We start from the raw sequence: 72,089 nt of genomic DNA, 5'->3' as shown, positions 1-72,089 counted from the left end.
AAATCTTGGACATACAGGTTTGTTATAAAATCTTGGACATACAGGTTTGTTTAACAAACAGTTCCTCATTTGTTCTATCTGATTATATATTTAACTTCTATGCCTATTTTTTAGCTAGAATTTTTTATTTTAAATTAGTTTATTATCCAATAGGCCCCATCCTATCCTAGACCACAATGTACCCCTCCCCCGTTTGATACCTGGCTCTGCCCAGGTATCAACCTTACCTATTCTAAATAATGACTTAGTAAAATATTCTTATGTTCTACATTATTATGTAGGAGCGCCCCTTTCATTTTCCACATGTCCAATTCTCCCTTTTGTCTCCATTCAGTAACTGTTATCTACCCATTCTGTTATCTCTGTCCTGGCGCCCCCTTCCAAAACTCCCTTCTCTGCTCTCAAACCTTCAAGGTCTCAGCAGTGCGGGGAGGGCCACTCTGTCTGCCCTTTCCCTTATCTGTCTGTAGCTTGGTCCCAAACATTAACTAAGTGTCTCACTGTTTGAAACAGATCACGTTTAGAATACGTTTACTTATTGTTCGAATTCTCTGGTGATACCAAAAATGACTGTCTTATTCATGCCTCTAGGCAAAACATCTAGTTACTCCAACTAAGTTTAGCAGCAAAACTATCGTATAAGTAAAATCAACTTCTCAACTTTCTCCATTCCAAAGTGTAAACTTACCATATACTTCGCTAAATTTATATCGCATGTCAGCCAATCCATAACAATAATATCATTAGTCTGTAAATTTAACCTAAATAAGTTATTAAATGTATTCTCTCTACTCCGAATTGGTTCTAAGTCTTTTTCTGTCACCAGCATTCAGATTCCAAATACCAAGGTGGCTTAGCAGTTCAGACGTATTTTTCCATGTTGTCGTGTCGTGTCCTGTATATATATATATTTACACCTTTTCTTCACATATCTTTTATTTATTTTATTATCCAAGAACTCAACTACAAAAGCTTTCCTGCAAAAGCTTTCCTGCAACCCGCTTCACCAATTACAATAAGTACTATTTACCTCAATCTGAAAATCCATCGTGGAAGATAGCCAGGGGCTAATTCAGAAGCTAGCCTGAAAGCTAATCCAGAAGCTACTCCGATAGCTAGCCAGAAGCTAATCTGTAGCTGCCCCGAAATTAGCCGGTTTGCTGGCTAGCGTTGGTGTTTCAGCTGCCCACGTTTTGCGGTCATCAGCTATTCCTCTAGCTCGATAATCTACCGGCACTTTTGTGCAACGCGACTCGGACCGGAGCATTCCGGGACTTTTTTTCTCTCAGTTTCCCCGGATTCCAACCGCAGCCTCTGGACACTTGCACCTTGATTTCGCAGCTAGCTAGCTGCATACCGTGTGACTATTGGCTTACGTCGACCCCGGAGCTAACTCAAATCATGCTGGAGCTAGCCAGCTGAGGAGTTCCATCACCATCCGGACCCGCTTCTTTGTTGCTGCTGCAGATACGGAACCCCACCGGGCCTTCACGACTGACTGCCGACGTTATCTGCCCGAGGGATTTATCCAACCGGCACCTCCGTCCCGGCGTTACCTGAACGCTCATCTGAGGCCCGCTAATCGTTAGCTGTCTTATCGGCTGCTATCTGAACAAAACCCCACTACACGGAACCTACCGACGGAAATGCACGAGGTATCTACAAACAGACCTCCATCCTATGCTGCTACCGATAGCCATATACCCGGCCAGCTGTCTGGATCGCCACGACCCCAACCAACCTCTACTCACTGGACCCTTATTTATCACTCGATTAAGCTTGCCTCTCCTTAATGTAAATATGCCTTGTCCATTGCTGTTCTGGTTAGTGTTTATTGGCTTATTTCACTGTAGAGATTCTAGCCCTGCTCTCTATACCATATCCAACCCTGCAGTTCCACCACCCACATATGCGATGACATCACCTGGTTTCAATGATGTTTCTAGAGACAAGATCTCTCTCATCATCACTCAATACCTAGGTTTACCTCCACTGTATTCACATCCTACCATACCTTTGTCTGTACATTATTCCTTTAAACTATTTTATCGCCCCCAGAAACTTCCTTTTACTCTCTGCTCTGGTAGCTCTAGGCGACCAATTCTCATAGCTTTTAGCCGTACCATTATCCTACTTCTCTGTTCCTCTGGTGATGTAGAGGTGAATCCAGGCCCTGCAGTACCTGGCTCCACTCCTATTCCCCAGGCGCTCTCTTTTGATGACTTCTGTAACCGTAATAGCCTTGGCTTCATGCATGTTAACATTAGGAGCCTCCTCCCTAAGTTTGTTTTGTTCACTGCTTTAGCACACTCTACCAACCCGGATGTTTTAGCCGTGTCTGAATCCTGGTTTAGAAAGACCACCAAAAATTCAGACATTTTTATCCCCAATTACAATATTTTCAGACAAGATAGAACGGCCAAAGGGGGCGGTGTTGCAATCTACTGCAAAGACTGCCTGCAGAGTTCTGTTATACTATCCAGGTCTGTTCCCAAACAATTTGAACTTCTACTTTTAAAAATCCACCTCTCTAAAAACAAGTCTCTCACCGTTGCCGCCTGCTATAGACCACCCTCTGCCCCCAGCTGTGCTCTGGACACTATATGTGAACTGATTGCCCCCCATCTATCTTCAGAGCTCGTGCTGCTAGGCGACCTAAATTTGAACATGCTCAACACCCCAGCCACCCTACAATCTAAGCTTGATGCCCTCAATCTCACACAAATTATTAATGAACCTACCAGGTACCACCCCAATTCCGTAAACACGGGTACCCTCATAGATATCATCCTAACAAACTTGCCCTCCAAATACACCTCTGCTGTTTTTAACCAAGATCTCAGCGATCACTGCCTCATTGCCTGCATCCGTAATGGGTCAGCGGTCAAACGACCTCCACTCATCACTGTCAAACGCTCCCTGAAACACTTCAGCGAGCAGGCCTTCCTAATTGACCTGGCCGGGGTATCCTGGAAGGATATTGATCTCATCCCGTCAGTAGAGGATGCCTGGTCATTTTTTAAAAATGCCTTCCTCACCATCTTGAATAAGCATGCCCCATTCAAGAAATTTAGAACCAGGAACAGATATAGCCCTTGGTTCTCTCCTGACCTGACTGCCCTTAACCAACAGAAAAACATCCTATGGCGTTCTGCATTAGCATCGAACAGCCCCCGTGATATGCAACTTTTCAGGGAAGCCAGAAACCAATATACACAGGCAGTTAGAACAGCCAAGGCTAGCTTTTTCAAGCAGAAATTTGCTTCCTGCAACACAAACTCAAAAAAGTTCTGGGACACCGTAAAGTCCATGGAGAATAAGAACACCTCCTCCCAGCTTCCAACCGCCCTGAAGATAGGAAACACTGTCACCACCGACAAATCCACTATAATTGAGAATTTCAATAAGCATTTTTCTACGGCTGGCCATGCTTTCCACCTGGCTACCCCTACCCGGGACAACAGCACTGCCCTCCCCTCTGCTACTCGCCCAAGCCTTCCCCATTTCTCTTTCTCCCAAATACAGTCAGCTGATGTTCTTAATGAGCTGCAAAATCTGGACCCTTACAAATCAGCCGGGCTAGATAATCTGGACCCTTTCTTTCTAAAACTATCTGCTGAAATTGTTGCCACCCCTATTACTAGCCTCTTCAACCTCTCTTTCGTGTCGTCTGAGATCCCCAAAGATTGGAAAGCAGCTGCGGTTATCCCCCTCTTCAAAGGGGGGGACACCCTTGACCCTAACTGCTACAGACCTATATCTATCCTACCCTGCCTTTCTAAGGTCTTCGAAAGCCAAGTCAACAAACAGATTACCGACCATTTCGAATCACACCACACCTTCTCCGCTATGCAATCTGGTTTCAGAGCTGGTCATGGGTGCACCTCAGCCACGCTCAAGGTCATAAACGATATCGTAACCGCCATCGATAGGAAACAATACTGTGCAGCCGTATTCATTGACCTGGCCAAGGCTTTTGACTCTGTCAATCACCACATCCTCATTGGCAGACTCGACAGCCTTGGTTTCTCTAATGATTGCCTCGCCTGGTTCACCAACTACTTCTCTGATAGAGTTCAGTGTGTCAAATCGGAGGGTCTGTTGTCCGGGCCTCTGGCAGTCTCTATGGGGGTGCCACAGGGTTCAATTCTTGGACCGACTCTCTTCTCTGTTTACATCAATGATGTCGCTCTTGCTGCTGGTGATTCTCTGATCCACCTCTACGCAGACGACACTATTCTGTATACTTCTGGCCCTTCTTTTGACACTGTGTTAACAACCCTCCAGGCGAGCTTCAATGCCATACAACTCTCCTTCCGTGGCCTCCAACTGCTCTTAAATACAAGTAAAACCAAATGCATGCTCTTCAACCGATCGCTGCCTGCTCCTGCCCGCCTGTCCAACATCACTACTTTGGACGGCTCTGACTTAGAATATGTGGACAACTACAAATACCTAGGTGTCTGGTTAGACTGTAAACTCTCCTTCCAGACCCACATCAAACATCTCCAATCCAAAGTCAAATCTAGAATTGGCTTCCTATTCCGCAACAAAGCATCCTTTACTCATGCTGCCAAACATACCCTTGTAAAACTGACCATCCTACCAATCCTCGACTTCGGTGATGTCATTTACAAAATAGCCTCCAAAACCCTACTCAATAAATTGGATGCAGTCTATCACAGTGCCATCCGTTTTGTCACCAAAGCCCCATATACTACCCACCACTGCGACCTGTACACTCTCGTTGGCTGGCCCTCGCTTCATACTCGTCGCCAAACCCATTGGTTCCAGGTCATCTACAAGACCCTGCTAGGTAAAGTCCCCCCTTATCTCAGCTCGCTGGTCACCATAGCAGCACCTACCCGTAGCACGCGCTCCAGCAGGTATATCTCTCTAGTCACCCCCAAAACCAATTCTTCCTTTGGACGCCTCTCCTTCCAGTTCTCTGCTGCCAATGACTGGAACGAACTACAAAAATCTCTGAAACTGGAAACACCTATCTCCCTCACTAGCTTTAAGCACCAGCTGTCAGAGCAGCTCATAGATCACTGCACCTGTACATAACCCATCTACAATTTAGCCCAAACAACTACCTCTTTACCTACTGTATTTATTTATTAATTTATTTTGCTCCTTTGCACCCCATTTATTTCTGTCTCTACTTTGCACTTTCTTCCAATGCAAACCAACCATTCCAGTGTTTTTTTTAGTTTTTATTTTACTTGCTGTGTTGTACTCACTTCGCCTCCATGGCCTTTTTATATTTTTATTTATTTATACATATATCTGTTTGCCTTCACCTCCCTTATCTCACCTCACTTGCTCACATTGTATATAGACTTATTTTTTTATCTTTTTCACTGTATTATTGACTATATGTTTGTTTTTACTCCATGTGTAACTATGTGTTGTTGTATGTGTAGAACTGCTTTGCTTTATCTTGGCCAGGTCGCAATTGTAAATGAGAACGTGTTCTCAATTTGCCTACCTGGTTAAATAAAGGTTAAATAAAAAATAAATAAAATAAAATTCAAACAGGCTCCCGTTTGCTAAGAGACCGTTGAGTGCTGCAATACTGCCATCTTCTGTCCATTCTCTGTACAGCTCTAAGAGTTATGAGTGTGTGAAGGAATATCACAAATAAGGGGCCATATATCCCTTGCCCAGGGAGGGAGAAATGTCCCTCTAACTGGGAGAGGTTCCTTCTTCAGGGGAGGCGAAGTTGAGAATTACAGTGGAGTTTTATTATAGAATAGTTTGGGTAATGTGTCTGTGCCTATCAGTATATGTGCTTGACCATCTGACTGCACTTAGCCCGTCACTGGATAAATACCCGTGATGAATTCTTGGAGACACGTACTCTGTCTTATCTCAGAGCTCCTCCCTCGTACACTCGGAATTTCGTAAATGTGTGTAGTTTTTAACAGCGTTATGGAACGTGCAACCAACCAATGTCCGCTCTTTCTATTCTCTCAAATATGTTAAAACATTTCACTCTTTACTTAATATTCACACCTATCAACACATTTAAACATTAACCATGCAACATGCAACTTTCACACAGACAGTCCTGTATTTTCCTCACAAAATATGATTCACACCCAAATAGTAGATGACTCACATAACCACAGTCACATTTACGCATTACACATTACTGCTATTCCTACCCATCAAAGGGACCGATCGCTGGCGGACTATAGAATAGGACACTGTTTTTTATTATTACACATTACTGCTATTCCTACCCATCAAAGGGACCGATCGCTGGCGGACTATAGAATAGGACACTGTTTTTTTAAATATGATTTACACACAAATAGTCCTGTATAACAACAGTCACATTTATGTTTTACACATTACTGCTATTCCTACCCATCAAAGGGACCGATCACTGGCGGACTATAGAATAGGACACTGTTTTTTAAAAATATGATTACATTATTCTATTCCTTACCGGACTCTGCCGGACCGGTCGCCGCCGGACTATCGGAATAGATTTCCCTACCGAATCTAATCGGACCGGTCGCCGCCGGACTTAGGACTACGACTTCCTTAATTAACCTTAACTATTCCTTACCGGACTCTGCCGGACCGGTCGCCGCCGGAATATCGGAATATCGTTCCTTACCGGACTCAGCCGGACTGGTAGCCGCCGGACTATCGGAACCCTAACACAATTTTATTCCTTACCGGACTCAGCCGGACCGGTCGCCGCCGGACTATCGGAACAAAATTATGGCCACATATGTTTACTTCACTGTCCTTCACATGTCATCTATACACATAAATTTAAACAAGAATTCTTACCCAGACTCGGTACTTACTGATCGAAATTTGGAAGGACTATACGACAATATGCAAAGTTTGATTTAACAGGTCTTGCTTACCTTGTTTATGGTCGACCAGAAGATCAGTTTCCCGAGTTGAGCAGAACTGTCGTCCTCCCCCCCAAAAGATTTCACCTGTCCTCCGTGAACCGTCCTTTCACCAACTCGCCCCCTCACATCCATATCAACCACTCTGGACCGGGTATCTAGACAACCATCCTCTGCTTACCAAGTTTCTGTTGATAATTGGATATGGAGAAGGGCGAGCCGGTCAAGGATCGATTCAGACAAGGTGATAAATTGTATGACAAGCGACAGTTTAATTATGAGTAAAGATATCTGGTACAAGCGTATACGGTCTCGTTCCTTCGGCTCACAGAGAACCTCCAGAAAAAGCCCAGATAACAGAATGCATAGACATTTTATAAACACAGAAAGTAGGTTGAGTCTGGAAGTTCTGGTCCTTTGGTTGGTTCTGGACAGGTTGTTGTCTTCTCAGATTGGTCCTGATGAGCTGGGCGTCATCCTTCTGAGTCTTATAGCAAAAGTTCTTTGTTATCAAATGTTCAGTTAAACAGGAGATTTTGTGTGTGCGTAGTCAGCCCTGAGAGAAAATGTGAGAAAACCTTGTTTTTAGAAAGAAGTTAGTTATAACAATGTAATAGCAATATGCTTGTGTTATTTAAAATGGTATTTATTACACTTCTGTGTTTTAAAAACGTTCTAAAATGAGGGTGATACTGAGAAGGAACTGCCAGATGCATCATAATAGCCCGGAAGTAAAGGTGCACTATGAGCCAAATTTGAAATGGAATAGATTGGATACATGGAGCAGGGTATAAACACTCGCATTAAAACATTATTTAAATGTATTTTTGGAAGGGATGTGGTCATCATTCAATTATTACATCAAATATATACATCTCATGGTAGTGGGTAGTTATTTTATATATTTTTTCACAGGTCCATTATTTTTTGCATACGTCTTATAGCGACCCTATATTTTTGGCAGCCCTGGTGTGAATGTTGAAGAATGGAAGAGCAGACTGTCATATCACAGCTAGAACAACGAGACAGATATTTCACTGGATGTAGGGCCCATACATGTGAAGCATCCAGTTGGAGTTTCCACTCACTACCAAATCTGGTGATGAGAGGAAGTCCCCATGGTTGGCAGTAGGAGAAGATAGAGGGAGATGGATTTTGGCCAACATTCTGCAGATTTTCTCATAGATGAAACATTTGATCTCCATACAGTTTTCTGTTTCCAAAACTAGACTTTGCTACAAACAGAGTGGACTGTGTTGTGTAGTGCAAAGACAAATTGAGCACACATGCACTTCAAAGAGTAGGCGAATAAATGCTTGAACACACCAATAGGATCTCACTAGCTCGTGCTTGGCTCGGCACACCTTGCTTGTTCTGCCCACTAAGATGAATTTATGCCCATTGGAAACAACACGACAGGATCTGGTCTATCTTGGTTTAGTTGTACAAATCGTTGGTCATTTAACCCTAAATATTTTTGAAGTGCAATTTGGAATTACAATTTAAGAGGACTAAGTACTTCTATAGCAAAAATATCTCAGATCTGTGCTGTTTGGGTGCAATGTAAGACTGCCTATCGTTCTTAACTCTTCATGCGTGTGTGAGCGTTGCAAAATAAATGTACACATGCATGTTATTCAATCATTTCATCCAAAGCTTGCACGTCCATGAGCGTCTGCGTAGCCAGGTGCTAAAATAGAATTTGGTTCTATTTTTGACGCTTAACATGCTGCAAGTCCAGCCTCTCTGATTTCCTCATTGGTTTTTAGGAGCATATACTCATGTGGGTGATTTGAAAGATGACTGAGGTCCACACTCCAGTCAAAATTGTTTGCTAACCGCCATATAAAAGGCCATAGAAGAAGACTAAAGGAGGAGAGATTACTAGAAACTAACTAGGTGTCACTTTTTATTTGTGGATGAATTGTTGGAGTAGCGAACACATGATTTTGTGTGACTCAAAATAGGTAAAAATTCTACAAAGATATAGAAAAAAAGGACCTTGTGCATTTCAGGTTAAATAACAACCCAATGTTTATGTCCCAGGACAAATAAGCTAGCAATAGCCAGCTAGATAGGTAAATATCCATTAATGTTTCATGTGTTTCGACCTGTCCCCAAATTAATATAGTTGGTTCAGAGTTTGTTTGGATACTTCAACCTACGGGTCCTGATCGCATTTGGTGTGGATGGACAAAATCAACATGCACGGTCTAGTCAGCAGTGAAAAATCGGTGAAACATAAGATATTACCGATTTTAATGTCCCGTTGGTAGGATATTCGTGATCGTAGCTCATCTATATTGTTATCCAATGATTGCACGTTGGCTAATAGGACCGATGGTAAAGGCAGATTACACACTCGCCATCAGATCCTTACAAGGCACCCCGACCTACGTCCCCGAAAACTCCGCCTCTTTCTCCTGCGAATGTCAGGGAAGTTGGCCTTGTCGGGTGTCGGAAGTAAATCCTTCGCGTCCGACTCGTTAAATGAAAAGATCTTTGTCCAGTACGAGGGGAGTAATCGATGTCCTGATATCCAGAAGCTATTTTTGATCATAAGAGACAGTGGCAGAAACATTATGTACAAAATAAGTTACAAGTAATGTGAAAAAACACACACAATAGCACAATTGGTTAAAAGCCCGTAAAATGGCAGCCATCTCCCCCGGCACCTATTATGGCCATTGCACTACTGACGTCATGAACTGCAGTAAGAAATCCATCGCCATCTGCTCCCATTCAACATAGCCTATGTTTATGTTTTTATTACTTCTAAATAAAATAACTTTTTGGGGTTCTCATACGCTTTCACTGATGTTTTGAGTTTTGCTTGAACAGTCGCTAAGATTATATTATATTTGGTTGTGATCTTTGCGAAATAATTATTTTGGATGCAGCAGTTGTTAGCTAGAATGCTAACTTGCATAACCTAGGACCTAGGTGCATTACTATCAGAGGTCATAGAGGGGGCGGAGGATACGGACTGTACGTCTCAAAGGACTAAAATAACAAGGGTTACATAAGCATAACTCAGGAAGTGTAGCGGAAATGTTGTTTCCTCAGATGGAGGCACCATAGCAGTAAATGTATATTTTCTATTTGAAGGATTATTTCTCGATGATGAAAGATAAGGGCCATATGTTTCGAAAGCCGTGTCGCAAGCGATGATTATTGATGTTTCTAAACGTTAGACATAGCATTGGGATTTTAGTTCACATGAGTCAATTGTGAGCGTAGCCAGTGGTGTAAAGTACTGAAGTAAAAATACTTGAATACTTGGTGTATCTGTACTGTACTTTACTATTTATATTTTTGACAACTTTTACTTCACTACATTCCCACAGACAATTATGTACTTTTTACTCCATACATTTTCCCCTGACAACCAAAGGTACTCCTACATTTTGAATGCTTAGCAAGAAAATGGTCCAATTCACACACTAAGAGAACATCCCTGGTCATCCCTACTACATCTTATTTGGCAGACTCAGGAAACACAATTGGTTCGTTTGTAAATTATGTCTTAGTGTTGGAGCATGCCCCTGGCTATCTGTAAAAATAATAATTATGTCATCTAGTTTCCTCAATATAAGGAATTTTAAATTATTTATACTTTTGATACTTAAGTATATTTAAAATCAAATACTTTAGAATTACTCAAGTAGTATTTTCTTGGATGACTTTCACTTTTACTTGAGTACTTTTCTATGAAGGTATCTTTACTTTTACTCAAGTATGACAATTGACTAATGGCTGAAAACTAGGTAGAAGGCAGAATGCCCCTGAGTTTGAGAGCTATGTTCAAAGCAAAGATCTTGAAAATGTAATGTCCAGGGCCCAGTTTTCTATTTTATTTTCTATAGCTATCTATCTGGATTTCGGTTATTGGATGGGATTAAATGCATAGAAATAGAATGAATAGAACGAGAGTCCCCATTAAACTACATTATTTGTATTTCTATGCACTTAATCCTATCCAATAGGTGAAATCTAGAAATCCAGATAGATAACTTTTGAAAAACTGGGCTCTGGGGTGCGAAACACGTGCCAAGTCCTCCACAACAGTAGGTGGCATAGCCGAGGCAGTTGTTTTTATTATTATTATATTTTTATTTATTTCACCTTTATTTAACCAGGTAGGCCAGTTGAGAACAAGTTCTCATTTACAACTGCGACCTGGACAAGATAAAGCAAAGCAGTGCGACACAAACAACACAGTTACACATGGGAAAAACAAACATACAGTCAATAACACAAAAGAAAAGTCTATATACGGTGTGTGCAAATGAAGTAAGATTAGGGAGGTAAGGCAATAAATAGGCCATAGTGGCGAAATAATTACAATTTAGCATTAACACTGGAGTGATAGATGTGCAGAAGATGAATGTGCAAGTAGAGATACTGGGGTGCAACGGAGCAAAAAACTAAAACAATATGGGGATGTTGGGTGGGCTATTTACAGATGGGCTGTGTACAGGTGCAATGATCAGTAAGCTGCTCTGACAGCTGATGCTTAAAGTTAGTGAGGGAGATATGAGTCTCCAGCTTCAGTGATTAAAAAATGTATATATATTATTATTTGTTATTTTTTTGCATTCGTTCCAATCATTGGCGGCAGAGAACTGGAAGGAAAGGCGGCCAAAGTAGGAGTTGGCTTTGGGGATGAACAGTGAAATATACCTGCTGGAGCGCGTGCCTCGGGTGGGTGCTGCTATGGTGACCAGTGAGCTGAGATAAGGCGGGGCTTTACCTAGCAAAGACTTATAGATGACCTGAAGCCACTGGGTTTGGTGACGAATATGAAGCGAGGGCCAGCCAACGAGAGCATACAGGTCGCAGTGGTGGGTGGTATATGGAGCTTTGGTGACAAAACGGATGGCACTGTGATAGACTACATCCAGTTTGCTGAGTAGAGTGTTGGAGGCTATTTTGTAAATGACATCGCCGAAGTCAAGGATCGGTAGGATAGTCAGTTTTACGAGGGTATGTTTGGCACCATGAGTGAAGCATGCTTTGTTGAGAAATAGGAAGCCAATTCTAGATGCTTAATGTGAGTCTGGAAGGAGAGTTTACAGTCTAACCAGACACCTAGGTATTTGTAGTTGTCCACATATTCTAAGTCAGAACCATCCAGAGTAGTGATGCTAGGTGGGTGGGCGGGATCTGTCTAAAGTCAGAGTGGCCGGTCTTTAAGATTGTTGAATCAATGGGCTGGTAACAGCACAACCAAATCACAGATAGAACAAGAAAGGAAAGGGAATTTTATGTACGTAGCCCGTGACTGGCTTCATACTCCAGTACAGTAGGTGGCGGTGTATGCACCTTAAATTGGATGCGATCATCCAAGGAGGGGGGGGAGAGTAAAACAAGGAAATATCTTTGACACAGTCTTCGTTCACGCCGGCTACGTTAGGTCACAACGCAAGAGAAGGTGTATGACAATTTGCGTTGTATATTTAAGCTTTTAGGTATCCCTTTAAAAAAAAATCAAAACACGCTTATTGCTTTGCACAGTAATGATATTGTAATTCATGTCATTAGCTAGCTAGCCATTTCTTTTAACATCTGTAATGGTGGATGGAGTGGGGACTGGGAGCTAAAAGTTGCTGCTTCATGGTAGCTCGAGAGTTAGCAGTTAGCTAGCAAGCATCCTAATTGATAGAGCTTGCGCTAGTACAAAAGTTGTAACTTCTATTTCTGCCATAGTTAACTAGCTAGTTCACGTTAACTTGCAATGAATCATTACATATTGGTGTGTACATATGTTGTCCTTATAGCGAATTATTACCAATTCCTCAGGTACTACTGCACTTTCAGTTTCACTCTGCTGGCGTCCGTACTAGCGCAGGCAAACTAGCTAACGTTAGCCATAGCTATGACAAGCAAGCGCCGTAAAACTAGAATACCGGCACTGATACATTTCAATCTGGCCGAATGAGTTGACTAAGCCTTTAGCAACTTGCTTATCACATAGTGGAGTTGATTAATTTGTTATCTGAACATTATTTGTTTGACCTCCACAGCATTTTAAAGGAAACTACTAAGATGGTGAGTATCAAATCAACCTGAGATTTAAGTTTTTGTAATGGAAGCCAAAGAAACTGATGGAAGCACAACAGCAATTTATGATAGTTTGTAGTCTGCACTATGTAGTGTGATATTGTTGACCTTTTACAGTCTCGTCGATATGATTCAAGAACAACCATCTTCTCGCCTGAAGGTAAGATTGAGCCTCTCAATTTATAGGCAGTAAAGTTATTGACAACTGATGGACATTCATGTTGGAATACTTTTGAATGTATCCTTCATTTGCTCCTTGAAATAAGATGGGTCAAATGCAATCGGATAGGTGAAAGCTTATATCCTACTGCAAAGTTTTACAAATCCAATCATGTCAGATCAGTTATTTCTGAATCTTGGGCCAGCCCGCTCATTAGGCAGGACTAGGTGGCTGCCAGGTGGCAGATTGACAAGGGTGGTATTTTCTGAGCTTAACTGATCAAGACGCACCTCCAAATAACACAAAATCTCACAATTCTACCCCAAAAACAATGACAATTTGTCAACTAGTGTCATATGGGCTATTTAGGTGAGCTTTGATGCCACCCTGTGATAAGCAGTGCCCACTTTGTCAAAGGCAGGGACGCAAATGATTTATATTGTCCATTCAAAGCACGCCTCTCCAGGCTGCTGTTGGAGAGTCATTTCCACCAACATTCTGTCAACAAAAATGATCAAACATAAATCATGTAGCAAATATAGCATATGGTAGAGTATGTGGTCTTCTCTGTAGCCTACAGGCTGGAGATAAATGTATGACAATGTAATGAGACAGAAACCTTTCACATCATGCAGGTTTCTCTGATCATTTAGCCTAACCTAAATTGCGCCCAATAAAATAAAACATGTGCTGACCTGTTGAACAACATCCTCAGGACAGGACAGGCCAAAGTAAAATGTAGAATATGGAACGGACAATCAGGCTACTCCACGAGTTTCATGGACTGCAGTTGTCATGATCAGTGATTTCAAATTTTTAACTTAATCTTTTAGGGGCTGATCATAGCGAAAAAGAAAATACTTCTGCATTTCCCGCTGTGTTAACATATTGCAAATAGGTTTAGGAGAACTCCTGATAAAGTTGGGTATCTGATATTCGGAGCTTAAATAGCCACGTCGATTAGTGACAGAAAAGAGGACTAATAAAGCCCATGCAACGGCCTGTTTTAGGAACGGTGAGCCTACCACATAGTTCCTAAAATTACATTTCAGGCGACACTGTAGGCTATACCTCAGTAAGCACGGACCGCCGCTGACGCCTATTGGACATATTTTTTTGGTCCGGATGTCTTTTTTTGGTGCAGTTCGGACCGGCCTTGATTTCCATATCCACGGACTTTGCTTTTTGGTCCGAACCAATCATAGACGTCTAATGTTTGGTTCAGATTTTGTCCGGTCTGTACAGGCCTTTATTTGGCCCAAACATAGGTGTCTTTAAATTATGTATTTTCACCATTCATATCATAACTTCAATGTCTGGTAAATAGGTATTTTCAACATCATTTTGCTTACTGTTCTAGTTCTGTGGGGGAAGGCAATTTTAGTGTCTAGCGTAGGGCGTCAGAACGGCCCTGTCTAAAAGGAAGGGTGCATTTATAAACTCAGTAAAAAAAGAAACGTCCTCTCACAGTCAACTGCGCTTATTTTCAGCAAACTTAACATGTGTAAATTATTTGTATGAACATAACAAGATTCAACAACTGAGACATAAACTGAACAAGTTCCACAGACATGTGACTAACAGAAATGGAATAATGTGTCCCTGAACAAAGGGTGAGGTCAAAATCAAAAGTAAGTCAGTATCTGGTGTGGCCATTAGCTGCATTAAGTACTGCAGTGCATCTCCTCCTAATGGACTTCACCAGATTTGCCAGTTCTTGCTGTGAGATGTTACCCCACTCTTCCACCAAGGCACCTGCAAGTTCCAAGACAAATGGCCCTAGCCCTCACCCTCCGATCCATCAGGTCCCAGACGTGCTCAATGGGATTGAGATCCGGGCTCTCTGCTGTCCATGGCAGAACACTGACATTCCTTTCTTGCAGGAAATACCGCACAGAACAAGCAGTATGGCTGGTGGCATTGTCATGCTGGAGGGTCATGTCAGGATGAGCCTGTAGGAAGGATACCAATGAGGGAGGAGGATGTCTTCCCTGTAACGCACAGCGTTGAGATTGCCTGCAATGACAACAAGCTCAATCTGATGATACTGTGACACACCGCCCCAGACCATGCCGGACCCTCCACCTCAATCAATCCGGCTCCAGAGTACAGGCCTCGGTGTAGAGCTCATTCCTTCGACAATAAACGTGAATCTGACCATCACCCCTGGTGAGACTAAACCGCGACTCGTAAGTGAAGAGTACTTTTTGCCAGTCCTGTCTGGTCCAGCAACATTGGGTTTGTGCCCATAGGCGACGGTGTTGCCGGTGATGTTACAACAGGCCTACAAGCCCTCAGTCCAGCCTCCCTCAGCCTATTGCGGACAGTCTGAGCACTGATGGCGGGATTGTGCTTTCTTGGTGTAACTCTGACAGTTGTTGTTGCCATCCTGTACCTGTCTCGCAGGTGGGATGTTCGTTTGTACCGATCCTGTGCAGGTGTTACACGTGGTCTGCCACTGCGAGGACGATCAGCTGTCTGTCCTGTCTCCCTGTAGTGCTGTCTTAGTCGTCTCACAGTACGGACATTGCAATTTATTGCCCTGGCCACATCTGCAGTCCTCATGCCTCCTTGCAGCATGCCTAAGGCACGTTCACGCAGATGAGCAGGGACCCTGGGCATCCTTTCTTTTGGTGTTTTTCAGAGTCAGTAGAAAGGCCTCTTTAGTGTCCTAAGTTTTCATAACTGTGACCTTAAATTACCTACAGTCTGTAAGCTGTTAGTGTCTTAACGACAGTTTCACAGGTGCATGTTAATTAATTGTTTATGGTTCATTGAACAAGCATGGGACACAGTGCTTAAACCCTTCACAGTGAAGATCTGTGAAGTTATTTGGATTTTTACGAATTGCCTTTGAAAGACAGGGTCCTGAAAAGGGGACGTTTCTTTTTTTTGCTGAGTTTAGTTGTGCTGAGACACACAGGCAATTCCATGGTAACGGAGTTACTCAGCGACTCAGATTTTTTCACAGTAATGTATACCAAACAAAAACAATGATTTCACAGTTTAACAAACCATAGATCTCTATGCACAAGGACTACTTTTAACCATTTCCACTGACAATTTTACAAAAACACATTTACAGGAACTGTGGAGATGCAGTATTTGGTCAAAATAAAACTGAAGGAGATTTTACCTTTGTTTACAAACTTTTCATCTGCTCAGTTATTCCAGGAACGTTTTTTGTTTTTGTTTCTTACTGTGTAAATTGTTCAAAGTAGTCATTGTGCATGGAGTTATATGGTTTGTTAAACTTTGACATTCCGTTATCATGGAATTGCTCACACTTATCATTTGCCATCTGTTATTGGCAGGCCGCCTATACCAGGTAGAGTATGCCATGGAGGCCATTGGTCATGCTGGCACTTGTCTGGGGATTTTGGCCAACGACGGTGTGCTGCTGGCGGCTGAGAGGAGGAACATCCACAAGCTATTGGACGAGGTGTTTTTCTCAGAAAAGATCTACAAGCTGAATGAGTAAGTTGCTGCATCCTTTTGTGTTTATCTTCAGATAAAAAACCTAGGTACATCATCTAGTGGCAAGCAGAAGTGCCCTTCCATTGCCTCTACTGGCTTGTGTGACATTTCCTCTTGTCTTGTGTTGCAGGGATATAGCGTGTAGCGTGGCTGGAATCACATCAGATGCCAATGTACTGACCAATGAGCTGAGACTAATAGCACAGAGGTGAGCAGGGGACCACCTAACAGATGATTAGAGGGTGGCGCTGGGTGGGCAGAGCTGCGTGTCAATCAAGCACTGATAGAGATATATGATTGATGCGCTTCATAGCTATGATGAAGCATAATAATAAATTAGGGAAACATTTCGGAGAACCGAAAACACAATTGTTTTCCTTACCAATGACAAATGTCACTGTTCCAGTTTACTGTCAGTGACATCTGAAATGCCTCTCTGTGTTCACTTCACACAAGGGTTCGCGCAAGATGATGAAAGTACTTGAATTTGGCACTCTGAAATTCAAGTACTGGAATACCTTGAAAATCTGACATTTTCTTAAGTTAGTGCTTGAATTGCAATGAGAAATTGCAACAGAAAATTATCAAATATGTTAATATGAAAAATGTATTGATCTTAAAATGATTTCCTGGCAGACTGACAAGTTTTATTTCATTGTGTGTTTGGTGTTCTGGTTGCCAACCGAGCGCACTCATTCCACCCACAGTGCCACTCAGCCAAGCAGGTACAGAACTGACTGATTAGGCGGTGGAAAACGTCACATCGATAGGTAAAATGACTGGCAAATGTAGATTAAATCCTGCCTTTTGTCCGTATGAAACATTTCTGGGATCTTTTATATCTGCTCATGAAACATGGGACCAACACTTTACATTTTGCGTTTTATATTTTTGTTCAGTGTAGTTTACCCACTTTTTAATATATATTTTTTTACCTCTATCACTGGACCCAACCAACCCACACCGTGTATGGTGCAAAAAATGCATCAGACGTTGACATTGCGAGCATGGGCGAATAGCCCCTGAAGGGGGAAAGACCCAGTGCTGCATCCATCCTCTTTATGCGACTTTTTTTCTCTCCAGAGATTTTTTGCCTCTTTCAAAGGGGTGCCCGTGATATTACACTCTGGTGGCCGTTCTGGTGGCCGTTCATCTGCCGTTTTCCTCGCACAGCCCACCCGCCCTTCTCCTGACCGGTGATATTAAAGCTGCCAGTCTGATGCAAGATGCTTTTTCGTAGCTATTAAGTAGTTGATTCCCAAATGCCCAATAAAAATACAATACAGTCATTAACCTGGAATTGTGTTGTAATGCCAATAGGAAATGTGTGTTCACCAGTACGCATGTCTCAACTCTGCTCATTACTACTCAAATTACAGTACTGACTTACCACTCATATATGTATTGAAAGGTAGCTATGAATAGTATGTATATTTTTTCATTAGGTTGTTGAGCTATACTGGCATCTGGTGGCGACTAGAAACAATAAAATAAATATTAGTGCTTAAACTCCTTGAAAGTCCTTGAATTGACTTGCCACTGTACGAACCTTGATTAACACTGATAAAGGGCACATATCCCTGTATGAACCGGATCCTGGATCGTTTGGGACCCTGATCCGCACTGAATCAAATGTGAGCTTATTCCACATTTTGTTGTTACAGCCTGAATAAAAAATTGATACAAATAGATTTATTTTCTACCCATCTACTCACAATACCCTGTAATAACATGTTTAGACTTTTTAAATGTCTTGAAAAGGAAATACACTATATGGAAATGCACAATATATACAAAAGTATGTGTACATCCATTCAAATGAGTGGATTCAGCTATTTCAGCCACACCTGTTGCTGACAAGTGTATAAAATCGCGGCCACATCCATGCAATCTCCATAGGCAACATTGGCAGTACAATGGCCTTACTGACGAGCTCGGTGACTTTCAACATGGCACCGTCATAGGATGCCACCTTTCCAACAAGTCAGTTCATCAAATTTCTGCCCTGCTAGAGCTGCCCCGATCAACTAAGTGCTGTTCTTGTGAATTGGAAACGTCTCGGAGCAACAACGGCTCAGCCGCGAAGTGGTAGGTCACACAAGCTCACAGAACGGCACCGCCGAGTGCTGAAGCGCGAAAAAAATTGTCTGTCCTCGGTTGCAACAATCACTACAGAGTTCCAAGCTGACTCTGGAAGCAACGTCAGCACAAGAACTGTTCGTCAGGAGCTTCATGAAATGGTTTTCTGTGGCCGCACACAAGCGTAAGATCACCATGCGCAATGCCAAGCATCAGCTGAAGTTGGTGTAAAGCTTGCTACCATTGGACTCTGGAGCAGTGGAAACACGTTCTCTGGTGTGATAAATCACGCTTCACCATCTGGCATTCCAACGTACAAATCTGGGTTTGGCAGATGCCAGGAGAACGATACCTGCCCGACTGCATAATGCCAACGGTAAAGTTTGGTGGAGGAGGAATAATGGTCTGGGGCTGTTTTTTAATGGTTTGGGCTAGGCCCCTTAGTTCCAGTGAAGGGATATCTTAACGCTACAGCATACAATGACATTCTAGGCGATTCTGTGCTTCCAACTTTTGGGGCAGGCCCTTTCCTGTTTTCAGATGTTTGAGCAGGTGTCCACATACACTACCTGAGCAAAAGTATCTCATTTACATAAGTATTCACACCCCTGAGGCAACACATTTTGGTAGGGCCTCCTGAGTGGCGCAGCAGTCTAAGACACTGCATCGCAGTGCTTGATGCGTCCCTACAGACCCGGGTTCGATCCCGGGCTGTCACAGCCAGCCGCGACCGGAAGACCCATGAGGCGGCGCACAATTGGCCCAGCGTCGTCTGGGTTAGGGGAGGGTTTGGCCGGCCGGGATGTCCTTGCCCCATCGCGCTCTAGTGACTCCTTGTGGCGGGCCAGGTGCATGCACGCTGACACGGTCGCCAGTTGAATGGTGTTTCCTCCAACACATTTGTGCGGCTGGCAACCGGGTTAAGCGCACAGTGTTTCAAGAAGCAGTGCGGCTTGGCAGGGTCGTGTTTCCGAGGACGCATGGCTCTCGACCTTCGCCTCTCCGTACGGGAGTTGCAGCGATGGGACAAGACTGTAACTACCAATTGGCTATCATGAGAATTTGGGAGAAAAAAGGGTTAAAAAGTACAAAATAAGATTAACCTTTAGCAGTGACTACAGCAGTGAGTCTTTCTAGAGAAGTCGAAGAGCTTTGCACACCTGGATTGTACAATATTTGCACATTTTATTATTTTCTAAATTCTCCAAATTGGTTGTTGACCATTGCTAGTCTTGCCCTAGATTTAAAAGCAGATTTAAGTCAAAACTGTAACTCGGCCACTTGAACTTTCACTCTCTTCTTGGTAAGCAACTCAATGTAGATCTGGCCTTTTTTATTTTCGGTTATTGTCCTGCTGAAAGGTGAGTTCATCGCCCAGTGTCTGGTGGAAAGTAGACTGAACCAGGTTTAGGATTTTGCCTGTGCTTAGCTCCATTCCATTTATTTTGTATCCTGACCAACTCCCCAGTCGTGAATGATTACAAGCGTACCCATAACATGACGCAGCCACCACTATGGTTGAAAATATGGAGAGTGGTATTTGGTATTGGATTTGACCCAAACATAGCCCTTTGTATTCAGGAAAAAATGTGAATTGCTTTTCCACATATTTTGCAGTATTACTTGAGTGCGTTGTTGCAAACAGGATGCATGTTTTGGAATATTTTTATTCTGTACAGTCTTCCTTTACACTCTGTCAATTAGGTTAGTATTGTGCAGTAACTACACTGAACAAAAATATAAATGCAACATGCAACAATTTAAACGATTTTACAGAGTTACATTTCATGGAAGGAAATCAGTCAATTGGAGAAAAAAATATTAGGCCTTATCTATGGATTTCACGTGATGGGGTGCAGCCATCTGTGGCTCTGGGAGTGCATAGGCCCACCCACTTGGGAGCCAGGACCTGCCAATCAGAATGAGTTTTTCAGAAATACTCATCAGTTTCATCAACTGTCTGGGTGGCTGGTCACAGATAATCCACAGGTGGCGGTCCTGGGCTGGTGAGGTTACATGTTGTGAGGCCGTTTGGACGTACTACCAAATTCTCTAAAATGACGTTGGAGGTGGCTTATGGTAGAAAAATGTACATTAAATTCTCTGGCAACAGCTCTGGTGGACATTCCTGCAATCAGCATGTCAATTGCACGCTCACTCAATTTGAGACATCTGTCGCATTATGTTGTGACACAACTGCAGATTTTAGTATCCTTTTGTTGTCGCCACCACATGGTGCACTTATGTAATGATCATGTTTAATCAGCTACTTGATATGCCACACCTATCAGGTGGATGAATTATCTTGACAAAGGCTAAAATGCTCACTAACAGGGAAGTGCTCAAAGCTAACAGGGAAGTGCTCAAAGCTGTTTAATGCGATTGAAACATTTCTGGTATCTTTTATTTCAGCTCATGAAACATGGACCCAACGCTTAACATGTTCCATTTTATATTTTTGTTCAGTGTGTTTGCCTGTTCTAAATAAGCTAGCTAGCTAACGTCATGTAGAATGTGTGTCTTGCTAATCGCACCCTGAAAAGTTTTCTGTAGAAATCTCACACGCTCCAGGAATCCAAACCAGAGTAATGCGTTTCATATGTGAAAATGCCCTAAAGGTAGCCTAAATGTCGGTCTGTGCCTTTTTTGTTGCTCCTAAATAGTTTATTGAAGCTAGTGATGAAGCAACATTGTGGATACATATGGAATTCCTCTTCTCCCTTCCCACAGATACCTACTGCAGTACCAGGAGCCTATCCCCTGTGAGCAGCTGGTTACAGCTCTGTGTGACATCAAACAGGCCTACACACAGTTTGGAGGTAATTTGCTGTCTACACCAGATGAGGCTTTATTCAGTAGTACTCTCCAATGAAACGAGAGTCCATCTGCAGGTCACTGTAAGCAACTAGAGGGCTGTGTCAATTGGAAGGCCATTATGTTTAGCTCACTGCTCCTCAATACTGTAATTTCAAGTGTGAAGTTGTAAGTGGCTGGTCCGGCCACCTTCAGTGTAAAAAGCAGTGTCTTCTGAATTCATGATTGCCTTTCGTTCTCTGAGGTTGTTCAAAAACCAAAGTTGACATTCTAGATAAAATTCTTTACATTTCTGTTTGTGCGGTTTGACCACAGGGAAAAGGCCCTTCGGCGTGTCTCTGCTGTACATGGGTTGGGACAAACACTATGGTTTCCAGCTCTACCAGAGTGACCCCAGCGGCAACTACGGAGGCTGGAAGGCCACCTGTATCGGCAACAATAGTGCCGTAAGTCCCTCTTAACATTGGATGTGTTTACGTGCTGCGTTCTTCATCTGCTGTGGCAAATCACCAGAGATTAACCACGGGTCGACTATGAACTTCAACCACAAATTACCCGTTTTTGTTTTTTTGTCAGCCCTAAATCCCCTTTATATAAAGCAGTCTGTTTCTGTGGTAGATTCTCAGATGACCTGTAGTATACTTTGAGATATGTGTAGGTTATGGAGACATGAACGGTACCATAATACTGGTTCCTACATAACTACCACACCTGATTTCACTTAGTCCACCAAAAGACCACTCATGGCTGCACCTGATTCTCCTGCCCCTCTTTGTCCGTATGCTGTCCTGCAATTAACTGAATGATGAAACCTATGCAACGCTTGGGCACCAGAGGGCGGCAGCTGTGCTTCTGAAGGTCTCTGCATGTTGGAAAGGCGCTCACCATTGAACAGATTAAAAGAGTAAACTCATGTTTCACCACCCAGGATTGTTGTATAGGAAGTGTCACCATGATGGCTCAGTCTTTGACTAACCTGAATATCAAGGACATGTTTGCTTAGCCAGATTGTGTGTGCATAAGAGCTCTTAAAGGTACACTATGGAAATGTAGTTGCTTATTGTTTTTCTGAAAATGTTGATTGTGTTGGCTGTATGATTCATACACTTAAATAATTGATTTAGTTTTTTTGCCAAATGGAATGGCATCAAGCACATAGAAGCCATGTGTTTGATACCATTCCACTAATTTTGCTCCAGCCATTACGACGAGTCCGTCCAATTAAGTGCCACCAACCTCCTGTGCTATACAGTCCCTTCGGAAAGTATTCAGACCCCTTGACTTTCTAAATCAAAGTTTATTTGTCACGTGCGCTGAATACAACCGGTGTAGTAGACCTTACAGTGAAATGCTTACTTACAGGCGCTAACCAATAGAGCAAAAATGGTATTAGGTGAACAATAGGTAGGTAAAGAAATAAAACAACAGTAAAAAGACAGGCTATATACAGTAGCGAGGCTACATACAGACACCGGTTAGTCAGGCTGATTGAGGTAGTATGTACATGTAGATATGGTTAAAGTGACTATACATATATGATGAAAAGAGAGTAGCAGTAGCGTAAAAGAGGGGTTGGTGGGTGGGACACAATGCAGATAGCCCGGTTAGCCAATGTGCGGGAGCACTGGTTGTTCGACCCAATTTCGTTACGTTACAGCCTTATTCTAAAAATAGATTAAATAAAACATTTTCCTCAGCAATCTACACACAATACCCCATAATGAAAAAGTGAAAACAGGTTTTTAGAATGTTTTTTCCAAATGTATTAAGATGAAAAAAGCATTTACCTTATTTAATTAACTATTCAGACCCTTTGCTATGTTACTTGAAATTGAGCTCAGGTGCATCCTGTTTCCATTGATCATCCTTGAAATGTTTCTACAACTTGACTGGAGTCCACGTGTGGTAAATTCAATTGATTGGACATGATTTGGAAAGGCACACACCTGTCTATATAAGGTCCCACAGTCGACCAGTGCTTGTCAGAACAAAAACCAAGCCATGAGGTCGAAGGAATTGTCCGTAGAGCGCTGAGACAGGATTGTATCGAGGCTCAGATCTTGGGAAGTGTACCAAAAAATGTCTTCAGCATTGAAGGTCCCCAAGAACACACAGTGGCTTCCATCATTCTTAAATGGAAGAAGTTTGGAACCACCAAGACTGTACCTAGAGCTGGCTGCCTGGCCAAACTGAGCAATTGGGGGAGAAGGGCCTTGGTCAGGGAGGTGACCAAGAACCTGATAGTCACCGACAGCTCTAGAGTTCCTCTGTAGAGATGGGAGAACCTTCCAGAAGGACAACCATCTCTGCAGCACTCCAACAATCAGGCCTTTATGGTACAGTGACCACACGGAACCACTCGTCAGTAAAAGACACATGAAAGCCGGCTAGGAGTTTGCCTAAAGGCACCTAAAGACTCAGACCATGAGAAACAACATTCTCTGATGAAACCAAGATTGAACTATTTGTCCTGAATGCCAAGCGTCATGTCTGGAGGAAACCTGGCACCATCCCTACATTGTAGCATGGTGGTGGCAAAATTATGCTGTTAGGATGTTTTTCCGTGGCAGGGACTGGGAGACTAGTCAGGATCAAGGGTAAGATTAACGGCGCAAAGTATAGACATCCTTGTGCTCAGGACCTCAGACTGGGGCGAAGGTTCACCTTCCAACAGGACAATGACCATAAGCACACAGCCAAGACAACGCAGGGGTGGCTTCGGGACAAGTATCAAATCAAATCAAATCAAATTTATTAGTCACATACACATGGTTAGCAGATGTTAATGCGAGTGTAGCGAAATGCTTGTGCTTCTAGTTCCGACAATGCAGTAATAACAACAAGTAATCTAACCTAACAATTCCGCAACTACTACCTTATACACGCAAGTGTAAAGGGATAAAGAATATGTACATAAAGATATATGAATGAGTGATGGTACAGACGGCATAGGCAAGGTGCAGTAGATGGTATAGAGTACGGTATATACCTATGAGATGAGTACTGTAGGGTATGTAAACATAAAGTGGCATAGTTTAAAGTGGCTAGTGGTACATGTATTACATAAAGATGGCAAGATGCAGTAGATGATATAGAGTACAGTATATACATATACATAAGAGATGTGTAATGTAGGGTATGTAAACATTATATTAGGTGGCATTGTTTAAAGTGGCTGGTGGTACATTTTTACATAATTTCCATCAATTCCCATTTTTAAGGTGGCTGGAGCTGAGTCAGTTTGTTGGCAGCGGCCGCTAAATGTTAGTGGTGGCTGTTTAACAGTCTGATGGCCTTGAGATAGAAGCTGTTTTTCAGTCTCTCGGTCCCTGCTTGGATGCACCTGTACTGACCTCGCCTTCTGGATGATAGCGGGGTGAACAGGTAGTGGCTTGGGTGGTTGTTGTCCTTGATGATCTTTATGGCCTTCCTGTGACATCGGGTGGTGTAGGTGTCCTGGAGGGCAGGTAGTTTGCCCCGGGTGATGCGTTCTGCCGACCTCACTACCCTCTGGAGAGCCTTATGGTTATGTGCGGAGCAGTTGCCGTACCAGGCGGTTATACAGCCCGACAGGATGCTCTCGATTGTGCATCTGTAGAAGTTTGTGAGTGCTTTTGGTGACAAGCCGAATTTCTTCAGCCTCCTGAGGTTGAAGAGGCGCTGCTGCGCCTTCTTCACAACGCTGTCTGTGTGGGTGGACCAATTCAGTTTGTCCGTGATGTGTACACCGAGGAACTTAAAACTTTCCACCTTCTCCACTACTGACCCGTCGATGTGGATAGGGGGGAGCTCCCTCTGCTGTTTCCTGAAGTCCACAATCATCTCCTTTGTTTTGTTGACGTTGAGTGTGAGGTTATTTTCCTGACACCACACTCCGAGGGCCCTCACCTCCTCCCTGTAGGCCGTCTCGTCGTTGTTGGTAATCAAGCCTACCACTGTAGTGTCGTCCGCAAACTTGATGATTGAGTTGGAGGCGTGCATGGCCACGCAGTCGTGGGTGAACAGGGAGTACAGGAGAGGGCTCAGAACGCACCCTTGTGGGGCCCCAGTGTTGAGGATCAGCGGGGTGGAGATGTTGTTACCTACCCTCACCACCTGGGGGCGGCCCGTCAGGAAGTCCAGGACCCAGTTGCACAGGGCGGGGTCGAGGCCCAGGGTCTCGAGCTTGATGACGAGTTTGGAGGGTACTATGGTGTTAAATGCTGAGCTGTAGTCGATGAACAGCATTCTCACATAGGTATTCCTCTTGTCCAGATGGGTTAGGGCAGTGTGCAGTGTGGTTGCGATTGCGTCGTCTGTGGACCTATTGGGTCGGTAAGCAAATTGGAGTGGGTCTAGGGTGTCCGGTAGGGTGGAGGTGATATGGTCCTTGACTAGTCTCTCAAAGCACTTCATGATGACCGAAGTGAGTGCTACGGGGCGGTAGTCGTTTAGCTCCGTTACCTTAGCTTTCTTGGGAACAGGAACAATGGTGGCCCTCTTGAAGCATGTGGGAACAGCAGACTGGGCTAAGGATTGATTGAATATGTCCGTAAACACACCAGCCAGCTGGTCTGCGCATGCTCTGAGGACGCGGCTGGGAATGCCGTCTGGGCCTGCAGCCTTGCGAGGGTTAACACGTTTAAATGTTTTACTCACCTCGGCTGCAGTGAAGGAGAGCCCGCAGGTTTTGGTAGTGGGCCGTGTCAGTGGCACTGTATTATCCTCAAAGCGGGCAAAAAAGGTATTTAGCCTGTCTGGGAGCAAGACATCCTGATCCGCGACGGGGCTGCTTTTCTTTTTGTAATCCGTGATAGACTGTAGACCCTGCCACATACCCCTTGTGTCTGAGCTGTTGAATTGCGATTCAATTTTGTCTCTGTACTGGGACTTAGCCTGTTTGATAGCCTTGCGGAGAGAATAGCTACACTGTGTGTATTCGGTCATGTTTCCGGTCCCCTTGCCCTGGTTAAAAGCAGTGGTTCGCGCTTTCAGTTTCACGCGAATGCTGCCGTTAATCCACGGTTTCTGGTTTGGGAATGTTTTAATCGTTGCTCTGGGTACGACATCGTCAATGCACTTCCTAATGAACTCGCTCACCGAATCTGCATATTCATCATTGTTGTTGTTGGACGCCGTGCGGAACATATTCCAATCCGCGTGATCAAAGCAGTCTTGAAGCGTGGATTCAGATTGGTCGGACCAGCGTTGAACAGACCTGAGCGCGGGAGCTTGTAGTTTTAATTTCTGTTTGTAGGCTGGAATCAACAAAATGGAGTCGTGGTCAGCTTTTCCGAAAGGAGGGCGGGGGAGGGCCTTATATGCGTCGCGGAAGTTAGTATAACAATGGTCCAGAGTTCTGCCAGCCCTGGTCGGACAATCGATGTGCTGATAGAATTTAGGGAGTTTTGTTTTTAGATTAGCCTTGTTAAAATCCCCAGCTACGATGAATGCAGCCTCAGGGTGTGTGGTTTCCAGTTTACAGAGAGTCAGATAGAGTTCGTTCAGGGCCATCGATGTGTCTGCTTGGGGGGGAATATATACGGCTGTGATTATGACCGAAGTGAATTCCCTTGGTAGATAATGCGGTCTACATTTGATTGTGAGGAGTTCTAGATCAGGTGAACAGAATGACTTTAGTTCCTGAGTGTTGTTATGATGGTCACACCACGTCTCGTTAATCATGAGGCATACCCCCCCGCCCCTCTTCTTACCAGAAAGATGTATGTTTCTGTCTGCGCGATGCGTGAAGAAACCAGCTGGCTGCACCGACTCCGTTAGCGTCTTTTCAGTTAGCCATGTTTCCGTGAAGCAGAGCACGTTGCAATCCCTGATGTCTCTCTCGAATGTTACCCGTGCTCGGATTTCATCGACCTTATTCTCAAGAGACTGGACATTGACGAGTAGTATGCTAGGGAGTGGAGCGCGATGTGCTCGTCTCCGAAGCCTGACCAGGAGACCGCTACGTTTGCCCCTTTTTCGGCGTCGTGTAGCTTCGCCGGCTGGGATCAGGTCCATTGTATTGGGTGGAAGGCAAGACACTGGATCCGTTTCGGGAAAGTCATATTCCTGGTAGGAAGGGTGGTTAGTTGACGTTAATCGTATATTCAGTAGTTCCTCCCGGCTGTATGTAATGAAACTTAAGATCACCCGGGGTACCAATGTAAGAAATAACACATAGAAAAACAAAATACTGCATATTTTCCAAGGAACGCGAAGCGAGGCAGCCATCCTGTTCGGCGCCGGAAGTGAATATTCTCTGAATATTCTTGAGTAACATTTTAATTGAGAAGGTTTTGGGGAAAGTATTTGTCAACCCACAAGGCGCTTATCACATGAATTGCTAGTGATGGGCATTCCCAGGCTTCTCTGTGAGCCCGATCATTTGGCTCCATTCACCTAAAAGAGCTGTTCATTTGGCTCATCTCTCCTTGCTATTGTTCCTGCACTGAGGAATTACCATCTTCAGAGAATGTTTTTATAATTCATCTGCAGATCAGTAGTATCTGTATGCAATTCTGGGAGCCAAATGATAGTCTCTTCACATATGCGATTCGCTCCCGACGTTCACCAAAAAGAGCTGTTCATTCGCGAACGACCCATCACTACTGGCTACACACGGAGTGATTGACAAATGCCTGCACCACACACAGTAAAGGGCAATATTGCTGGAAATAATGATCAGATATTGTGTTAGGTTTGGATTTTTAAGCTAATAGTGGCTAACCAGGGGTGAGAGAATGTTGCATTGGTTAGATAGTAGCTGGGATCTTGCGGTGTCTGATGCTTGAGATTTGTTTATGACAGTTTGTGGTGGAACACGGGGAATTTGCATATTCTTTCAGAATTGTTTGGTGAGCTGCTTATAGGTGGTCTGCGAGCTGCTGTTAGCTCACGGTCGACCTGTTGGAGACCCCTGGTATAGCCTACAAAATAACGTGTGCCTCTTTGGGTTGTCATTGACACTTCAGACAGTCACATTTGATAGGCCTTTGCACAATTCACAACAGGCATCTCTGTCACAGACATGAATCCTGTTACAATTTCCCCTCATGACTTTGAATTGTTATCTTCTGTCCAAGAGCCTAGGCTAGTTTCCAATCCCACTGAAACCCCAAATCCTGACTTCTGTCTCGCATGGAAATTCCTAAATTTATTCTGTCATCCATAGGTTGCATTATCAAAAAGCACATCTTTCAACCTATGAATGCCAAAATACCACCGCATTTCACCCTCTTCTTTGCGCTGTCTCGTACTTTCTGCCCGTACGAGAGCTTCGGCAGAGAATGTGAGATCAATCTTGGTATTTTACCTACACTTAACAAAAAATATTAAAGCAAAATGTAAAGTGTTGGTCCCATGTTTCATGAGTTGAAATAACTTTCCTTATGCAAAAAAAGTGTATTTCTCTTAAGATTTTGTTTACATCCCTGTTAGTGAGCATTTCTCCTTTGACAAGATAATCCATCCACCTGACAGGTGTGGCATATCAATAAGCTGATTAAACAGCATGATCTTTACACAGTTGGACCTTGTGCTGGGGACAATAAAAGGCCACTCTAAAATGTGTAGTTTTGTCACACAACACCACAGACGTCTCAAGTTTGAGGGAGTGTGCAATTGGCATGCTGACTGCAGGAATGTCCACCAGAGCTGTTGCCAGAGAATTGAATGTTTATTTCAATTCCTTAAGCCGCCTCATTGTCGTTTTAGAGAATTTGGCAGTACGTCCAACCGGCCTCACAACCGTGTATGGCAAGCGATTTGCTGACGTCAGCGTTGTGAACAGAGTGGCCCGTAGTGGCGGTGGGGTTAAGGTATGGGCAGGCATAAGCTATGGACATTTTATTGATGGCAATTTGAATGCACAGAGAGATCCTGAGGCCCATTGTCATGCCATTCATCCTCTGCCATCACCTCATGTTTCATCATGATAATGCATGACCCTGTGTTTCAAGGATCTGTACACAATTGCTGGAAGTCACCAGTTCTTCCATGGCCTGCATACTCACAAGACATGTCACCCATTGAGCATGTTTTGGATGCTCTGGATCAACGTGCACGACAGCATGTTCCAGTTCCCGACAATATCCACCAACTTCGCACAGCCATGGAAGAGGAGTTTGACAACATTCCACTGGCCACAATCAACAGCCTGATCAACTCAATGCGAAGTAGATGTGTCGCGCTGCATGAGGCAAATGGTGGTCACACCAGATACCGACTGGTTTTCTGATCCATGTCACAATTTTTTTTATACGTATCTGTGACCAACAGATGCATATCTGTATTCCCAGTCATTTGAAATCCATAGATTAGGGCCTAATGAATTTATTTCAATTGACCGATTTCCTTATGAACTGTAACTCAGTAAAATCTTTGAAATTGTTGCATGTTGTGATTTTTATTTTTTTGTTCAGTATATTTCCACTGTTCATTAACACGATTTTGCCAAATATAGGAGATATTCTGTCATTCGTCGAAGGTTCTCTAGCAAGGTTCTCTAGCAAGCTTAGCAACTTTGGTCATTTGACTTTTGTTTGACTGCCGTTACAAAGTTTGTATGATTCGACAGCGCTATACTCTAGGTGCGCTCGGTGCGTCCTGAGAACTCTGTGTCGAGAGAGCCAACTGCTGAATTAAGCAACATGATAACGCTCAGAATTTATGAACGGCCTGTTTCGTAATTAACAACGTCATTGGCGATCCGGTGGCGCAGCCAAACTCTTATTTGAGGAGAACCCTGGCATAGTGACCATCTCTTGGCTTTAAACGCTGTAAATGGGCACGTCTGATTTTTGCGGTATTTCCCGGGAATCTCTGATAAATATGAATGATTACCTGTATTAAAACTTGGTCGATTTTTAGGAAAATATTCATCCCCAGTGCAGTGCATGTGTAATTCTTGATATAGGCCTATTTATTGATGTTATCTCATGAAACCACAAAATTCTTTTTGTAATATTGTATTTTTCTCACAGGTGTGTGGGGTTGTCTGGACAATATTTCTGGCGATTTAGGGGACTCTTTTTGGCTCACCAGCACCCCCAGAGTCTTCAGTAATATAACTTTAAAGTGTGTTTTGTTTTTCTCAGTGTTGTGTTAAAGATGTTAAGTGTCTTGTTTGTGTCCTCTCCCAAGGCGGCCGTGTCCATGCTGAAGCAGGACTTCAAAGAAGGAGAGATGTCTCTGTCCTCTGCCCTGGCTCTGGCCGTCAAAGTGCTCAACAAGACTATGGACGTCAGCAAGCTGTCTGCTGAGAAAGGTGTGTGTTAGTGAAAGATTGCCTGTGTGTATGAGAGAGCTCTTGAGACTCAATCAGAATGGAATATTACTCAAACGGAGTGTTAATGGACCTTTTTTTTTAAGCCATGTTGACATTGGTAGTTTGAATTGACTCAGATATTTCAGGCCACATTTCAAACCACCTTCGTAGGTTGTTTTAAAGTCAGATGCAAATCTGATTCCTGCCCTAGGGCTGGGTAGGATACCGTATTTTACTATATACTGGGGTTGATGGACGGACTAGGCTGGGTTTTTACTTTACCCTCTGTAACGGCATTTGAATGTTGGTTTGTTAAATGTGATACACCGTGTGTAACATCCATTTTTATAGTTGACTATGTTACTTGAGTCATCTCTCTCTATGCCACTTTCTTTTTTTCTTTTTTTTCTTCTTTTTTTTATAAATTTTATCCCATTTTCTCCCCAATTTTTCGTGGTATCCAATCGCTGGTAATTACTACCTTGTCTCATCGCTACAACTCCCGTACGGGCTCGGGAGAGACGAAGGTCGAATGCCATGCGTCCTCCGAAGCACAACCCAACCAGCCGTACTGCTTCTTAACACAGCGCGCCTCCAACCCGGAAGCCAGCCGCACCAATGTGTCGGAGGAAACACCGTGTACCTGGCCCCCCTTGGTTGGCGCGCACTGCGCCCGGCCCGCCACAGGAGTCGCTGGAGCGCGATGAGACAAGGATATCCCTACCGGCCAAACCCTCCCTACCCCGGACGACGCTATGCCAATTGTGCGTCGCCCCACGGACCTCCCGGTCGCGGCCGGCTGCGACAGAGCCTGGGCGCGAACCCAGAGGCTCTGGTGGCGCAGTTAGCACTGCGATGCAGTGGCCTAGACCACTGCGCCACCCGGGAGGCCCCTCTATGCCACTTTCTACACAGACCTAGCCCCGACCCCTGTCACACAAGGAGGTCAATTTGTTGTTCCTCGAACACGAGACAGAGACATTTGCATTCAGTCTGCATGGTCAATGCAGTACATGCAACAATGCTTCTTACTATAAATCCATTAGTCTTCTATACTGAACAAAAATATAAACACAACATGCAACAATTTCTAAGATTTTACTGCGTTAGTTCATAGAAGGAAATCACTCAATTGAAATACATTCATTAGGCCCTAATCTATGGATTTAACATGACTGGGGCCCACCCACTGAGGAGGCAGGCCCAACCAATCAGAAATACTTTTTCTCCACAAAAATAAATTCTCCTCAGCACCCCCCCTTCTCAGACGATCCCGCAGGTAAAGAAGCTGGATGTGGAGGTCCTGGGCTGGCGTGGTTACACGTGGTCTGCGGTTGTGAGGCCAGTTGGACGTACTGACAAATTATTTAAAATTACGTTAGAGGCGGCTTATGGTAGAGAAATGAACATTAAATTCTCTGACATTACTGTAATCAGCATGCCAATTGCACGCTCCATCAAGACTTGAGACATCTGTGGCCTTGTGCTATGTGAAAACTGCACATTTGAGTGGCCTTTTTGTTCCCAGCACAAGGTGCACTTATGTAATTATCATGCTGTTTAACTTCTCTGCGCTACGCATCCCTAGTACGGGATCACTTTCCTAAACAACCGCTAAATTGCAGGGCGCCAAATGCATAAATATTACAAAAAATATTTATAATCATGCAATCACAAGTGAAATATACCAAAACACAGCTTAGCTTGTTGTTAATCCACCTATGTCAGATTTTGAAAATATATTTTACAGCGAAAGAAATCCAAGCTTTTGTGAGTGTAGCTTTCAATGCTACATTAGCTTAGCCTTATATTAGCTTGGTTAGCTTGGTCACGAAAGTAAGAAAAGCAATAAAATGAATCGCTTACCTTTGATAATCTTCTGGTGTTTCCACTCACGAGACTCCCAGTTACACAACAAATCTTTTTGTTCAATAAATATTACTTTTATCACAAAAAAACGCCATTTGGGTTGAGCATTATTTTAAGAAAACAAAAGCCGTGTTTCGTTCGACGTATCCGAAATGTTCGTAGAAACATTTCAAATGTTTTTTATAATCAATCCTCAGGTTGTCTTAAACAAACAAAATCGATAATATTTCAACCGGACCATAACCTATTCTTTAAGAGAGAAACGGAAAATGGGGAGCCCCTCTCTCGCGCGCAGGAACTATTCCCAGGACAAAACTAGTCAAGTCGGTCAGGCGAGGGGGAAAAAACATCACCCAGATAGGCCAGTCGTGTGAGAAACCCGTCATCATGCAAGCAGTCAGACAAGTGAAAATTATGGTCAGTAAGAACTTTAAGCTCGTCTCTCAATTTAATAAAAAAACGTGTCAATACTTTTCCCTTTGATAATCAGCGCACTCTGTATGTTGTAAAAGCATTACATGGCCGCTGCTCATATTGCATAATGCAGAAAATACACGAGAGTTCAGGGGCGTTACTTTAATAAAGTTAAAGTCCAAAACGTCTTTCAAGCTGTCAGGCATTCCCTTGGCAGCAAGAGCCTCTCGGTAGATGCTGCAGTGTACCCAAGTGGCGTCGGGAGCAACTGCTTGCATGCGCGTTACCAATCCACTAGGTCTCCTTGTCATGGCTTTTGCGCCATCAGTACATATACCAACACATCTTGACCACAAGTCCATTTGATGTCACAAAGCTGTCCAGTACTTTTTGCAGAAGAGGATGTCTTCCTTAACTTCTTTGGGCTGCAAGCCCGAAGCCGGGCACGATATGACAACAGCCACTTCAAGTGCAGAGCGCGAAATTCAAAATATGTTTTTTTGAAATATTTAACTTTCACACATTAACAAGTCCAATACAGCATATGAAAGATAAACATCTTGTGAATCCAGCCAACATGTCCGATTTTTAAAATGTTTTACAGCGAAAACACCACATATTTATGTTAGCTCACCACCAAATACAAAAAAGGACAGACATTTTTCACAGCACAGGTATTATGCACAAAGCCAACCTAACTAACCAAGAAACAACTTCATCAGATGAGTCTTATAACATGTTATACAATAAATCTATGTTTTGTTCGAAAAATGTGCATATTTGAGGTATAAATCAGTTTTACATTGCAGCTACCATCACAGCTACCGTCACAAATAGGACCGAAGGAGCCAGAGTAATTAGACACCAACGTCAAATACCTAAATACTCATCATAAAACATGTCTGAAAAATCGATGGTGTATAGCAAATTAAAGACAAACATCTTGTGAATCCAGCCAATATTTCTTTTTTTTTTTTAAGTGTTTAACAGCGAAAACACAATATAGCATTATATTAGCTTACTACAATAGCCTACCACACTACCGCATTCATTCATCAAGGCACGTTAGCGATAGCACTAGGCATGTTAGCGATAGCGAATAAACCAGCAAAAGATATATAATTTTTGACTAACCTTGATAAGCTTCATCAGATGAGTCCTAAAACATTAGGTTATACATACACTTATGTTTTGTTTGAAAATGTGCATATTTAGAGCTGAAATCAGTGGTTATACATTGTGCTAACGTAGCATTTTTTTCCCAGAATGTGTGGATATTTTTATGACACTCAACTATTCTGACCAAATAACTATACATAAACGTTACTAAAAAATACATGTTGTATAGGGAATGATAGATACACTAGTTCTTAATGCAATCGCCGTGTTAGAATTCTAAAAATAACTTCATTACGACATCCAGCTTAGTTATAGCGAGAGAGTGCCCAAACTCTGGGCGCAAACTACTAGTACAACATGTTCTACAGATATATGAAATAGCATCATAAAATGGGTCCTACTTTTGACGATCTTCCATCAGAATGTTGTACAAGGGGTCCTTTGTCCAGAACAATCGTTGTTTGGATTTAGAATGTCCTCTTCTCCAGTCAATTAGCACGGAAAGCTAGCCAAGTGGCGCGAAGCTCTCCTTCCTGAACATACGCAGACAAAGCAACACGCCTAATGTCCCGAAAAAAATTCAATAATCTAATAAAACTATATTGAAAAAACATACTTTACGATGATATTGTCACATGTATCAAATAAAATCAAGGCCGGAGATATTAGTCGTCTATAACGACAGCTGTACAGAAGGCAAAACCAGGTCCCTTCACGCGCTCTCCAGAAAACAGGAAACTGGTGACACGTCATACAAAGAGCTTTTGTTCGACCCCAGATCAAGTTATTCACTCCATTTCTTCTCTCACTGCCTGTCGACATCTAGTGGAAGACGTATGAAGTGCATCTATACTAATAAATATCAAGGACATTAATAGGCAGGCCCTAGAACAGAGCATCGATTTCAGATTTTCCACTTCCTGTCAGGAAGTTTGCTGCAAAAGGAGTTCTGTTTTACTCACAGATATAATTAAAACGGTTTTAGAAACTAGTGTTTTCTATTCAATAGTAATAATAATATGCATATTGTACGAGCAAGAATTGAGTACGAGGCCCTTTGAAATGGGCACCTTTTATCCGGCTACTCAATACTGCCCCTGCAGCCCAAACAGGTTAATTGACCCCCATAAACATATCGGACATATACCAGGAGCTGTGCCAGACCCCCCCCTCCCCCCCCTCCCATCTGACTCATCCAGCTGTAACACACACAATTCACTGGCTTGTATGCGAAGCAGTAATTGTTTCAAAATAGTGTTGTTTGATGAAGGCATTGTCTATAGTTTTTTGGGCCTTTTCCCCCAGCATTGTCCCAGCCATATCCGCGGCAGCAGGAAGAATTAAGTCGGTATGTCACCATATAAGACTCTTCTAGCTTCTTCTTATTAATGGTATCTGTTGCTTTTATACATGTCTTACTACTGAAAAGTAGTCTTTATTCTCGCTCAATAAACTCCTGTGGCTTATTTTTCAAATTGTCATATTTCAAAATGTCTGCGCAAGAGTGAAGGTTTCCCACGAGAAAGTAACGGTTAATGTGATTGGATATTAATTATTTGACTAGGCTACCTGTATTTGACATAGTGTTGTTATTTCGCTCAACACTAGATACCGTATTTTACTATATACTGGGGTTGATGGACGGACTAGGCTGGGTTTTTACTTTACCCTCTTGTATTTTTGGCAGTGAAATGAGGTTCCTCAGGCGAGTGCAAAAAAACTCACCCAAATGTATAGCCCCGTTGGAAAATATAAATGTACTGTTTGAAAATGTGAAGGAAAAAAATATGAATCACATTTTTATTTTGCGTACCCCGACGGCATTGCGCGTACCCCTGAGGAATATGCAAGGCATGAATGGTAGCTACCAGAAGTAGCTAAGAGAAATGATTCCACGTAGCCAAAGATTATAGGGTCACCTAGGAAACACTTTATCAACACTTTGGTTCCTACCCTGTCACAACTTTTATTATTCGACAACATAAAATACCGTCATATTGTCCATTTATTTTCCAATACTGTGATATATTTTGGCCATATCCAGCCCTATCCTGGACATGTGACATCTGAATTAGAGGTCGACCGACTATGATTTTTCAACGCCGATACCGATTATTTGAGGACCAAAAAAATCCGATACCGATTAATCGGCTTTTTAAATTATTATTATTATTATTATTTTTATTTGTAATAATGAAAATTACAAAAATACTGAATGAACAGTTATTTTAACTTAATATAATACATCAATAAAATCAATTTAGCCTCAAATAAATAATGAAACATGTTCAATTTGGTTTAAATAATGCAAAAATAAAGTGTCGGAGAAGAAAGTAAAAGTGCAATATGTGCCATGTAAGAAAGCTAACGTTTAAGTTCCTTGCTCAGAACATGAGAACATATGAAAGCTGGTGGTTCCTTTTAACATGAGTCTTCAATATTCCCAGGTAAGAAGTTTTAGGTTGTAGTTATTATAGGAATATTTCTCTCTATACCATTTCTATTTCATTAACCTTTGACTATCGGATGTTCTTATAGGCACTTTAGTATTGCCAGTGTAACAGTATAGCTCCACCCCTCTCCTCGCTCCTACCTGGGCTCGAACCAGGAACACAACGACAACAGCCACCCTCGAAGCAGCGTTACCCATGCAGAGCAAGGGGAATAACTACTCCAAGTCTCAGCGAGTGACGTTTGAAACACTATTAGCGCGCACCCCGCTAACTAGCTAGCCATTTCACATCGGTTACAGCAGCCTAATCTCGGGAGTTGATAGGCTTGAAGCACAGCGAAGAGCTTCTGGTAAAACGCAGGAAAGTGCTGTTTGAATGAATGCTTACGAGCCTGCTGCTGCCTACCCCCGCTCAGAGTGCTCTATCAAATCATAGACTTAATTATAACATAACACACAGAAATACGAGCCTTAGATCATATATATACTCAAATCCGGAAACTATCACCTTGAAAATAAGACGTTTATTCTTTCAGTGAAATACGGAACCGTTACGTATTTTATCGAACGGGTGGCATCCATAAGTCTAAATATTGCTGTTACATTGCACAACCTTCAATGTTATGTCATAATTATGCAAAATTCTGGCAAATTAGCCAAACTGTTGCATATACACTGACTGCGTGCAATGAACGCAAGAGAAGTGACACAATTTCACCTGGATAATATTGCCTGCTAACCTCGATTTCTTTTAGCTAAATATGCAGGTTTAAAAATATATACTTCTGTGTATTGATTTTAAGAAAGGCATTGATGTTTATGGTTAGGTACACATTGGAGCAACGATACGCACCGCATCGATTACATGCAACGCAGGACACGCTAGATAAACTAGTAATATCATCAACCATGTGTAGTTAACTATTGATTATGATTGAGTGATTGTTTTTTATAATATAAGTTTAATGCTAGCTAGCAACTTACCTTGGCTTCTACTGCATTCGCGTAACAGGCAGGCTCCTCGTGGAGTGCAATGTAATCAGGTGGTTAGAGCGTTGGACTAGTTAACTGTAAGGTTGCAAGATTGAATCCTCTGAGCTGACAAGGTAAAAATCTATCGTTCTGCCCCTGAACGAGGCAGTTAACCCACCGTTCCTAGACCGCCATTGAAAATAAGAATGTGTTCTTAACTGACTTGCCTAGTTAAATAAAGGTGTAAAAGAAAAAACTTTTAAAAACGGCCAAATCGGTGTCCAAAAATACCGATTTCCGATTGTTATGAAAACTTGAAATCGGCCCTAATTAATCGTCCATTCCAATTAATCGGTCGACCTCTAGTCTGGTCAAATCTGATTTATTTGCCCTCAAGTGGTTTTTATATTGTTGATTGTTAGCTACTCTGTTTGACAAGAACATGGTAGCTAACTAGCTTGTTAATTGTTTACAAACAAATTGGTGATTGTGCTAGAAAGCCAAAAAAGGTCTAGTTATGAAAGTTATCATTTTGAGGCTTTAATAGTGTTCTTATCCTATGATTTTGAACATTCAAAGGAAATGGAAAATGTCCATGGCAGGCATTGTCACCTTAGCTTGCTACTTAACTTCTGAGGAATGGGAAACACGCACCATCATCAATCAGCCTACACACTGCACACACACTGTTGTTACTATGACAACTAGCATAGACTTGTCAGCAAATGACTGCTGTCTGAAAACACACACACCCATTTTGGTCACTTGTAACTTGCTGTTTGGACAGTCCAGTAGTCCAAAATGGATTTGAAAAACTGATTTGAGCATTAAGGCCTGCTGTATGAACAAGGCTTTATTTGTATATGCATGTCTGTTGTATTGCGTTCCTCATTTTCCCCCTTCCAACCACTTAAGTGAAAAATATTCCCCCCAAAAGTTATGTTACTGGTGTACATGCTGGGTGGTAGCCTCCTTTTTGTAACCCTATGTGTCTCCGCTTTGGTGTTATCTAGTGGAGATCGCCACTCTGACCAGAGAGAACGGAAAGACTTGCATCAAGGTGCTGAAACAGAAGGAAGTGGATGAGCTGATCAAGAAACATGAGGCGGAGGAGGCCAAAGCGGAGAAAGAGAAGAAGGAAAAAGAGCAGAAGGAGAAAGACAAATGAGTGGCCCACATTGTTACTTTTCTGTAAAATAAAATAGTTCAGGTTTTCTAAATTGTTCTTTGACTATCTGTTGTATTTCTTTAAATAAAGGCTAAATACTATACATGTCTGGCATCTGCTGAATGATGTTAATTCAGAAAGCTAGGGCTGACTGCGTATTGTTACACAGAAAATTTGAGATGTGACAACTCTGTACAAAACTCAAAGCCTCTGCACAGTCTATGTCACACCACGTGTGTAGTGTGTCATATATTAAACATATGAGGCATCAAATGAGAACACAGTATGTTTGAGAGGAAATATGTGACATGCTGTAAGCAAAATGCTGAGCCATCAGTGCTGAGGAAATGTTCATGAATAGTGTTCTGATCATGTAATGTGGAGAACATTGAAATTCCCTAAATGTGCTTACGCAACATCCATATTCCATGTGCTTTTCTGGTGGAATTAGCAGATATCAGATGCGATGTAAAAGATGAGTCAGGTCATTTTTAGAAGGGATTAGTCATTGACTAGCTTGCTTTAATTCTGCTGACCTGATCCTCGAACCCTGTTAGCTGTACATGCAGAAAAGGGACTTCTGCAAAATGCCGTGACTGACATCCATGCGGTAACAGCGTCAATCTGAAGGCTTGTTATGTAAAGTAAAGTGAAGATTAAGGTCAGAAGGGACTGACTGTCTTTTTTTGCCCCGCCGGGGATTAGTGGTGGGAGCCAGAATGGCAGCTGGGTTTCTGCTGTGTCAGTCATGTTGCATAAAACATTTTGTGTGGAAAAACTCATTGAAAATGTGTTGTACTGTACATCAGCCTTACAACCTGAGTGTGCACAGGGCCTAAAATACACCTTGTAACCCAGCAACAAAATAGGTCCACATTCAGACTAAATAAATAGCATGTCTAAATGTCTGAGACCATAGTGATTGTGGGACCACATAGACTTTAAAACTCCTATTCATCTGTTTCAAGCTATGCTGCTGCTATGAAACCCAGAACAGATGCCTTGGGGGCAGCCTAGGTTAAACAAGTTACTTTCCACTTAGCAGTAAACAGGCCTAACTCTGTCATCTGCACACAATGCCTGTAATGAGGTCAGAGGTCAAGCTCTGTCCTTCACGCTGCCTTGACACTGGACTGTGGAAAATGCCTAGGTGAAGTGGACCATAAGGCACAGCACCTTTACTGGCCTGACACCGGAAATAGATGGAAAGATCAACCAATTTGGGACAAAGTGGGCTTGGCAGAACATCAGGAGTGTCGGGACAGTTTCCCGGAAACAGCTTGAAGATTATTGGTTGAATCGGCAAGAGAGCCCAGTGGTAGAAGAGCGTTTTATAGCCTTTGGCCTACTCATTCTGATAAACAACTTTGCATTTGACTCACCTATTCCATTAATCCCAACATCTTTGTCTCTCACATGCACTAGGTTACTGTTTTGTAGATACCTTTTTGAGGTTTTGTAAAGCCTTGTCTAAATAAGGTTGAGGGGGTAGTTCACAATCACACACACAAGTGTAGGCCTACAGACCCTACATGTATTTGTGCTACATCTGAGATAAAGGGAAGGCCCACACATGGTGTATTGCTGTTCCCGATTGTATCATATCATACTGCAGCAATAAAGCAAAGGTTTGACTTCACAGAAGTCTTTGTCAGGGCCAGACCACTGAAGTCTAAATGGTGCAGGAAATGGAATAATGCCCTGGGGATGATGGAGACTTCTGTGAAATCAACACGTATAATATCATAGTGCAGGAATAACACAGTGCACTTTTTTCTACAATCTACAATTTACTTTTTGTCTCACGTTTTTTTATGTTTAGGAGGTGGATATGACCGACCCTATTTAGCGTCACTACTACATCGTCCTAATTACTGCCAATTACAGAAGATTAAATGCTAAATTCGACAACCTGTTTGATGGACCGTTGTCAGCACAGGGTCTGTCTGGCTGTCAAATAATGGTGCACAATAGTCGGTTATTACCGTTTATTATATTCCTTTTTTTGGTGCCAAAACCCGGGATCAAACCCAGGGACATAAATTCTTACTCAAACACATTCTCTCTCAATTGTCAGCAACTATGCACACACATCCCGAAGGATAAACAAACACAAGCCAGATAGATTAAAACAATTTTATTTTTTTTCCGCACAGAAGAAGTTAAAAGGTATACAAGTATGGATTACCATTTCATGATTCTCTGTATGCCACTGTAAACAAAACAACTAAACTAGTCTATAAGAAACAATCAACAAAGAAAGATACATCAAAATATAACTCTGAAGATGAATAGACATTATCCTTTTCGTCACTGCTCATTCAACAGCTATAGACAGGTTGGTTGTTTAGCAACACAACTGACGCGTGCGCAACTATGGGGCAAAACTGACTGGGTTGACTTGTAAACTATATTTCTTCAATGTTTATTGAAATCATAAATGCATTTGCATAATGAACACTTGTCTCTCAAATACATCTTTACAGTTGTTGGTTGGTTAGCTAGCTAGCAAAATTTTGCCATAAGCATTGACATGAAATCAGTCAAAACAAGACATGGTATCAAGAACATGATGAAACTAGCTAAAATTAGTCATTTACGATTCCCCACATGGCAGATTCTTGTCATTGTTGGTAGATATCTGGCCAATCAGAATCACAACTCATGGACTTCTGCCCTGTTTTGAAGTGTGTGTATAGTTTTCGTGACGTCATCTAACCCATCTATGAAGACATCTACACACATGCAAAAATGGAAGCGCCCTGCACATAGGATCCCAAGCACAGATCTCTCTTGACCATGTTCCTCTGAGACAAAATGCTATTGGTAGGGGAATATATTTGTATACTGCTTTCCTGAACAAACCAGGTCACCCTAGCACTGTTTTAGGGATCTTGTTAGTGAGAGAGAGAAAATTAAGCCAGTGTCCTATAGGATTACTGTTCACTGGAACTTTTTAACTATTTCTTTGGCAATTCTGTCTGGTTTGCACGGCAAAACAAAATAGAAGGCGCTGGCCACATCTCCGTAATGGACCCTAATGCACTTCCACTCGATTTTACGTGTCTACCAAAAGTGCTTGTGTTGTGACTTTTCCCTTCATGGGTTGGTTTCCTTTTTGCCACATTGCTTTGGGTAGCTAGGGATGAATGTGGGAAATGGGGAACATTATACAGTAAGACTGAAGTGTAAAACAGAACATTGCACTATTTTCTTAGGCGGAAAAGGCCCCACCACAACCCTCTCAAAATAGTTTCAACTGCGCAGAGGTGTTGTTGGGGGTGGTACTACTAGTACAAAAGGGCTCTGGTTGATAAAATGAATATCTTCGTATACAGTTCTAACTGGGATTGAAACCAGGAAAAGCTGTCTCAGCCCATTCTTATATCGCTTCAATGTATTTGCAAAATGATGAGGGCTAAGTCTAGCCATGTCTATGTGGTGACTTATGTGCCGGGTGAAAATGGATTACAACATTTATGTTTAATGCTCTTCCACTCTTCTCGATGTACCTCTACTGGCTCAATAATTCAGGTGTTGTTAGTTTCACAGGCTCATTGCGTAGCTGAGCGACCTCAAGTGAGGGGAACGCACGTCATTGCTGCAGAGAGCTGTGAACTAGATTGCCCTGACCCAACATTCAAAACAACAACCTTCGCTCAGCTTTCAAATATCAGACGAGACTAACATCACGCTAACTATAATCTGATAAGAAAATAAGAAAACCGTAAGCTGAAAGATCATAGCTAGTGACGGAAAAGTAGGAATGATGACTTAATATACCCAAAGTTTGAGAAAAAATATATATGTTATAGAATGAATGCAATTGTAACCGAAAGATCAGTGTTATACTTGTCCCTATCATAGAAAAAATACAAGCAGAACAATTAATTAATTCATGTTGACCCAACCATACACAGGCAAATATCCCCTTAAGATAATTCCCTTATGCTACCCATTACATTGCTGTCCCTACTAAACAAGCCCTGCTTTGTATAGAAACTACTGTACATTAAAAGACCCAAGTCAGGCTCTTTGATATTCCGTGCAAGCTGTCAGAGTATAGATATGCTTTTTCTTCCAGCCGAAAAGTCACCCTGTTGGATTGTTGTGGGCAACCATGTAAAGCCTGGCATGGAGTGGAGCCCATCGGTGGGGCGATTAGTAAAATCTGAACCAATCGGGTGATGACTCGGTCCAAGCTCTGCCCTTCCATGCTCCACCGCTGTGCTCATCAGGGAAAGATGTATCACCACAGAGATCTTAGCATCCCCAAGCAGCACACCCCTCTTATAATAGAGTCTACAAAAGTGTGACAACCCAATCAATGAGAAGGGTAGAGGTTTGGGTGGAAGAGTGTCTTTGGGGTTAGGGAGGGGGCACACAGTTTGAGGATGGGGGACAGGGATGAAGGCAGCTGGCGGGAGGGGTTCTGTGGGGGTCATAGGTGGGCTAGGGAGCGGCAGGGTGGTCCGGTGTTACAATGTTTCATTCACTCCTCATCGGAGCTGCTGTTTTCCAGAGAGTAGACCATGAAGATGAGGTCTGTCCGAGCCGGCACCAGAGGGTTGCCGGGTTTCACCACCTCAAAGCCCATGTAGTGGAAAGTCTTTATGATGGATACTGTTCAGAGAGAAAGAGAGACCATACAGAGAAGTTAGTGAACCTAGCAGGACCAGGACAGGATTAACCTGTGGCCATTCTGTCTTGGGTAGCAGATTAGAAGCACTATCTAAGCTTAACTTCGCTAGAACATCACTGCCACTTCTAATCAAGATACTTTTGGTCATGTAGTGTATGTGGACACCTGCTCATCGAACATCTTATTCCAAATTCATAGGCATTAATATGGAGTTGGTCTCCCCTTTGCTGCTAGAATAGCCTCCACTTTCTTGGAAAGCTTTCCACTAGATGGTGGGGTGGCAGGTAGCCTAGTGGTTAGAGCGTTGAACTAGTAACCGAAAGGTTGCAAGATCGAATCCCCGAGCTGACAAGGTAAAAATCTGTTGTTCTGCCCCTGAACAAGGCAGTTAACCCACTGTTCCTAGGCCGTCATTGAAAATAAGAATTTGTTCTTAACTGACTTGCCTGGTTAAATAAAGGTAAATAAAATAAAAATGGTGGAACATTGCTGCGAGAACTTGCTTCCATTCAGTCACGAGCATTAGTGAGGTTGGGCATTGAAGTTGGGTGATTAGGCATGGTTCACAGTCGGCGTTCCATTCTACCTCAAAGGTGTTTGATGGGTTTGAGGTCAGGGCTTTGTGTAGGCCAGTCAAGTTCTTCTACGCCGATCTCGACAAACCATTTCTGTATGGACCTCGCTTTGTGCATGGGAGCATTGTCATGCTGAAAACAGGAAAAGGCTTTCCCCAAAATGTTGCCACAAAGTTGGAAGCACAGAATCGTCTAGAATGTCATTGTATGCTGTAGCGTACAATGATATCCCTTCACAGGAACTAAGAGGCTTAGCCCGAACCATGAAAAACAGCCCCAGACCATTGTTCCTCCTCTACCAAACTTTACAATTGGGACTAGGCATTCGGGCGGGTAGCGTTCCCCTGGCATCCGCCAAACCCAGAATCGTCCGTCGGACTGCCAGATGGTGAATCGTGATTCATCACTCCAGAGAACGCGTTTCCACTGCTCCAGAGTCCAATGGCGGCGAGCTTTGCGCCGACCCTTGGCATTGCGCATGGTGATCTTAGGCTTGTGTGCGGCTCCTCGGACATGGAACCCCATTTCATGAAGCTCCCGACAAACAGTTCTTGTGCTGACGTTGCTTCCAGAGGCTGTTTGGAACTCAGTAGTGAGTGTTGCAACCGAGGACAGACAATTTTTACGCATTCTGTGAGTTTGTGTGGCCTACCACTTCGCGGCTGAGCCGTTGTTGCTCCTAGATGTTTCCAATTCACAACAGCAGCACTTAGTTGACCGGGGCAGCTCTGGCAGGGCAGAAATTAAACGAACTGACTTGTTGTCAAGGTGGCATCCTATGACGGTGCCAAGTGGAAAGTCACTGAGCTGTTCAGCAAGGCCATTCTACAGCCAATGTTTTTCTATGGAGATTGCATGGCTGTGTGCTCGATTTTATACACCGGTCAACAACGGGTGTGGTTCATTTGAAGCGGTGTCCACATACTTTGTATGTATAGTGTACTTATAAGCTATGTTCATTTGATTTCATGGACGTTATTAATATACAAAAGGACAGCTCAATCAAATGTCATTATCCATTCAATGTTTTTTTTCTCCAATGAAATGTTCTACAGTTGGAAAGGAACTGTAACCCTTGCTTTCCAATGTGTATCATAGTCTAAACATCTAATTGGGACAGTCCAAGTACATTATATGGACTTGAATTAGCATGCTAATGCTAACCACCAATTATGTGCCCATTAAAGCTAGAACTGGCAGTTGCTTCATCCATTTATGACTTATACATTAATGATATATAGCCATTGATTCTTTAAGAATATAACTTATAAATGCCCCATGAGCCTAGTTTAAATGTCATACCTCATCAAAATATAAGATTGTTTACAAGATTAGAGTAAAACAATGTAAATGTAAATAAACAGTGTATAGCCTCAACATGTTTAAAACTATAATTTTGGTATCATGGATGGTCAGTCCTTGCATCCATCCAGAACTTTTCACCAAAACAGAGGCGGGGTGACATTTTTTTTGTTTCAAATAAGAATTCTAGCTGCACTCCTCTTTTGAATCCAGCACTAAATAGTGGAGCGCTTACATCGATCCTCTCTGGCTCTATCGAACCACAAGAACACGTAGTTGACTTTCAGCTTCTCCTCAGCAAACTCCAGCAGGCTGGTGAGTCTGGGGAGAAAGAGAAGGGGGAGAGAATGAGATGATGCACTGTTTTTACGTAAGAGAGTAGACTTACATAATAATGCAGTGGCAGCTGCAGTGCCCCTTAGGATTAGCTCGTTAGCTCTGCAGTGTTGGAGAAGCCGCTGAGACGGTGCTGGCACTGTGTCATGGCCGTGCCAAGAGGATATTGACATGACACTGATGACATATTACATGAGGACGCAGCGTAAATGGCTCATTTCTATTCATAAGAGGAGTGGACTAGAGCAGTGTTCCCCAACCCCATTCCTCGAGTACCCCCAACAGTACATATTTTTGTAGTGGCCCTGTTGACAAGTAGAAACATACCTGATTCAACTATTGATCAAACCCTTGACAAGTTGAATGAATCAGGTGTTTTTGTTCTGGACTACAACAAAAATGTGTGCTATTAGGGGTACTCGAGGACCGGAGTTGGGAAACACTGGACTAGAGAGAGAGAATAGCCTACCTGAAATGCATTGTTTCAAGTTTTGTTAGTCATATGTAAGGGACATGCATGCAGGGCCGGATTACCGAACAAGCACACAGGGCATGTGCCCATCGTGACAAAATGTGTAGAATAGCGTTATAAACTGCACATTTTTCTCTTCGCACCATAGCAAAATGCTGTAAATCAGATTTCTTCCGCCGAATATCTTCAGGAGCATTAGGAAGTAGAGGCGCTGTTGCACCCTCTTGACTACTGGTGATGTTGTTGGTCCATGTCAAGTCCTCGGTGATGTGGACTCCGAGGAACTTAAAACTACTGACTATTGGAAGTCCCGTTCATGTGGATCGGCGCAAGTCAACAATCAAATATTTCGTTTTGCTGACATTGAGGGAGAGGTTGTTGTACTGGCACCTCAATACCAGTTCACTTACCTCCTCCCTTTTAGGTTCACTCGTGGTTGTAGATTATCAGGCCTACAACCGTTGAGTTGTTAGCAAACTTGATGATGGAGTTGGTGCCATGCAAAGCCACGCAGTTGTAGGTGAACAGGGAGTACAGCAGAGGGTTGAGGACACACCCCTGGGGGGCTCCTTTGTTAAGAGTCAGTGTGGTGGAGGTGTTGTTGCCAATCCTCACAGTCTATGGTCTGTCCATCAGGAAGTCCAGGATCCAGTTGCAGAGGGTGGTGTCCAGACCCAGGGCTCTGAGCTTGGTGCCGATCTTGGAGGGAACAATAGTGTTGAATGCTGAACTGTAGTCAATGAACAGAATTCTCACAAAGGTGTTCCTCTGGTCCAGATCAGAGTATGTGAGTGGAGTTGAGAGGTCAGAAATCCCGCTCATTGCTCATGGAGCGGTGGCTTGCACACCACTCTGGCGCTCCACGTCCTTTCCAACTGCTCCGCTAAAAACCGCTCCTCGCCCAAAGGGAAATAAAACTGCTGCTCCAAATTCACTCCATTCATTCAAATCACAATTTAACCAACACACATCTATTCTTTTTGACTACCTGGACCTACCCATTTGGTTTTGAATTATTGAAACCAAATCTCCCGAGTGGCGCAGCAGTCTATGGCACTGCATCTCAGTGCAAGAGGCGTCACTACAGTCTGTAGAGGCTGTATCACATCTGGCCGTGATTGAGAATCCCGTCGGGCGGCGCACAATTGGCCCAGCGTCATCCGGGTTTGGCCGAGGTAGGCCATCATTGTAAATAAGAATTTGTTCTTAACTGAAATACTTAAGTATTTCAATAAATAACAGGAAAAAGTGACTGTAAGAAGTGCTTATAATTTCAAGTAGGCTACATGTCATACAGTATTAAACAGCATATAAAACACTCTAAATAGGTCAGGAGCCAGACAGGTAACCGAAGAAGGAACGATTCATTTATTATTTAGGCTATATTATTTAAATTATTTCAAGGCTATAGCCTTCAAATAAATAAATAGTGAAGCATTTGAATGTGTGACACACTAGGCAGGGACATGAAGCGCTCAGAATTTAAACATTTAGTTGTATTAAATAATTATAGTTTATAAATTGCACATAAGCTGTGACTTACTTAGAATTAAATATACATTTAAAAAATGCCTTATTAGGCTCAGTCTTATGTGCCTTTTGAATTCATTTTTAGAAACATGAGTTTGGCCAGAGTCTGGTCCCTGGAGAGCAGGCCAGCAGAGGAGAATACCCTCTCAGCGCTTGCAGAGCCACTGGGGACGCTTTTGCCATGCAGGGATGTGTATTTTTTTCCTGTAGGTAGGCCTAAAGGATTTTAGATAAAATAATCCTATCAAAACTGAAAGCTCCTTGAAAGAGGTAATATGCCAGGCCTATTGGGCTAAAAAATCAAGCATTGCCTATTGCATAGATAATAGAACGAAAATTAGATCAGATTATTTGTTGATAAATACTTTGCTACAATGACACACTTAGCTAGCTACCCACCTCGTCCTTTCTGTTAGCATGTGCACACTCCATTGTCCTTATACTATAAATGTTGTCAGAGTATAACTTGCATGTGAAATTAGTAACCTAACAGGTCATCCAACATTTCTGTAATGGGTGTCTGCAGGCAAGCTGGTAGGTCTTAACAAGGGGTATGTGTCTCAAAGCTGTATGTAACACCCTGCCTGTCCGTCCGTCTGCGTGTCTGCGTGTGTGCCTATGCTTACCCCTCTTTGCTGCCCTCCGCCAGCGCCCCAGCGGGGATCTCCAGAAAGAGGCTGTCCGAGGAGAGGGCTGTTTCCCAGCAGGCCGTGCGGCACTCGCTCAGTTGGTAGTGGAAGTGCAGGATGGCTGGTGTCCCATTGACAGGAGCTGCCCGCGTCACCGTAAGCCTCTCGTCCTTTAGTGGAGAGGAAGGGAGGACAGACGAAAAGGTACATTTCCTGAAGATAATTTGTGTGCTTGCGTCATACATACTGTTCACACAGCACTCTGACACCTAGCTCATTTAAGACAACGACAGTGGTCTTGGCGTTTTTCAAAAGAGTGGGAATGGGGATTAGAGTACTATATATAAATTCTCTAAACCTTGAAAGAATGCAGATTTTTTTTCTATTGACTGTATTAAATCTCATGAGTTTCCCATGGAATATTTGAGGTAAAACCAACGAAGTACAGTATATAAACCCTGGATTGCTGATGCTATGTATTGGCCAATGAGAAGCTTAAAAGCCACCAGTCAGCCACATTGGTATTCCCCAGTAGGAGCAGTCCTCCATAGGAATGAATGGAATTCTACAGTATTTCAATTAAATGTTTCAAGAACAAAATGACATCTATTTAAAGACTGACTGACACTAAAAAAACAATTAATCCCTTTGAAAACAGCCCATGTGGCATCGATATGAGTCAGAAACATAGATTTGTGTGTCAAAATTTACTACAAAGTGTAAATAGGATCATTTTGAGTTTGGAACCTCAGTGCGTCACAACGAGGTTGGGTTTGGATTACAATTATGTCTATTGTGGGTGAAAAGAGACAACAATGAGATGAATGCGTACCGTCGCCTATCATTGAACGTCTGACTGACATGTCGTGACAGCTGCGTCTTAGAAAATAGCATTGAGCTATATTGTTCATCTGCAGGCTATTATAATACCCTAAGCCTCAACTGTGTGAGGGTCTACTCATACAATTTTGAATAGATTGTCTTTTAGGTTCAAAAGATTTGTGTCCTCTTACATGGTAAGCCTACTGCTGGTAACTTTAGATTATATTGTGCTGTTATTTAATTATTATCCCAGCATCACTCCCGTAGTGCAGTTTCTCTGGACCACCGCAAGGTCAGAGTCCAGACAGGCTTATTTTAGGAAACATTCTGAATGGACATAGAGAGAATTAGCAAGCTGATACACACACACACACACACACACACACACACACACACACACACACACACACACACACACACACACACACACTTAAAAGGACCCATCAACCAAAGCCACCTGCAGCGCATCTCACTCACACATAAGCGAATCAATTTCTCCTTTCCCCAGCTTTAAATGCTTTCTGTAGGATATCAAAAACTAGTCTACATTATAGGATAATGCTAAATCAATGTAGCCTATCATGTAAATTGAGGGGGAAAGTTCAAATCAAATTGTATTTGTCACATGCGCCGAATACCAACAGGTGTAGACCTTACCGTGAAAAGCTTACAAGCCCTTAACCAACAATGCAGTTAAGGGGAAGATCGAGACAGCTGTGATATACAATGCCTTCCGAAAGTATTCACACCCATTGACTTTTTCTACATTTTGTTGTGTTACAAAATTGGGATTATAATGGATTTAATTGTATTTTTTCTTGACGATCTACACAAAATACTCCAAAGTGAAAGAGAAATTCTAAGACTTTTAAAGATGAATGAAAAATAAAACACTAATATATCTTGATTAGATATACTGTAGTCAATACATGTTAGAATCACCTTTGGCAGCGATTACAGCTGTGAGTATTTTGGGGTAAGTCTCTAAGAGCTTTGCACACCTGGATTGTACAATATTTGCCCATTTTATTTTTTTTAACTCTTCAAGCACTGTCTAGTCGGTTGTTGATCATTGCTCGAAATCCATTTGAAAGTTCTGCCATAGATTTCCAAGCCGGTTTAAATCAAAACTTTAATTAGGTCACTCGATGTTCAATGTCGTCTTGGTAAGCAACTCCTGTGTATATTTGGCCTTGAGTTTTAGGTTATTGTCCTGCTGAAAGGTGATTTGTCTCCCAGGGTCTGTTGGAAAGCAGACTGAACCAGGTTTTCCTCTAGGATTTTGCCTGTGCTTACAGCTGTATTCTGTTTCTTTTTATATATATAAAAAAACTCCATAGTCCTTGCAGTTGACAAGCATTCCCATATGATGCAGCCACCACTATGCTTGAAAATATGAATTGGTACTCAGTGATGTGTTGGATTTGCCCCAAACAACAATGCTTTGTATTCAGGATAAAAATGTTTATTTATTAGCCAGGCTATACTGACAATTATTAGCTCTGGTGTGATGTGATCCCATGGGCTAAATTCATACATTGTCGCAATGATGCATTGCAAAAAAAACAGGCAGAGAAATTCAAACATTCATTCACACAACGAACCCACAGACCTGTCAGCGGCAGACTGTCAGTGGCTGGCTATATAGCCTTCCCTGTATTTTTTGTTGTCTTAAAAAGATTCTGACAAAGTCTCCAGTCATATAAAATGTAAATTTTTGCCAGGCAGAGAAAGGAGGAGAAATGTCTCTCTATTTGCCATTTCTAACATAGGCATTGGAAATATTCCATGCAGCTCTCACGCAGTAACGTACGCTACATATACCTACAATATAGCAATGTTTTGTTAAGTTCTATATAGGCCTATATGCGTTTCTTCAAACAAATTATAAAAGCAGGATCATCGAATAGTTTAATTAATTCAGTGCCTGTGTTTGTAGTCATGCGTTCAATGTTAGGCTAGGCTATATGTTGTTTGAGATCAATTGTTTTGTATTGTTTAAACAAAGTTTTACAATATCATGGAAACAAAAATATATACTAAACAATAATATAAACCCAGCATGTAAAGTGTTGGTCCCATGTTTCATAAGCTGAAATAAAAGATCCCTGAAAATCTCCATATGCACAAAAAGCTTATTTCTCTCAAAAGGTAAGCATTTCTCCTTTGCCAAGATAATTCATGTTTTGAGGGGCCGTGCATTTGGTATGCTTACTGCAGGAATGCCCACCAGAGCTGTTGCCAGAGGATTGAATGTTAATCTCTCCACCATAAGCCGCCTATGTCATTTTAGAGAATTTGGCTGTATGTCCAACCGGCCTCACAACCGTAGACCACGTGTAACCACGCCAGCCCAGGACCTCCACATCGTGCTTCTTCACCTGCGAGATCGTCTGAGACAAGCCACCCGGACAGCTGATGAAACTGAGAAGTATTTGACTGTAATAAAGCCTTTTTTGTGGAGAAAAACGTATTATGATTGGCTGGGCCTGGCTCCCCAGTGGGTGGGCCTATGCCACACACATGGCTTCACCCCTGCCCAATCATGTGAAATCCATAGATTAGGGCTAATACATTTATTTCAATTGACTGATTTCCTTATACGGACTGTATCTCAGTAAAATTAGTGACATTGTTCCATGTTGCATTTATAATTTTGTTCAGTATAGTTTAAGGAGTGCTCCCCACCCCTGTTTCTGGAGAGCGTCCTGTAGGTTTTGCCTCCAACCCTAATCTAGCACACCTGATTCTAATAATTAGCTGAGTCAGGTTGGTTATAAACTGGGAAAGAAACTAAATCATTGAATAATGTCCTGGACCATAGGCAATATGATAATAGCGAAGCCCAATGTTCAGCAATAATAATATGAGGGCAGCATCACAGCCATAGCCACGGAAAATAAGGGTGCTGAGGGTGCTGCAGCCCCTGAAAAATCTGGAATATATACAGTACCAGTCAAAAGTTTGGACACTTATTCAAGGGTTTTTCTTTATTTTTACTATTTCCTACATTGTAGAATAATAGTGAAGACATCAAACCGATGAAATAACACATAGAATCATGTAGTAACCAAAAAAAGTTATATATATATATATTTTAGATTCTTCAAAGTAGCCACCCTTTGCCTTGATGACAGCTTTGTACACTCTTGGCATTCTCTCAACCAGCTATTAGATTACTCTGCTAATGAAAAACGTATAATCAACATGTAGATGTGTGTAATGCGTTCATGGTGACGTCTATAATAATAACTACTTACACATCACGTGTCAGTTTATCTTTTGATAAAGCGAGGCAGGCTAGCTAACGTTAGCTAGTGAGGCAGGCTAGCTTACGTTTTTTGCTAAAATTAGCGTAGTTCGCTAGCTAGTTAACTAGCTAGCTAGCTACCTCATTACAACTTAGGTCGTAGCTCATACAAGTTTGTGTATTGTCATTTTGGTTGTGAAGTGCAATTTCAAAAAATGTTGTCCTTTCTTTATAACAAAATGCAATTGACCACTTGGCTGTCACAGGCCCTCCCAGTCAACACCACCTCATAAGATGAGGAAGTACATTGTTTATGAGGATTGCCTGCTACAGTTGTTCGAAAGATGTCCAGTTTGCAGCCGAACATGCAACATAGAGAAGACCAACGCAGGGACCCTCAGCATTACACAGACATGGCCTCGCTGTGAGCATTCCTATACATTAAACGGGGAGGACACTTGAATCAGGTTAGTGACATCTGACCTGGTCAAAACAGTTTTGAGTTTTGTCCCAATTCACCTTCATAACCTAAGCTGGTGGAATCAGCCTGATTGCTGTGTTTTCCCATTCTATTTCACTTCACATATCATGATATCTGAAGTGAAATAGAAAGAAAGGTGAATGCAGCGATCAGGTTGGTTCCACCATGCTAATTCATATTTCTTCCTGTAAGAAACATTTCAATTTAACCCTATCCATATATGCCAATTCACATGAGTGTAAAGGGTTAAGGAAAATGTTTCTATTTGTATGTTTAGCTCACATAATACAATGTAAAAGTATGGCTTCAAGACAGCATATACATCTAGTATATATATATATATATATATATATATATATATATATATATATATATATATATATATATATATATACACACACATCTAGTATACATCTAGTATGTATATATATATATATAAAAATCACTGGGTAAAACTAATTTCAACATCAGTCAATTCAGAAATTGAACTGGACACAGTATCCAATACGACCCCACCTCTGTTTTTGTTATTAAATGTGTTTAATGTTGACCCCCCACCCCTCTTTCTCTCTTCTCATTGGTGGTACCTAATAAAACAGTGGGTAACAGTAGAGCTGCGAGCCTTCTGTTGTCAATGAAAGGGCTCTTTCTTTCATACGCGAGGCAAGGATGTTGATATCACAGGTGTGACTGATCTGTTTAAGCCTAACCCTCTTAGCCCACTCTGAGACAGTCACATGTCTGGGGCAAGGACACACCTGTGTGTGTGCAAGTGTGTGCAAAGAGGAGGGTAGAGCAGATTCAGGTGCGAATACACTTGCAAAGAGACTCAAATGTGTGTGCTTGGGGCCTCCCGAGTGGCGCAGTGGTCTAAGGCACTGTGTCGCTGTGCCACTAGAGGTCCTGGTTCGAGTCCAGGCTCTGTCGCAGCCGGCCGCGACCGGGAGACCCATGGGGTGGCGCACAATTGGGTTAGGGGAGGGTTTGGCCGGCAGGGATGTTCTTGTCCCATCGCGCTCTAGCGACTCCTGTGGTGTGCCGGGCGCAATGCATGCTGACGGTCGCCAGGTGTATGGTGTTTCCTCCGACACATTGGTGTGGGTGGCTTCGGGGTTAATCGGGCATTGTGTCAAATGCGGCTTGGTTGGGTTGTGTTTCGGAGGACGCACGGCTCTCGACCGTCGCCTCTCCCGAATCCGTACGGGAGTTGCACCGATGAGACAAGACTAACTACCAATTGAATACCACGAAAAGTAAAAAATTATAAATATATAAAATGTGTGTTTAACATCCACAGTAGCACAGATGGTTATTAAGAACCCAAAGGATATTGTGGTAGAGAGCTTCAAGTTCCTCTGTTTCCAAATCACTAAGGACGTATCATGGTCCAAACAAACCAACACAGTCGTGAAGAGAGCACACCTCTTCCCCCTCAGGAGACTGAAAAGATTTGGCATGAGCCCTCAGATCCTCAAAAAGTTCTAAAGCTGCACTATTGAGAGCATCTTTACTGGCTACATCACAGCTTGGTATGGCAACTGCTTGGCATCTGACCGTAAGGCGCTACAGAGGGTAGGGCGTATGGCCCAGTACATCACTGGGGCCGAGCTCCCTGCATTCCAGGACCTCTATACCAGGCTGTCAGAGGAAGGCCCAAAACATTGTCACAGACTCCAGCCACCAAAGACAGACTGTTCTTTCTGCTACCACATAGCAATCGGTACCGGATCGCCAAATCTGGGACCAAAAGGCTCCTGAATAGCTTCTACCCCCAAGCCATAAGACTGCTGAACATTTAATCAAATCACAGATAGACACACTTCACATACGTTGCTGCTACTCTGTTTATTATCTATTCTGACTGCCTAGTCACTTTTACCCTCCCTCCAAAGATTTCTTATTGGGTTCAGGTCTGGAGACTGGCTAGGCCACTCCAGGACCTTGAGATGCTTCTTACGGAGCCACTCCTTAGTTGCCCTGGCTGTGTGTTTCGGGTCGTTGTCATGCTGGAAGACCCAGCCATGACCCATCTTCAATGCTCTTACTGAGGGAAGGAGGGTGTTGGCCAAGATCTCGCGATACATGGCCCCATCCATCCTCCCCTCAATACGGTGCAGTCGTCCTGTCCCCTATGCAGAAAAACATCCCCAAGGAATGATGTTTCCACCTCCATGCTTCACGGTTGGGATGGTGTTCTTGGGGTTGTACTCATCCTTCTTCCTCCAAACACGGCGAGTGGAGTTTAGACCAAAAAGCTCTATTTTTGTCTCATCAGATCACATGACCTTCTCCCATTCCTCCTCTGGATCATCCAGATGGTCATTGGCAAACTTCAGACGGGCCTGGGCATGTGCTGGCTTGAGCAGGGGGACCTTGCGTGCGCTGCAGGATTTTAATCCATGACGGCGTAGTGTGTTACTAATGGTTTTCTTTGAGACTGTGGTCCCAGCTCTCTACAGGTCATTGACCAGGTCCTGCCGTGTAGTTCTGGGCTGATCCCTCACCTTCCTCATGATCATTGATGCCCCATGAGGTGATATCTTGCATGGAGCCCCAGACCGAGGGTGATTGACCGTCATCTTGAACTTCTTCCATTTTCGAATAATTGCGCCAACAGTTGTTGCCTTCTCACCAAGCTGCTTGCCTATTGTCCTGTAGCCCATCCCAGCCTTGTGCAGGTCTACAATTTTATCCCTGATGTCCTTACACAGCTCTCTGGTCTTGGCCATTGTGGAAAGGTTGGAGTCTGTTTGATTGAGTGTGTGGACAGGTGTCTTTTATACAGGTAACAAGTTCAAACAGGTGCAGTTAATACAGGTAATGAGTGGAGAACAGGAGGGCTTCTTAAAGAAAAACTAACAGGTCTGTGAGAGCTGGAATTCTTACTGGTTGGTAGGTTATCAAATACTTATGTCATGCAATAAAATGCAAATGAATTACTTAAAAATCATACAATGTGATTTTCTGGATTTTTGTTTTTGATTCCGTCTCTCAGAGTTGAAGTGTACCTATGATAAAAATTACAGACCTCTACATGCTTTGTAAGTAGGAAAACCTGCAAAATCGGCAGTGTATCAAATACTTGTTCTCCCCACTGTAAGTATTCAGAGCCTTTGTTTTGAAACTCAAAATTGAGCTCAGGTGCATCCTGTTTCCATTGATCATCTTTGAGATGTTTCTACAACTTGGAGTCCATCTGTGGTAAATTCAATTGATTTGACACGATTTGTAAAAGTACACACCTGTCTATATAAGGTCCCACAATTGACAGTGCGTGTCCGTAGAGCTCGAGACAGGATTGTGTAGAAGGGTACCAAAACATTTATGCAGCATTGAAGGTCCCCAAGAACACAGTTGCCTCCATCATTCTTAAATGGAAGATGTTTGGAACCACCAAGCCTCTTCTTAGAGCTGGCCGCCCGGCCAAAGTGAGCAATCGGGGCAGAAGGGCCTTGGTCAGGGATGTGACCAAGAACCCGATGGACACACTGACAAAGCTCTAGAGTTCCTCTGTGGAGATGGGATAACCTTCCAGAAGGACAACCATCTTTGCAGCACTCTACCAATCAGGCCTTTATGGTAGAATGGCCAGACGGAAGCCATTCCTCAGTAAAAGGCACATGACAGCCCGCTTAGACTCTCAGACCATGACAAACAAGATTCTCTGGTCTGATGAAACCAAGATTGAACACTTTGGCCTGAATGCCAAGTGTCACATCTGGAGGGAACCTGGCACCATCCCTATGGTGAAGCATGGTGGTGGCAGCATCATGCTGTCACAATGTTTTTCAGCGGCAGGGACTGGGAGACTAGTCTGGATTGAGGGAAAGATGAACGGAGCAAAGTACAGAGATAAACTGGAGTGCTCTGGGCCATCAAGACCTCAGACTAGGGTGAAGGTTCACCTACTAACAGGATAACGACCCTAAGCACACAGACAAGACAACACAGGACTTGAACCCGATCTAACATCTCTGAAGAGACCTGAAAATAGCTGTGCAGCGACGCTCCCATCCAACCTGACCGAGCTTGAGAGGATCTGCAGAGAGGAATGGTAGAAACTCCCAAAATACAGGTCTGCCAAGCTTGTAGCATCATAGCCAAGAAGACTTGAGGCTGTAATCGCTGCCAAAGGCGCTTCAACAAATTACTGAGTAAAGGGTCTGAATGAATACTTATGTAAATGTGATATTTACATTTTTCAGAAGAACAGTTTTTGCTTTGTCATTATGGAGTATTGTGTGTAGATTGATTTTAGAATAAGGCTGTAACCTAACAAAATGTGGAAAAAGTCAAGGGGCCTGAATACTCTCCGAATGCACTGTATTACCTCAATCACCTACACATTGACTCTGTACCATAGTCCTTGTATATAGTCTCATTATTGTTATTTTATTGTGTTACCATTTTTTTATTGTACTTGTTACTCTGCATTGTTGGGAAAGGGCTCGTAAGTAAGCATTTCACTAAATGTCTACACCTTTTGTATTCGGCGTATGTGACATAACATTTGATTTGACTTGATAGTAACTCTTGGACAATGCACACTTTCTAGATCACCATGTACAGAGTCTATGGTTGATAACCTTTCTCAGTTATTTTGACTGCCTCTGTTCAAACCATATATGGCTTCAATATTGTCTGCCAGAGCTATAGATCAGCAGCATTTTCATGTACCATAATTGTACATAAGACACCTTTTTATCAGGTTATTACTTTGACAGTACAATGTGTACATTATACATGCTGACATGGGGTGATTCCTCCAGGTGATTCCTGTGTTGTCTCAGCATAAAGAGCATAAATCATTCAATGATATTCAGCTTTTCAGGGCATCCATTTGAGCCCGGCGAGGCTCAGACTCATTTATCATGACCACTTAAGGACTATTTACGGGTTGATGTGATTTGTTGATCAGTGACGGCAATGAAGTTGCCTCTGGGGTTCTCACCTTGTGTAGTAACAGGCCGAGAGAGTGATCCCTGCCAGTCCCTCGCCCACCCGGGATCTTCAAGTGTGGGTGAGGGGCATCAGGAGCACCACAGAGGCCCCGGAGCCTGGTGCCTGGAGCAGTGGAACCTGGAGCCCACTAACAAAGAACTGCAGAGAGGGGATGGAAGGAAAAAGAGAGAGATAGAGATGAATGACCATGCCACAGGATTCATGAAAGAGACATGAAAAGCAGGAGCACTTGACTGATTAAGGTTCAGGTTTAGATTTGTCGGTTTTTGGAGGTTTGGGGCAAGGTTTGGGATATATACGATTTGCCTAGTCTCATCCACCAGCCTTGTGTCTGTTGGCAGCTATTAACTTGATACAATGTTGGCGGAGATACTATTTCCGTAAAACCATTGATTCAGTGTTTCAACATAGGACCAGGATCAATAAGTAGTTAAAAGGGCCCAGGGTATTTCATCTTCTTTCCTAGAGGTACCAGTTCTGTCCCAAATGGCACCCTATTCCCTACATAGTGCACTACTTTTGACCAGAGCCCTATGGATCCTGGTCAAAAGTAGCACACTATACAGGGAATAAGGTGCCATTTGGGATGCAGACACCGTTACAATAACACTAAGTGGTGCACTGCCATGTCATAAAGTCAACCCACATACTTCCCGTTGCTACTCTACTTTGACATTTATGATTTTAATACAATTAATGGAAGTGGATGGTTAATGGGAACCAAGCACCCAAGTAATAAAAGTGCCCAGTTTGCATTAGATTGATGTCTTTCTTTGGTTGTGTTCAATTTGCCAGCTTGTTGCGTCACTGGCACTATGACAGTCCTACCTTAGTGTTAATCAAGTGCTGTTCCACAAATAGCACCAAATAACAGCACCTCGGTAACAACACCTCTTTGCTCCTGCCTATGCCAAAGGCAAAGTAATATAGTTAGGTGTTGTGAAGTCGCAGTGTGCCATCTGCACTGCATCTAATCTCGGCAACCTCAACCTTCATTGTGGCAGGCGATGTCATAGAGAACAAATGGACTTTTACAATAACAACCTGCTGAAGTTAAGTGTTAGCGCTGCCTCTGTCAATGCCTGCCCCCTCTGTGTTATTCATGGTTCACCTCACTGCAGTCCTTGGCTGGAACAGCTTGCCCTATTTTTCCAGAGTCATGTCTAATCAGGGCCTGAAGAATAGTGCATTATACCATGACATGCTGTGCTGTACTTGTCATTGTCTGCTCTCATAAGACGTCTTGTAAACATCCCATAAGACTAAAGCAGCCGCCAAGCCTCTTATCAGATGCAGGTAGTACTGAATGTACAAAATCAGTGGCTTTCACCTTGAGCTTTAAGGCAGGCTGGACAGGCATGGCTGGTTTTAACTTTCTCTCTGGGGCAGACAAGTAAACAAGTATGTGTAAACAACTCTTTGGCCTCAGGGCCTATCGACTAGTAATAAATAATACTAACCCAACCTAAACCATAAACAAAGTAAATCATCAAAATGTCAGGGGTGGCCAACTCTGGTCTCCAGTCCTGCAAATATTGTTATGGAACAAATGTGCGCATACACTGTAGCTATGAAATTATCAGCACTTAAATCGAAAAAAGTCACACTACGCTGTGGTTTGACTTAAGTCTTGTACCAGCAGCAGAGGAACTGCTGTGATGTGAAGAGAAAGGCTCTGGCTTGTGGTGGAAAGGCATGCATCACAAACAAGCGCATGATCTGTAAACACCTCTGCAAATAGCCTCATCGGGGGCCCAGGAACACACATCTCGGTCGTTTGGAGTTACGGGGCCTAGTTTCAGGCCAGTAGTAAGAATAGCCCGATGCTCCCAAGGGAGCTTACAAAAACATTGCATGGGCCAGTATTTCCATTAAGAAAATGTGCCGCCGCACATTTGACCGGCAGCATTTTCATTTACCAAAAATTAACCGGACCCATACGCATTGGGTGCATAACCCGATTAGGGCATCCAACCACAGTGCTCAGAATGACAAATCACATTTAGATTATGGTAGTTCATCTTAACAGACCATGCAAGTCGAGGACGCAACAACATGGGTCCTTCTTACCCGAATTCCGATGTGTACTTTGAAGATTTTAGAATAATGCCCCATTCACATTAACCATAACTAGTCCATTACGTTGCCATGGAGGTAATTAATTTGAATGTAGACCGTCCACAACGGAGTGGAATCACAACGCCCCCTTACGGTTGAAGGCTCAGTTCATCAGTAGGTCGAAGAACAGGAAGTTGCCGAACCACTGAAGAAGAAAAAAATATGTGGTTTTGGACGATGGATTTATGGGATAGCTAGCAACTTGTAAACAATTACACATTCCTATAAGTGAGTACTATTTTAATAGTATGTTAAATAATACAAATTTACTGTTATGCCAATTATACTTCATAACTGTTGCCTCCCGTTTTAGTTTGTGATGATAATGACGTTTGTTTTTCATTTATTAGGTGGAGGTCGCTAGCTACAGTATAGCCTAGATTTTAGCTAGCTAACTGCTCTGTAAGCTAGCTTGACTTGCTATAAAGTTATAGAAACAAGTTCAGGAAAAAGTAAACAAAACATGTTTTATCATCAACTGAAACAATATGTTTCCACCTGTCTTGAATAAAAAGGTCATATTTGACAATCTCACAAAATAAATGCGATCCCTGACAAGACACTAGGCTCTCCTCCATCTTATCTTGCATTGTGAAAACCTCCTTAAACTCTCCGTCCAGGAGCTGAACAAGATTGCATGAAGATGACGTATGGCATAATGAAACACGTTACGATGTAAATGAGGCATAACTGTCCACATTTACTTTTCCACAGCCAACAAGACAAGTAACAAACAGCAAAATCACTAGCCAATGTCAATCTACTATACCCCAAAGTAGAAAAGTTGACCTATTCTATTCGTCACCTTGTAGATAAAGAAATAGCCTATTCCTAACAGACTGTGGGACGATAGATTCCAAATGCATACAACCAGTAGGCCTGGGCCACATAAAACAACTTTAAAAGGCAATGAGGCTGATGCAACAGATTAGATTGTTTAGCTTTACATGTTGATAAACTATTATTTCTTCACATTGTAAGCGCAGAAATGCGCACAAGGCAGCAGGCTACGCGAAAATGTTCATTCCGTGATGCAATTAGCACAAAAACACTTGTCAAAAGCGGACCGCACATGCGAGCGGTTCCATGTGACCAAGATGAAAATATCCATTCGAAATTTAGAAAGAGGGAAGATCTAAAGATGCAACGCGATTTAGAATTGTTGCGCAATGATTGGGTTTATAAAAGCACATTACACTCCAGCAGCAACAAAAGAGCTGTTTGAGGAGCTGAAGCAGCAGATTTTCTGCTCAAAGGTTCTGTATCTGCATGCTGGGTGCATGTGATGAATAAGATACATAACGAATATACACACGCCAATTTATTTCCACAGAATTATGCAAATTAACCGTATAATGTATTTCCATCGACTGGTATTTCCATCGATTAATAGGCAAAAAAACGTTATTTCGCAATGGGATTTTTGGTCCTTTTCCCGGACAATTGGCCAATTTTATTAATCTGCTTTTAAAAATAAAATAAAAAGAGATATCGGCCAAAAGCCGGCTATTACTGGCTAACGGAAACCCTGGCATTGGGTCACATTCACTCTGGGGAGTGTCTATGTCTCGCCCGCAGCCAGTGTGGACTGGTGGTTAGCCACGTAAGTTCAAAGGCTTTTCAAATAAATTATTATTTGTCACATGCGCCGAATACAATGGGTGTAGACTTTACGGTGAAATGCTTGCTTACGAGCCCTTCCCAATGATGCAGAGTTAAACACCCTCTGTAGTGCTTTACGGTCGAGGGCGGTGCATTTACCATACCAAGTGGTGATGCAGCCAGTCAAGATGCTATCTATGGTGCAGCTGTAGAACTTTGAGGATTCAAGGGCCCATGACAAATCTTTTCAGCCTCCTGAGAGCATCTTCTCGTGTCCGCTTCACGACTGTTTGGGTGTGTGTGGACCATGTTAAGCCCTTAGTGATATGGACGCCAAGGAACTTGAAGCTCTTGACCCGCTACACTACAGCCCTGTTGATGTGGATGGTGGCGTGCTCTCCCCTCTTTCTCCTGTAATCCACGATCAGCTCCTTGGTCTTACTGATGTTGAGGAAGAGGCTGTTGTCCTGGCACCACACTGCCAAGTCTCTGACCTCCTCCCTGTAGGCTGTCTCATTGCTGTCAGTGATCAGGCCTACCACCTCTGTGACGACAGCAAAATTGATGATGATGTTGGAGTTGTGTGTGGCCACGCAATTGTGGGTGAACAAGTACAGGACGGGACTAAGCACACACACCCGAGGGGCCTCTGTGTTGAGGGTCAGCGTGGCAGTGGTGTTGTTGCCTACCCTCACCACCTGCGACCGGCCCGTCAGGAAGTCCAGGATCTAGTTGCAGAGGGAGGTGTTCAGTCCCAGGGTCCCGAGCTTGGCGACGAGCTTGGAGGGGACTATGGTGTTGAAGGCTGAACTGTAGTCTATGAACAGCATTCTCACATAGTTATGTCCCCTCTTGTCCAGGAGGGAGAGGGCAGTGTGAAGTGCAATTGAGATTTTGTCATCTGTGGCTTTGTTGGGGCGGTATGAGACTTGGAGTGGGTCCAGGGTGTCTGGGATGATGGTGTCATGACCAGCCTTTCAAAGCACTTTATAATTACAGATGAGAGTGCTACAGGTCGATAGTCATTGAGGCAGGTTACCTTTGAGTTCCTGGGAACAGGGATAATGGTGGTCAGCCTGAAACATGTTTCGATTATAGACTGGGACAAGGAGAGATTGAAAATGTCTGTGAAGACACTTGCCAGCTGGTCTGTGCATGCTCTGAGAACGCACCATGGTATTCCGTCTGGCCCGGCTGCCTCACGAGTGTTAACCTGTTAAAAAGTTTTACCTACATCAGCCACAGAGAGCGAGATCCCGCAGTCATCTGGAACAACAGGGGCTTTCATACAAGACTGTGTGTTGTTTTCCTCTAAGTGAGCGTAAAAGGCATTTAGCTCATTTGGAAGTTCTTCGTCACTCACGGGTGGGTTTCCCATTTTAGTCTGTTTATCGTCTGCAAGCCCTGCCACATATAACGAGCATCGGCGCCGGTGTAAATAGGATTCCACTTCCTATGTCGTTTTTCATTTTTTATGTCTCGGAGTTCATAGTTGGCTTTTATGTGTCCATATCTGTGTCCCGTTCCTTGTAAGCGGTAGCTCTAGCCTAGTGCGTAAATGTATTGATGAAGTCCGCGATGGATGTGTAAACTCCTCAATGCTATCAGATGAATCCCAGAACATATCCCAGGCTTGTACTAGCAAAACAGTCTTGTAGCCTCGTGTCTGCTTCATCAGACCACGCCCGTATTGAGCATGTCACTGGTACTTCCTGTTTGAGCTTTTGTTTGTAAGCAGGAACCAGGAGGATAGAGTCGTGGTCTGATTTACTGAAGGGAGGACGAGGGAGGGCCTTCTATGTGTTTCTGTGGGTAGAAAAAAAATGGTCTAGCATTTTAGCGCCCCTATTGGCGCAGGAGACGTGTTGGTAGAAGTGAGGTAGAACGCTTTTAAGTCTCCCTTTGTTAAAGTCTCCGCCCACCAGAAATGCTGCCTCTGGGTGTGCGTTTTTTTGTTTGTTTATAGCCCCATACAGTTTGTAATTCAATCAAAAGTGGTTTCTAGGAGTTACCTTGGAAAGGCTTTGAGAGAGAATTATCTACCAGTTGCTGTTCTTATAGTTGATTTAGTAAATAAAAAATGTAATAGTTAATCTATTGATTATATTATTCCAAATGTGCAGCGCAAAATCTAGCAGTGTAAAAAATTATGCTCTTTGGGAGAATCCTGGAAACTCCTAGTGGGTGACTTGCATTGATTTATTTGTTGTCACTAGCCACATGATTACTCAATGTGTCACGAGATGACGAGAACATTCCAAAAGTTTCAGGAGGGTCACAGCTCCTAAAAAGTTTTGAACTCCCTCAGCATTCTTAGTTGTGCTAACAATTTCTCGGGCACATTCCATTTTTACATTTACATTTTATACATTTACCAAACACTCTTTTCCAGAGTGACTTACAGTAGTGAGTGCAGTTTTTTTTAAACTTTTTTGTACTGGTCCCTCATGGGGGGAACCCACAACCCTGCCGTTGCAAGCGCAATGTTCTGCCAACTTCCTAAGGAGGTTACGGTTAGGGTTAAATAATGGTGCCACTGCTAATAAAATGCTGAGAACCAGCACCTTTTTCCATTCCCTTATATAGGAAAGCGCCTGTCCTTGCACGAAATGCCAGCTTGTTTTGAAAGGCAACACTCTCGCCCTCTGACATTCAGACCCCCCCCCCCCCCCCCCCCCCAGTGCCAAAGGGCGCTAGGCTAAATAACCACAGTCACAAGTTGAAAAACTAACAAAAACAAAAACCACTGCAACCTAGTATAAACATTATTCAAGTCTTGCAGCAGTGACCTAGCTTGCACTGTACTGTATTAACATACTGGTGAGGTATTAATCATATTTGTGTTGCAGGCACAGCACTGGGACATAAGTGCGTCATGCACCATGTATTCTCCCGGGACTTGTGTTAGGAGAGTGTGAGAGAGTGGTTGTATAACCACTGGAACCCAGGCAAGCATACCAAACTCTGCTTTAGGGTTTAATATAGAGTAGTGCAAAGAGAGAGTACTGTATGGAAGGTCGATAAGTAATATGGTCTGAAGGTGATAGATGAATCCAAAACCCATCGTTCTTTTTGTCTGGTCAGGATTTTTCGATTATTTCAAATATCATGAGTTCTGCAATTATTAATATAACTGGTTTCTTCAGTCCATTTCTCTTGGTGCTGCAGTTGTTTGAGTTTCAGCCTTTGGCAGCCTGATTTGAGTTAATTATTCCTTAGATAATGGCTTTGCATTCTATGTTTGCCCTGGTGACTGGTTAAGAGTTTGTGTGTGTGGCACACGTCCAAGGAACACAGGGCTCCAAAACAGGATACTATTCCTCGCAAGTCTTCCAGGAAAGCGCTAACAGACTAGCTCCGAGAGAATGGCCAAACCACCTCTTATTAGCCAGTTAATCTATGTGTCAAGCCTGAGCTGCTCCAAATATTTTATAACTAGTTTTATACAATTTAAGTGAGTCAACAATATACTATTAACCATACTATTAACCATTGGCCTACTGGATAAACAAATCCTTGCCTACATAGCAAACCAAAAGTTCCCATGAACTTGATGGGTAAGATTTAGAGCTGTACAGTATAAGTGTGAATGTAGGTTCTCGTTTCTAAAAAAAAAACAAGGATACCAAACTGAGAAGTTCTGGTAATTCGAGCTGCGTGTGCTCATTGGAGACCACCATGTGTACCCTGTCCCGATCCCCTTTCCACTCTTGACTTGGCTTAGGTCAAGAGTATCATGACCACAGTAAATGTCACCTGACAGCCAGAACCTACTACTTACAAACATGTTTATATGACGTTTGTCTTAACCTACAGTACTGTATCAAGTTACATTCAGGATGCCATTTTAGGACAGAACAGCACATCACAAGGTGATCCCTTGAGGAGATCAGTGTACTGTACAGCATGTCATAGCCTCATATGATCTATTCAAAGGGTTCCCCTATCATCCATAGAAATGAATCGCATTAGACTAGTAAGAAAATCGTACTGTTAAACAGATAGCATCCATAGCATCCCACACAGGTTTCCACTGGTGCTTTAGCCACAAGCTAACATAATCTAGTCCAAGCCCATTGGGGGCTCGGCTGGTTGTGTAATAGTGTGTGTCTGTGTGATGTAGGGCAGCTGTTGCCTTCTGCGGACAGGGACATAAGCTAGCACGCTAGGGAATGGACCCTGCGCTTGCCACCACACATGTAAAACATGAATGCGCATGCATAGTACACACCCATACTATGTTGTCAATGTAATATTCAATGTAGGCTATTTTGATATTCTTAGCTTCTGCATATCATGTAATGCATACTTTTATGAGACAGGCTGGTGGTATAGGATGATGGAATACTGCTGTGGACATTGACACTCATTCTTGAAAAGGCAGTACCATGTTTACCAAGATTGAGTGATAGGCTATAAACAACTCTCCTGATGGAACATGGAAGAAGATTCTGAAGATGATAGCATTGTGGATGCATCACGTCATTATATAGGCTAGTCTAGGTGGCTACTGTTGCGCTGCTGCTTCGACTACAGCTAAGCAACCCTGTCCTGAGGAGCAATTTCCATTTTGACACAAAGCCGATTTATAGATGAAAGCAAAAAAATCTAAGTAGGTCTAGGCATGGGGGTGATATCAGGTCATCGGTAGGCATGGCACCTGGACAGATTATGGCAACAATAGCCTAATAATAAGAGATGCATCTATATTTTTCCTTATTAACATCTCATTTATATTAAAGGGATGCTAACCCTATTGATTTGACTTTCTAAGAAAATATGCGGTATTAGTGCGACATTTGGGCATCAAGAAAATAGGTTACGTTCACTGACTGCACAAAATGAAATGTCCCGTGCGCAGAAAGTACAAGGCGGAAATGTTTTTGGTAATTCGATCCATCTTCTACGCTGTATGAAAACAACTTCGTGGGACAATTGTTGTAGACTTAACGGGTAAGCATTATAAAAATATTAAGTATAAGCTAATTTAATTATTGTTGGAGCAATTAAATGCATAGTGCGCAATAGGGTCATTGTTGAATACATTGATACAAAATTGGCTATAACCAATAACAAACAATATGTTGTCTAGGTTATGCATTAAGGCGTACAAATGCTATTAGGACATGTTACATTATATGGGCCTAGTATGTGACGTCGATACTATTCTATTAGTGTTCATAAATAGTATAGAAAATTCACATGCATAATGCTTGTAAATTAATCTAATCAAAAACCTAAAGCAAATCATGAATACACCAGCTATAATTGATAACCTACAGACAGGAATTACAGACAAATATTCAGTGTTATTATCACAACATGAAATATCTGGTTATTATTGTGTTATTCTGAAAAGATAAAGGGTGGAAAACGAATGTATTTAAATATTTATAATCATTTAAATATTCATAATCAATGGTCAGTTTAGCAAATCAATGGAAAAAAAGATTAGGAAAATAAATATCTATAATTGTAGAAATGTATTCGCAAAATCGTGTAAGACATTGCCTACCTTTCCTCGGTATTCAGCATGATACCCTCGAGGAAATCGAAAACGTTATGTCCTTTTTGACAACCAAAGCAATGACTATTTAACAGAAGCTCCACGGAGAAGTGCACCATCCGTAAAAAAACGGAATTAGAGTTAACTCCGGCGCGGTTCTAGCTATATAACGTGAGGCTTCAATTCGCAAAAGGACAAGCCGTAGACGCCTCTGCATCGACTATAGTGTTGATGCTGGAAGGGGGCTATTTATATGCCCGTCCGACACGACCATTGGAATCATGGGTAATTCAAAGCAGGAAGCAATGTACTAGCTATTGACCGATTGGGTAAAGACAGTACAGTATGAAGAAACGCAGAAACAGCTTCTCCAATATAAATCCCCGATCACGTATGTAGACGATGTTATGGCAACGTTGGCTAGCTAAACTCATGCGATGTTATGGCAACGTTGGCTAGCTAAACTCATGCTCAGAAACACGTAATCGTCTAACGCTCGTCTTGTGCCAAACTGCGCATATGCAGACCATCAAACCAACGGCACTCTTTCCATATAAAGTTGTTTTTGACGAAAATTAAAACGTGTAGGTTTGTAAATTCCACGAGGTTGGATTATTAACATGTTCATTTACTTAAGACATTGACTCGAATGTAGGTTGTGTCTTTTAGATTTTGAGAAAATTAACAACTAAGAAATCATTTTTCACTTATTTTATTAACTTCTCACACCCTACCCTAAATCTAACCGTAACCCTTGTCTGCGTGGTCTTCTTCGCAAGTCTCATTATTATGCTGAGCTTCTACGTTTAGAAACTCTGATTTGTGTGCGTTTCAAATAGGAAGATTAGTGCTAACTGGAATCCTTGGGAAATCCCTACCCTAAACCTAACCTTAGCCATAACCCTTACCTAAGCCTACCCTTAACCCATACCTTAAATATTTTACAATGGGTTAGGGACCTCTCGAGGACCTCAGATAGCAAGGACTGTTCCGGATACACAAAGGGTCACAGGCCTGAGCTGGTTATCAAATCTTTACAATGCCTGCTCAGCCTGGTCTCATAGACTAGACGTAACATAGTAAAGGTACATTCAGGACACTGAAATTAGTATGACACAGCATGTTACATTTGGTATGATTACATAATCGACGGTTACTTAAGGCAAAAACAAAAGGAGGGTGGTTGGTTAGCCACCTAGCTAATGTTAGTGTTAGTCACCTATTTAAGAAAAGTTTTTCAACAGAATCGGTGGAATGAATAAACACAGTTAATTTTCATAGCAGCCACGTTGTATTCCTTCTCGCATCTATGCACTTTCCTCCTCTCACCTTTTCCCTTTGCTTGTGGACTTCAATACACAACTCATCAGCTGTATGTGATCAGGCAAAAAAACTTTCCAAACCAAACCATATCATATCCGCTACATACAGCCTACATCATTGTCACCATATTAGCTAAAGTAAGGTCATAGTAAACATAGCTAATAGAACTAACGCGTTAGTAAACACCCTACAATCATGGGGGGGCAGTTAGCCTAGTGGTTAGAGCGTTGGACTAGTAACCGAAAGGTTGCAAGATTGAATCACCGAGCCGACAAGGTAAAAATCTGTTGTTCTGCCCCTGAACAAGACAGTTAACCTGCTGTTCCAAGGCCGTCATTGAAACTAAGAATTCGTTCTTAACTGATTTGCCTGGTTAAATAAAAGGTAAAATTACATTTTAAATGCAGTAACGTTACAGTGTACAGCAGTTTAGCACTTAAACTAAATTTCATCAGCCCGTAATTGTCAAGCAAATAACTGTCGGTCTCACGATAATTGACCATTAATTAACATAAACACATTTAGCATCTTCTGGCTTCCACACATAGCCTACCAGCCATTTTAAAAAGTCAAATCCATCTAATATAGCTTACACCTTCACAATGAATCCATTATTTATTTTAGACACGACTAAAGAAGCATGATATGAAGAAAATGTAATCTATTTCAGAAGAAAAGAATAGCATACTCTTAGTTGTTCTTATGCTAGGTCCTGATGTGGCTATGCCAAATGGCTGTGGGCTGCACTAGTTCATTTAGCAGACAAGATTTGCTTATAATTCTGTGGCATTATTTTATAGTATGAAGAATACAATTGAACAAAGCTGAATAAAATATAAATATTTTCTCCAAACAATTTGAGTTAACCTATTCTGTGTGAGAAATAAATATTGCATACACAGTCTGGGACAGTTGTGGGATGCGATAGATCCCCAAATTAATACAACCACTAGCATCATTTTTTTTTTTTTATGCAATGTGGCTGACACAACAGATCAGAACGTTTAGCTTAAAATGTTGATAAACTATTAGATTATTTCTTCACATTATAAGCGCAGCAATGTGCACATGTTAGTAGGCTATAAGCGTGAATGTTCCATTAGCAGAAAACACCATTATCAAAAAGTGACCGCAAATGCAATTATGCATGTAATGCTTTTATTATAAAGGTGCATTTTTTATGGTGAAAATGATCTTCCCCAAACTTGAAACTCACTCGCTGCTTATATATGCCAGTTAAGCTCTACACCCCCTGTAAAGCGGATGAATGTGCTTAATTATAAGAAGATATTTGCCCACTTTACTTGTGATACAACCCTTATTAAAACATATAGGCCTATGGGCTAGGCTACATGAGGTGTGCAAATGTGATTGGAACAAGTCGCAAAAAAAGGCATTGTTTCTTATGCTGGCCGTCATTCACAAGTGATAATATATCATTGACAAGTGATAGGCTAATATTGTCACCCATCAGACTATTCTTGATTTAATCTTGTCTTTACATATACTAAATAATATATGTGTGACATTTTGTTTTGATTAAGAATGGACCATTATCAAGCACCTGTGTCGAAACAGGGGCAAGCGGAAAAAATACATGTCATCTATGCACTTATATAGCAAATGGAGGACCCTTTTCCCCATGGTTTATTTTCATGCCAGCCAGGTAGGCTATACTCCTGTTATAAATATAAGCAATGTGCTTAATATTAGGATAGTTGAGAAATAAATATAGTAGACCTAGCCTATAGAAAGCTCATGGGATCATCCTCTTTTTATTAGAGACAGTCACTCTGTTTTCTCTCGCAATAGCATAGCCTATAGAAATGTTGCGCAACATGAGCTCATGGGCTCTCATGAAGTGTTTGATTAGATTTTCAAATTCATTTGCATTGATGACAGAGTGATTAGAGGGACGATAGAGTGCTGATTACCAGGCAGTTAACACGTTTGGTATGCTACTAATGACCAGCAGCAGCTTCAGAGCTTGGAGAAGCCTAATTACCGTGACCTAACGGCCATGTGGAATTTGACTGCATTCATGACTCGTGACCGCCGGTGTTGCAGTAATACGGTCACCACAGCAGCCTTAACCTTTACTTGGAAGAGTTCCAGTTTTGTGTTGGATAGTCCAAGCCAGCTAGCTAACATAGCATCCCTCTGTTTTAGCAGGGTGTTTGAGTAGGCTAAACTAGCTAGCTGCATTTGCTAGGTAAGTAAGTGAAACTTAAAGTGGAAAAAAATGCAAAATCTCGCTGTCTCTCTCTTGCTTCTCCTTCATTTTGGAAGTAATGAATTCGTTCATAACTGTTAAACTATTGTCTTTCTCTCTCTTTGGGTCAACTAATCACCACAGTGCTAGCTAGCTGTAGCTTATGCTTTCAGTACTAGATTCATTCTCTGATCCTTTGATTTGGTGGACAACATGTCAATTCATGCTGCAAGAGCTCTGATAGGTTGGAAGACATCCTCTGGAAGTCATCATAATTATTGTGTAAGTCTATGGAAGGGGGGGAGTACCATGAGCCTCATAGGTTTTCTATTGAAGTCACTGTATCCAGAGGAGGATGGAAGCTAGCTGTCTTCCGGCTACACCATGATGCAACCCAACAGAGTGCTGTTGACGCTACTGTAGAGCTTCATTGCAAAACAGTGTGTTTTAATCAATTATTTGGTGACGTGAATATATTTAGTATAGTTCTATCTAATAAGGATAACATTTAAATGTTTTAACATTTTAATTTTTATGAAATTCTGAGGAGGGTGGTCCTTCCTCCTCTGAGGAGCCTCCACTGGTTTGAAACAACATATATTTATTTATAACTGTTTTGGTTGTTTACACCACCAAGTGTATCCCAACATGTAGAACACTTATGTAAAGCCAAGGATGGAAAAGAGCCACTCTGCCAAAACAGATTAAGAGATTAGTAACAAGATACCAACTTTGGTACTTGAACCTGGCACCAAGGTGACTTTAATAATGGTGTCACTCCGACTGGCCTTGATAAAGCTTGCTGTGTGAAGGCTAACAGAACCACAGCCACCTTGTCCCCTCAGTGGAAAATATGTCCATTCCCTAATATGTCTGTTCCCTATATAGTGCCCATGGCTCTGGTCAAAAGTAATGCACTAAATAGGGAATAGAGTGCCATTTGGGATGGACCACATGTGAGACACTGAAATTCTGCTGTTATGCAAATTCTATTTGACAGTTCGTCTCGGACATTGTGTCATCGTTCAGGCCGAGATGTACCGTGGAGTGGAGTATAAATGCTGAATCATGAGGGGTGCTGATTCTGAATCAAAGGTTAAAGCCCCGGAAGGGAATGCTCTCCCATGTGTGTTATCCCACTGTAACATTGCGATGGGATCGTCTACAGTATGTCCACTCCAGATATCCATGTAAGCATACACTCAAATGAGACCCTTTCCATAAACATAGGGCTCTAGTCAAAAGAAGTGCACTATGTAGGGAATAGGATGCCATTTGGGAAGCAGCCTATATCCCTCCCTCCCATGAAATATTCAGGAGCTCTGGGTGGAGAACAAAGCCGTGAAAAATTTGAGCCAAAGAAGGTCTGCGCCTCCTGTTACCAGATGGAGAGGTTAGATAAGAGAACATGGCTAGTTGTCAGGGCTGGGACATCCCAAGGAAAGTACATATCTCATGGAGATGTAGCTGGGCAGTGTATTGTTCATTCTGTGGAGAGTGATAGCCTCCCTCCTATCCATACGGTGCACACACTGTCCTGTCTACCTGGTGTGTGTGCGTGCCTGTCTGTCTGTGTCCAGTGCATGCGTGTATCTCTATGACCGTGCCTATGTGTGTG

General features: G+C 42.5%; 2 protein-coding genes across 4 annotated transcripts; one reads left to right on the top strand and one right to left on the bottom strand.

Moving 5' to 3' along the window:
- Window positions 1-12,231: 12,231 nt before the first annotated feature.
- On the top strand, window positions 12,232-38,812 carry psma4 (proteasome 20S subunit alpha 4). 3 transcript variants are annotated; one of them, XM_055934891.1, is made up of 9 exons: window positions 12,232-12,312; window positions 12,905-12,929; window positions 13,059-13,101; window positions 16,416-16,578; window positions 16,709-16,786; window positions 21,388-21,476; window positions 21,787-21,917; window positions 30,592-30,715; window positions 38,555-38,812. In XM_055934891.1, the coding sequence occupies exons 2-9, from the start codon at window positions 12,927-12,929 to the stop codon at window positions 38,707-38,709; spliced, it is 786 nt and encodes a 261-aa protein (XP_055790866.1). In that variant the 5' UTR covers window positions 12,232-12,312; window positions 12,905-12,926; the 3' UTR covers window positions 38,710-38,812. The 3 variants fall into 3 exon arrangements, with proteins under 3 accessions (XP_055790866.1, XP_055790867.1, XP_055790869.1); XM_055934892.1 differs by having other exon boundaries at window positions 12,249-12,349; XM_055934894.1 differs by lacking the exon at window positions 13,059-13,101 and having other exon boundaries at window positions 12,262-12,312.
- A 2,019-nt stretch (window positions 38,813-40,831) lies between these two features.
- Window positions 40,832-67,386, bottom strand: oaz2a (ornithine decarboxylase antizyme 2a). The gene is given in 6 exon segments (XM_055934890.1): window positions 40,832-43,332; window positions 45,464-45,549; window positions 48,193-48,365; window positions 57,700-57,780; window positions 57,782-57,848; window positions 66,946-67,386. Coding segments are annotated over 6 exon segments (648 nt in total). The 5' UTR covers window positions 67,056-67,386; the 3' UTR covers window positions 40,832-43,201.
- Between the last annotated feature and the right edge of the window lie 4,703 nt (window positions 67,387-72,089).

The sequence above is a fragment of the Salvelinus fontinalis genome, chromosome 9 (genome assembly GCF_029448725.1).
Source record: "Salvelinus fontinalis isolate EN_2023a chromosome 9, ASM2944872v1, whole genome shotgun sequence".
Taxonomy (NCBI): Eukaryota; Metazoa; Chordata; class Actinopteri; order Salmoniformes; family Salmonidae; genus Salvelinus; species Salvelinus fontinalis.
Note: the sequence above shows the minus strand (reverse complement) of the source record. Positions and strands in the feature narration are given on the sequence as shown.

Coding starts and splice junctions, on each gene's coding strand:
- psma4 (XM_055934891.1), top strand. Junction 21,477..21,786: donor GGCCTACACACAGTTTGGAG/GTAATTTGCTGT, acceptor GTTTGACCACAG/GGAAAAGGCCCTTCGGCGTG. Junction 21,918..30,591: donor GTATCGGCAACAATAGTGCC/GTAAGTCCCTCT, acceptor TCCTCTCCCAAG/GCGGCCGTGTCCATGCTGAA.